At 38.7% G+C, this 72,089-nt stretch overlaps 1 protein-coding gene across 9 annotated transcripts; it reads left to right on the forward strand.

Annotated features, from left to right (window-relative positions):
- The first annotated feature begins 1,091 nt into the window (after positions 1 to 1,091).
- Positions 1,092 to 39,413, forward strand: LOC144295325 (uncharacterized). Of its 9 annotated transcripts, none has more exons than XM_077867748.1 (6): positions 1,092 to 1,185; positions 1,997 to 2,166; positions 3,347 to 3,404; positions 13,071 to 13,131; positions 18,374 to 18,430; positions 23,481 to 23,847. In XM_077867748.1, exons 2-6 carry the CDS (start codon positions 2,108 to 2,110, stop codon positions 23,786 to 23,788), a joined length of 543 nt encoding a protein of 180 aa, XP_077723874.1. In that variant the 5' UTR covers positions 1,092 to 1,185; positions 1,997 to 2,107; the 3' UTR covers positions 23,789 to 23,847. The 9 variants fall into 9 exon arrangements, with proteins under 9 accessions (XP_077723874.1, XP_077723858.1, XP_077723843.1 ...); XM_077867732.1 differs by having other exon boundaries at positions 1,114 to 1,185; positions 1,824 to 2,166; XM_077867717.1 differs by having other exon boundaries at positions 1,116 to 1,216; positions 1,824 to 2,166.
- The last annotated feature ends 32,676 nt before the right edge of the window (positions 39,414 to 72,089 follow it).

Genomic DNA, 72,089 nt, shown 5'->3' on the forward strand with positions numbered 1-72,089 from the left:
GTAAAATATGCTTTATAAGATTAGCTATCCAGACTAAATTGGGCCATGTCTTTACAATCCCCTCCAACCTATTCCTAAATTTCATTACACAGTGTGGCTGTTAAATGCCCCAAAAGAGACATTTTCAACTCCTATCCCAGACCTTCGCAGACTTGAGATATACTGCCTAGGGATATTCTTCCCCTCTAGCGAGGAAAGGGAAACTATTTGATGCCAAAGAAAATACATTGAAGCTGAAACTTCTAATTTTTTATCCTATTTTAGTATTAGAAAAAGCCCCCAAATAATCTCAATGTCATCAAAATGACTGAAACTGACCACTTGTTTTGACTTGTTTAATTTCCCATTTTTTCCCTAGGAAGTCGAACATAATATTAAAGGGTTTAAAAATCAAAAGAGGGAGGAGAAAGATGATTTCTTTAAAAGGAATTTAGGATTTCATTTTTCTTTCTACATGAAGGCTCTTCTATAAACTCCCATAACAATGATGTCTGACATTTTCTAAGATTTCTAATGCTCACAATTAACCAATTTTAAGAAAATTGCTGCACTTTACAAGCAATACCGTATTTCAGCCATCTTTCCCCTGAATGATGAGCATATGGTGGTCACTGATCCTGAGAAGCAGGCATGAAGTGTGATCAAGCCCACAGATGAGATCCCACTGATCATGAACTCTGAGCCCTGAGAAGACCTTGGGGACTGCCTGATTCAACTCACTCACTCTCTAGGCTAGGTTGCAAATTGATCCCTTCTGAGGGAACAACAGTCTCTTCAACAAATCTGTACTGATCTACTCTATAACAGGCACTGTTCTAGGTACTAGAGATACAGCAATACAAACCAAAACAAAACAGAATCAAACCCCTGCTTTGGTAGAGTTCATAATCCAGTGGGAGAAGACAGTCAATAAGAAAAATATATTAGTATATTTGATAATGTTTTAGAAAATGATAAATCCTAATAGAAAAAGCAAGAAGGCTGTTGGGAGTGCCAGGGAGTGGAATGCGTCTTAGTAGCAGGGACAGGGTGGGCCTCATTGTGTTGGTGACATCAGAAAAAAGATATGAAGGAGGTGAGATTGTGCACCATGGAGATCTCTAGGGGAAGAACATTCTAAGCAGAAGGAAGCTTCCGTGGAAAACCTGTTTGAATAATAGCACAGAGTCTAGTGTGGTAGAAGGGGTAAGCAGAGGAGTTGTAGAGGGGAGGCCAGGTAGGTCTGGGCACCAGATCCTATGGGGCCTGTGGGCCATCCCAAGGATGTTGGCTTTCACTCAGAGTGAGATAGGGAGTCACTGCAGAGTTTTGACTAAAGACATGACATGATTTGAATTAAGTTTTAAAAGGATCACTCTGGCTGGAGAATGGCCTGTGTAGTGGAGCGAAAAAAAATCTTTTTCCTCTACACTATTCTTTTTTTAGTTCAATGGTTCTGGCCCTACAAATTTTACTGACAAAAGACAGATTAAGAGACAAAAAGCATACAAATTTTCCTTGATATTAATTTTTAGGAGACACAGGGAAAAGGTGAAGACTCAAAGAAGTGGCTGAGCCTAAGAGTTAATGTACCATTTTTAACAAAGATCAATACGCCATAGAGACATAACAAGACAAAGGGAAAGGTTATTTAGGCTTTTCAGGGTTGCAAACTGTGGGAAGGTAGTATATGGTAGAGATGGGAGGTAAGGGCTATCTTAGCGAGGTTTGCTTGTAAAGGTCCATCTGGGTGCCCATTTTCCACCTTCTACATGGTCATAAAACATCCCCAGGAGAGGGCATTGAGGGCAGTCCTCTTTCAGGAGTCTCTGCTTTTCTTTTAGTCAGATAAGGAAAGTTCCAGGAAGACTTCTTTCTGCATCTGTTGATTCTCCAATGCCTTTAGCTTCGAGTAGTCCTCCCAAAGTGGCATGCTTTAGGGTGGCATATTCTGATCTTCAACTTGCATGAGGACAAAGATGGGAGAAGGGAGTCTCACAGGAGGCTCCTACAATAGTTCAGGTAGAAGATAATGGAGGTTTGGACCAGAGTGAAAACAGCGAAGGAGGTGAAGGATACTCAGATCTAGACTTCTATTGATGGTAGAGCCAGCACGACTTCCTATGGTATGGACATGGGGTGCAATAGAAGAGTCCATGATGACTCCAAAGTTTTGAGCTGGGAACGGTGAGTCATTAGGCTGGTTGAGAGAATGAATGGTCTCCAATTCAGTTTTGTGTGTTATTCCTGGAATTCGTTTGGCTCTGTAGATAGAGGTTAAAAATATTTCAGTATCCTCAGAGGCTTCTAATGCTCGTTGAACAGTTTCTGAGCCAACAGGCCAGGTCAACACAAAGTAATGTCCCACACCAGCTATATAGGATGCAGCCTGTCTGAATTTCACAGGTTTCCCTGCTGAGACAGACAAGGGCTCACCTTGGAAGTCTCTATTGTCTTTACAACTTCGCCCTAAGGGAACATTCGAGTTCAGATGTCTGCTTTCTTTAAAAAAAAAAAAGAAGAAGAAGAAGAAGAAGAAGAAGAAGAAGAAGAAGAAGAAGAAGAAGTAAATGAAGCCATTTAATCATTCTGTAAAAATATGACCAAGACGGATACCTGAGTGGCTCAGTTGGTTAAGCGTCTGCCTTGGGCTCAGGTCATGATCCTGGAGTCCTGGGATTGAACCCCACATCAGGCTCCCTGCTCAGTGGGAAGTCTACTTCTTCCTCTGTTCCTCCCCCACTGGTGGCTATCTTCTCTCAAATAAATAAATAAAATATATTATTTTAAAAATAATATGATTAAGAGAAGACAGTTTCTCTTCATTATTGCTGTAGGGAAAATTCAGATAGCTCTTGACCCTGCTAGAATCCAGAATCAAGAAGATTGCCTAAAGGATAACCTTTTTGCCACTGGTGAGGTTCCTTCACTGGCCTGGACCAGGCAGGTTCCCTGTCCCCATATCCCATGAAACAGCAGTCTTTTTTTTTTTTTTTTGTAACTTTCTCCTCAGTTTTATTGAGATATAATTGACATATGACATTGTATAAGTTTAAGATGTGTACTATGATTTGATATATGTATATATTATAAAATGATTACCACAGTGTTTAGATCAAATCAGTCACTTCGCATAGTTCCAAGTTTTATTGTGATAAGAACTCTTCAGACCCACTCTCTTAGCAACTTTCAAATATACAATATAGCACTGTGAACTATAGTCATCATTACACGTTACAACCCCAGAACGTATTTGTGTTATACCTAGAAGTTTGTACCTTTGGCGACCTTCACCAAATCTCCACACTCCATCCTCTGCTTCTGGCAGCGACCAATTCAATCTGTTTCTATGAGTTTGATTTTTTAGATTCTGCATTGAAGTGAACAATGAGCGTGTCTTAACAGAATCTTTTTGCCAACAAAAGGTAAGGAAAGCAAAACATTACTGTTCTTAATACTTACACTTTGTACTATTACAGTTAATTTCCATACATCACATGTTTAAGCTCATTCTGTCTGCTTTCAAATGCTATGCACATTTCACTACACCTTATCCTCAAGGAATTTACAGATTAGCAAAGGGAAGGAATACACAGATAATGACAATATAAGTGTATAAGAAGAGCCATGAGAAGTTCAAGTAATCATAGGAAATCAGAACACAGACTCTAGAGCCAAGTAGTTTAAATTCAAATCCTTTCTCTGCCACTTACTGGGTGTGCAGCCCTGGGAAAATTAGTTAACCTTGCTGTACTTTGATTTTCTCATTTGTGAAATGGGAATACTAATAGCAATTAACTTGTAGGGTTATTGTGAGAATTGAGTGAGTATATATATATACACACACACACACACAGTAAGTGACATATATGTGTTGCTGTTGATGATGAGGAGTATTAGAAATGCTTCAAAGAAGAAATGACATAAGAAAGGGTAGTACTGGGCCGCCTGGGAGGCTCTATGGTTTAGTGCCTGCTTTTGGCCCAGAGCGTGTTCCTGGAGTTCTGGGATTGAGTCCCACATCGGGCTCCCTGCATGGAGCCTGCTTTTCCTTCTGCCTGTGTCTCTGTCTCTTTCTGTGTGTCTTTCATGAATAAATAAAATAAGAAAGAAAGAAAGAAAGAAAGAAAGAAGTACTTGGTTAGTAACAATTAAGGAGAAACTCCAAACACAGAGACTAGAATTACAGAAGATTTGGAAACTGGGGAATATCACAGGAGAAACAGTCACAGAGTTTGACTGGAGTGCAGAGCGGTGATCTCCTTGCAGTTACATGCATAAAGGGTTCTAGGTGTGCTTTGTTAAGTTATAGCCCCAGGCCAGAGATGTGATTTGGCCCCTTTCCAGGGAAGTGACCCCTACTGCCAGTTCTTAAAACTAGTGAATAAGCAATTAGGAGACTGAAGTGAGGAAGGCAGATGGGGGTCAGATTGCAATCCTAATGCCAGGGCAAGGGGTTGAGCCTTACTTTTCACTACTGAAGAGTTGTGATAATGAGTGCTATTATCAGAGATGTTCCCAAATGTGAAAATGCACAATTCTAAAACAACATTATCAACTGTTTCATATTGTACATTGTATAAGAAAGTATATTACTTAATCAAAAGCCATTCTGAGGGGAAGATGGCAGTGTGGGAAAGTCCTAGGCTTGCCTCCGCCCACCAACAGAACTGGAAAACACCTGTGTCAGTATCAATAATCTCGAAAATGACCCAAAAGATTGGCAGAACATGCTGTCCACAGCTACATATACAGAAGAGGCCACCAAGAGGGACTTGGAGAGCTGTCCACTGGAGGGACAGTTGTAGAGAGGGTAGAGAAAAACATCCTCTTACTGGGCACCCCAGGCTTGAGGTACCTGTATGGGGAAAACATTTGGCTTCAAGAACCAGAGGGGCCTAATTCTGTGAGTTCCTACAATTGGTGGGGATTAACACCTGGAACTTTAAAAATCAGTGAGCTCAGTTCTGGGAGAGTTGGGGGGGGTGGTGTTAGTGAGAAGAAACTGAGTCTTCACCTTTAAAGATACAGCACAACAAAGACGTCTGCAGAGATACAGCATAGAAAAAGCATTTTGATTAACACCTGGAACTTTAAAAATCAGTGAGCTCAGTTCTGGGAGAGTTGGGGGGGGTGGTGTTAGTGAGAAGAAACTGAGTCTTCACCTTTAAAGATACAGCACAACAAAGACGTCTGCAGAGATACAGCATAGAAAAAGCATTTTGAAAACTGCCTGCAGTGTACAAGAGGGAGATTTGGTTACTAATCTCAGAACCTGTGATGGAGGGGCAGGGAACTTTGAAAGACTTCTCCAGGAACAAGGCACCTTTCTCTCCCCACCCCCCAGCCTAGACACCTCCAGGACCCAGCAGAGTGCCAACACTCTTCTCTTAGCTTGCCAACTGTGTGCCCCGCCCCCACATTCTCCTAAAGACACTCCCCCTCCAGCCAGACTGGCCTGTCTGGGCAGCTGCAGGTCCACTCCAATATGCCATTGGCCACAGTCAAGCCAAAGCAGTGCTACAAGCCTGGTGGCATGCAAGCAGCCTTATCAGGGGCCAGCACCACTACAAAGTATTTCCAGCCCTGGGAGAGGGGAAGATAACCATTCACACCAATCTGACTGCAGCCCTAGCACTGGGGCGGGGAGAGACATGTGTTTTGATTGTAGGCCCCATTAACCAATAAAAATCCCTCAGGGGAAAGCACAGGGAAAGTGCCCTGTAGTTTTATGCTACTGCATCTCTGGCAGATGCCTGGGCTGACTTAACTCAAGCCCAAGGTGGCTCTAGCCTGGCTCACTAACAACACAGGGACCGAACCTTACTCACAAAAGGCAAAGGGAGCCAGCAGATAGCTGGACTGAAGGCAAAAGCAGCTCAGCCACAACCATAGGGCAAACACAGCCCTGAAGTGCCAGGTTCTGGTGAACAGGGGACATTGCACTGCTGGATACTACAGGACCTCTTCTTCATAAGGCCACTACTTGCAAAAGCAGGGAACATAGTTGACTTTCCTAACACAAAGAAACAAACACAGAGAGTTAGACAAAATGATGAGACAGAAGAATATGTCCCAAGGAAAGTAGAGGACAAAATCACAGCAAGAGAGCCAAATCAAAAGGAGATAAGGAATATGCCTGAGAGGGAATTTAAACTACTGGTCATAAAGATACTCACTGGACTTGAGAGAAGTGGAGGGCCTCAGTGAGACCCTCAACAAAGGGATAGAAAACATAAAAGAGAACCAGTCAGAGAGGAAGAATTCAACTGAAATTAAAAATACACAAAATGGGACAAATAGTAGACCAGAGGAAACAGAATAACATACTAGTGACCTGCTGGAGAGAGTAATGGAAAGCAATCAAGCTGAACAAGTGAGAGAAAAACAATAATAAATAATAATAATAAAGTTAGAAAACTCAGTGACTCCATCAAACACAACATTTGCATTATAGGGATCCTAGAAGAAGAGGGAGAAAAAGGAGCAGAAAATTTATTTGAAGAAATAATATCTGAAAACTTCCTGAATCTGGGGAAGGAAATAGAAATCCAGATCCAGGAAGCAAAGGGATCCACCAACAAAATCAAGCCAAGGAGATCCACACCAAGACAAGTAGTAATTAAAATCACAAAAAATAACAGTATTTTAAAAGCAGCAAGGAAAAAGAAAAAAAGTCACAAACCAGGGAAATCTTATAAGGCTATCAGCTGATTTTTTTGGCAGAAACTTTGTAGGCCAGAAGTAAGTGACATGATACATGCAAAGTTGAAAGGAAGAAATCTGGAGCCTAGAATACTCTATCCAGCAAGGCCGTCATTCAAAAGAGAAGGAGAGATAAATAGCTTCCCAGATGAACAAAAGTTAAAAGAATTCATGACTACTAAACCAGCTCTATCAGACATATTAAAGGGGACTCTTTGAGTGGAAAGGAAAGATCTAAGTAAAAATAAGAAAAGTAGGAAGCACAAAAGCAGCAAAAATAAGTCTATCTATAAAAATCAGTCAAGGGATTCACAAAATAAAAGGCTATAAAGTATGATACTATATACTTAAAACATGGCGGGAAGGAGAGGAGTAAAGAATAGGTTCAAACTCAAGTGACTATCAGAAAACAACAACAAAAAAACCAATTTAGGTAACCATCAACTTAATATAGACTGCTATATGCATAAGATCTTATGTATAAACCTAATGGAAACCACAAATAAAAAATCAGTAATAGATATGCAAAAAGTCAAGGGAAAGGAATTCAAGTATATCACTAAATAAGCCAACAAATCATGAGGAAAAGAAGAAGAGAAGAAAGAAACAGAGAACAACAACAAAGAAAACCCACAAAGCAAGTAATACAATGGCAATAAGTACATATCTATTAATAATTATTTTGAATATAAATGGATTAAACACTCCAATCAGAAATATAGGTGATGGAACAGATTAAAAAGCAAGATCCATCTTGCCTACAAGACACTCATTTCAGACCTAAAGACACATACAGATTGAAAGTGATTTGCAAGATTGTGCAAATGGAAATGAAAAGAAAACTGAGGCAACAATATTTATATCAGATAAAATAGACTTTAAAACAAAAATTGTAACAAGAGACAAAGAAAGACATACCTAATCATAAAGGGAACAATCCAAGAAGAGGATATAACAATTGCAAATATTTATACACCCAAATACATAAAGCAGCTAATAAGAAATATAAAGGAAGCAATCAATAGTAACGCAGTCATAATAGGGGACTTTATATCCCATTTTTAACAAAGGATATATCATCTAAGCAGAAAATCAATAAGAAAATAGGCATTTTCTTGAATGACGCATTGGGCCATATGGATCTAACAGATATATCCAGAAATTTCTATCCAAAAACAGCAGAATATACATTGCTTTCAAGTGGATGTGGAATATTCTCCAGAATAGATCATATATTAGGCCACAAAACAAGTCTCAACAAATTTAAAAAGATTGAAGCTATACTGTGTACTTTTCTGCTAACAATGTAATGAAACTAGAAACCAACCAGAAGAAAAAATATGGAAAGAGCACAAATACATGGAAATTAAATAACATGCATGAAATAATGAATAGGTCAACCAAGAAATCAAAGAGGAAATAAAAAAGTACATAGAGACAAATAGAAATGAAACATGACAGTTCAAAATCTTTGGAACACAGCAAAAGTGAATTAAAGAGGGAAATTTATAACAATACAGGCCTACTGCAAGAAAAACAATCTTGAACAATCTCACCTTACACCAAAATGAATTAGAAAAAAAACCAAACAAAACCCCCAAACCAATAGAAGGAAGAAAACAATAAAGATTAGAACAGAAATAAATGAAGTGGAAACCAAAAAAAAAAAGAGAGGGAGAGAGAAAGAAAGAGGCAGAGAACTCAAACAGAATCAGAAATGAAAGAGGAGAAATAACTGATGCCATAGAAAACCAAAGGATTATGAGAGAATGTTATGAAAAATATATGCCAACAAACTGGAAAACTCAGAAATGGATAAACTCCTAGAAACATATAACCTTCCAAAACTGAAGCAAGAAGAAATAGAAAATTTGATGTAGCAATGAAATTGAATCAATAATCAAAACACTCTCAGTAAACAAAAGTCCAGGTCCAGATGGCTTCACAGGTAAATTCTACCAAACATTTTAAAAGTTAATGCCTTTTCTCAAACTATTCCAAAAAAAAAAAAAAAATAGAAGAGGAAAGAAAGCTTCCAAGTTCATTCTATGAGTCCAGCATTACATGATACCAAAACCAGATAAAGATGCTACAAAAAAAAGAGAGAGAGAGAGAGAGAAAAGAGAAGTATAGGCCAATATCTCTGATGAACATAGATGCAAAAATCCTCAAAAAAAAAATACTAGCAACTCAGACTTAATAATACATTTTAAAAAATCATTCACCACAATCTACTGCAATTTATTCCTAGGATGCAAGGGTGATTCAATATTTGCAATCAATCGATGTGATACATCACAACCACAAGAGAAAGGATAAAAACCATATGATCATTTCAATAGATGCAGAAATAGCATTTGAAAAAGTACAGCATCCATTCATGATAAAAACTCTCAACAGAGTAGGTTTAGAAGGAACATACCTCAACACAATAAACAGAAACATATATGAAAAACCCACAGTTTACATCATACTCAGTAGTGAAAAATTGAGCTTTCGCCCTAAGATCAGGAACAAGACAAGGATGTCAAATCTTACCACTTTTATTCAACATAGTACAAGTCCTAGCCATAACAATCAGACAAGAAAAATAAATAAAAGGCATCAAAATTGGTAAGGAAGGAGTAAACCTTTCACTGTTGTAGATGACATGATACTATATACAGAAAACCCAAAGACTATACCAAAAAACTACTAGAACTGATAAATGAATTCAGCAAGGTTATAGGACACAAAATTAATGTAAAGACATCTGTTTTATTTGTATATACTAATAATGAAGGAGCAGAAAAAGAAATTAAGAAAATAATCCCATTTACAATTATACAAAAAATCATAAAATACCTAGGGAATAAACTTAACCAAGGAAGTGAAAGATCTGAATTCTGGAAACTACAACACTGATGAAAGAAATTGAAAACAAACATAAACAAATAGAAAGACATTCCATGCTCATAGATTAGAAGAACAAATATTGATAAAATGTCTTTACTACCCAAAGCAATCTACATACAGATTTGATGTGATCCTTATCAAGATACCAACAGTATTTTTCACAGAACTAGAACAAACAATCCTAAAATTTGTAGGGAACTAGATTCGAATAGCCAAAGTAATCTTGAAAGAGAAAAACAAAGCCAGAGATATCACAATCCCAGATTTCAAGTTATACTACAAAGCTGTAATAATCAAAACGGTATGGTAATGGCATAAAAACAGATACAGTGATCAAAAGAACAGAATAGAAAGCTCAGAAATAAACTCATGATTATATGGTCTATTAATCTTTGACAAAACAGAGTATGTAATGAGAAAGAGACAATCCCTTCAACAAATCATATTGGGAAAACTGGACAGCTACACACAAAAGTAGGAAACTGGACAGTTTGTTACACCATACATAAAAATAAACTCAAAATGGATTCAGGACCTAAATGTGAAACCTAAAACCATAAAAATCCTAAAAGACAGGTCAGGCAGTAATTTCTCTGACTTTGCTCATAGCAACCTTTTTTGATATATGTCTCCTGAAGAAGGAAAACAAAAGCAAAAATAAACTATTGGGACTATGTCAAAATAAAAATCTTTTGCACAACAAAGGAAACATTAAACAAAACTACGAGACAACCTTCTGAATGACAGAAGATATTTGCAAATGGCATACTGACAAAGTGTTGACATACAAAACATATGAAGAATTTATAGAGTTCAACACCAAAAAACAAATAATCCAGCTAAAAAATGGCCAGAAGACATTAACAGACATTCCTCTAAAGACAGAGTCAGCCAACAGACACATGAAAAGATGCTCACCATCACTAATCATGCAGAGAAATGCAAATCAAAATCACAAGGAGATATCACTTCACACCTGTCAGGATTCCTAGAATCAAAAACACAAGAAACAACAAATATTGGCAAGGTTGTGAAGATAAAGGAACTCTTGTGCACCGTTGGTGGGAATACAAACTGGTGTGGCCACTGTGAAAAACACTATGGAGGTTTGTCAAAAAATTTAAAATAGAATTACCATATGATCCAGTAATTCCACTACTAGATATTTACCTCCAGAATATGAAAACATGATATATGCATCCCTAAGCTTATTGCAACATTATTTGCAACAGCCAAATTATGGAAGCAGTCCAATTGTCCACTGATGGAAGAATGGATAAAGAACATGTGGTATATATACAATGGAATATTCATCAGCCATAAGAAAGAATGAGATCTTGCCATTTGCAATAATATGGATAGATCTAGAGAGCATAATCCTAAGTGAAGGAAGTCAGAGAAAGACAAATACTGTATGATTTCATTCATAGGTGGAATTTAAGAAACAAAACAAATGAACAAAGGAAAAATACAAACCAAAAAACAGACTCTTAACTATACAGAAAAAAACTGATGGTTACTAGAGAGGAAGTGGATGGGTGAAATAGGTGAAGATAAAGAGTACACTTATCATGATGAGCACTGAGTAATGTATAGAATTGTTGAATCACTATACTGTACACCTGAAATTAATATAAGACTGTACGTTAACTACACTGGAACTAAAAGACAAAAATATTTCATCTCTTATATAGCATCTCACACTGAAAGCAGGTTAAAGGACCTGGTGGACAAAAATAGATCATGGAAACAATACATATGTGAAGGCAAATGGTAAGGATCAGAACTGAGGACATGGTTACAACATGTATCCATGAAGCTGGCCATTGGGCAGAGGTTTCAAAGGCTGACTGTCATTGTTTGTATTATTAAAAGGCAATGGAGGGCCTGGGTGGCCCAGCCAGGTAAGCATCTGACTCTTGATTTTGGCTCAGGTCATGATCTCAGGGTAGTGAGATCAAGCCCCATGTTGGGCTCTACACTGAACATGGAGCCTGCTTAGGATTTTCTCTCCCTCTCCCTTTGCCCTTCCCCTCTCCCTCACCTGCATGCATTCTCTGTTTCTCTATATATATTTAAAAAGAAAAATGCAAAATGTTCAGATTTCCCTAAACAAAAAGCACTACTACCCTCTGGAAAAGTCAAATGCTCAATCATTAAAACTCACTCAGAGGCTACAAATGTTGAGACAATGGCCCCTTCCTTGCTTGAGGAGCTTGCTTCCTGGTTGAGGAAACAGATTAGGTATACATTTGGAATAATTTAAGGACAGTTTTTTATAATAGCACTCTCAATGTGCACAAACAAGTAACATGAAAAGCCTTAAATGACAGAGAGGGAGACATACAAGCAATCAAGATCAACTGGATTAATCTTGGAAGACACCCAGGAAAGAGGTGAAGTCTTGGCTCATTAAAATGGGAGAATCCAGATATGAACATGGTTTCAGGTCCAACTGGATCCAGGAGCTCAAACAATTTTTTCATTAGGATTCTGATTTTCTCCTCCATTCTCTGCTTTGCTCATTCCTGCATAATTTCATTTTCCAGTAATGCTTTGGATACTGATCTAGGAAAAGATTCCAATTTGTTGTTTTAGCCACATGTCGATTCCCGGATGAGTCAGTTTGCCTATGGGATGGGATGCATGACCAGCCAAGGCTGGGTAAGGAGCCCTCATAGAAGTACATTGTATTATTAGAGAGAAAGCATATTAGTCTGGAAAGAATCGACATGCCTAATGCAGAAATTACTACAAATCTAGGAAACCATGAAGGGTATATATAGCAGAAACAAGACAATTATTCCTGAAGTCTTAAAAAAGAAAATGTTTGAACAATCTGTTTTCAGACAAATACAGGTATTACCAAACTATTTTAAGGCTCTGGTTTTCAAACATTTATATTTTTAGCAGCAGAACATGTTTTTCCCTTCGAAGATATCTTCTTATGTGGAACCCTAAAGTACAAAGCAGATGAAAGTGAAACAACTCAGAGTGGAGTGGACAGGGTGTGTGACTAGAAAGGGCACCTACTTGGTCTTCTCCTCCTCTGAGGCTGTGTCAGCCCCAGGTCACTTCAGAAAAACCCCACACTATTTAAAAACCTACTGGCTTGGAGACTTTGTTAATATAAAGGCCAGTACACACCAAAAACAAAAGGCTTCCAGAAGATTTTGGAAGTCATTAAGGGCGAACCTATAGACCCTATGACAGATTATAAGGAAAGTGAAGGAATTACTGGTACAGCCCTAACCTTGAGATTTAGGTTGTACTATTCAGGCCCTAACAAGGTGCTGTCAATGTTACTGTGAGACCAAAACATTGACCTCATGCCCCTGTGGTTGCTGTCACTCTAAGAAGAGGCATTGGAGTTACAGAGAACTAGATTCAAGTTCCACTTCCAAACTTCCTAGTTGGGAGATCTTGAGCAAGTCACTTAATTTTCCAAGCTTGTTCTCTAATGTGTAAAATGAGGTTCTTTTTATTCACAGCGTCATCCTGCAGATAAAAAGAGATCACCTAAACAAAACACACCAGAAGGCCTATCACACAGTGAGCAGTCAATAAGCCAATAACTACATTTCTTGATTACCAGCATTTTAAAGAAACTTCCAGATACCGTTATTTGTCAGACAGGAGCCTTTTTTGATTAGCACAGGACATGTGCCTTAACAGTACTAAGAGCAAGACAAATACTAACAGCAAGACTGATTATGATGCTGAAAGCAATGCACCCCCTGTGCCAAGACTAATCTGTGTGCTTTATAAATGCCGGCTCATTCAATCTCCATAACGACCCTGTAAGGCAGCCCCTATCATTATGCCAATTTTATAAATGAGGAGGCTAACCCTTAGAGAGCCTATGGCTTCCCGCACATTCACCAGCCGCGGGTTGATGCCCAGCCAATAAGCGGCCAAGGTATGAAATGGGTTCTCCTTGCGGCAACTGTGCATTTTGATGCAAGGCACAACTTTTTGGTAGTAAGGAGAGTTTCACAATGGACCTGGCAACCACTCTGGAGGTCCTTAAACATAAACACTCTTATCCTTAGAGGTTTTGCTGACTGCTTGGGTGGTGGATGGAATTACCAGGTTCTGTAATTCTTTGATCCAGCCCTCGTAAGAGTTGAGATGGAACAAGGAATAGCAGTGCCATTAACAGTTCCTTCCCCCTCTTTGTCTCTCTTCATCCCACCTGTAGGAGCCTACAGTACTCCATGGGTCCACTGAGATGGCCTTTTAGCCCCACCTCCAATTCTAATTCAACCCTCTTGTCTCATGTAGTTTCTCTTGAGAGCCATTTAATTCTCTCTCTTGGTCTGGCCTTTTCTGATGGGCAACTCGCTTAAATACTCTGCTCAATTTTTGCTTTGCTTTCTCCCAAGGCATCCCACAGTTCTTTCACCTCTACACCCACAGCCCTGAGAAATGGAACATACTGACCCAGCTGCCCATACTTCATACCCCAGCTGGCCCCCACTTTTCACTAAGGTTTGCTTACTACATGCTCCAATTTCTGAGGCTTGCAGGGCCAATAGGTTCATACTTGATAGTGGCGTTCTGTTGTTGTTCTAACTCCTTCTCCCACCCTCTAAGCCCTGAAGTGTTTGGGTGATAGGCTTAGACAGAAGACATTACTCTCCCAGCCCTACAAGCACAAACAAACAAACATAGAAGGTTTTAAGTTCTCTAAAACATTAACTAGCAGCATGGGATATAGGCTAGCAGTCATGGTTGCCTATGAATTTCTGTTTCTGAAAATTCAATTATTATAATAATAGTATATGAACAATCCCACTCAATTCAATCCAATAGCTCTTGAAATACATTGTATTCTTAAAAAAAATAGTAAGTGTGGGAATCTATCCCAGAACCCTGGGATCATGATCTGAGGCAAAGGCAGATGCTCAACCACTAAGCCATCCAGGTGCCCAAGATATAATTTATATACCATACAATTTGCCCATTTAAAGGGTACAACTGATTGGTTTTTTAGTATATTTACAGGGTTGTGCAGCCAGCACCACAATCAACTGTAGAGCTTTTGTTAACTCCTAGAGACACCCCACATCCATTGTCACTCCCTCCCCTTCTTCTTCCCAGTGGAACTCACCTGTCCTAAGTGAACAGCAGAAATTATGGAAATGGTATTGTACCTTTGATTAGCATTTCGTTCAGCTTTCAATCCCAAATCTCCTGATTGGGTTGGGAGAGCAGTGCTCTCTTCTAAGAGGCTCAAAGGAACTGCATCAGGAGGAGTTCTAGTGAAATGGCTAAGGGTGACATTTCAGTAGCCACAACCATGATCCGTAACCAAGACCTTGTCTTTATGGACACAATTTCTTGGAGCTAGAGTATTAAAAACTTTTCTTTTTTACAGGAACCATTTCTGAACTGGAAAAGAGGTGGGGGGTTTTTTGTTTGTTCAAATTCCTTGCCAAAATTCTGTACAAAATTTTCCCAACACATGACCCTCTGGCCCATCCTTGGCACCCCTTCTTCCCTTTTAGCTCTCTCAAAGTGCTGCACTCTTTCTTTTTTTCTTTTTAAGATTTTATGTATTTATTCATGAGAGACACATACACAGAGAAAGAGAGAGAGAGAGAGAGAGAGAGGCAGAGACACAGGCAGAGGGAGAAGCAGGTTCCCTGTGGGAAACCTGATGTGGGACTTGATCCTGGATCCCGGGGCCACCCCCTGAGCTGGAGGCAGACACTCCACCGCTGAGCCACTCAGGCGTCCCAATGTTGCCTCTTTCAAAACGCTGGACCCTCTCATGGCCCCAGCTGATGAGGGTCCAACTTTAGTGTGCCACCAAACTCAGACATAATTCCCCACTTCCACTAGGTTCTTTCTGCCTGTCCATTCTCAACCCCCATCAGAGCTTAACAGTCCCTTCTCTTATCTCCTCTAGGCACTAGTTTTGTCAAATTGCAGTGGATGGTATAAGGTTAATATGTCCTCTTCCTTGTTAACTTAAAATCTTAACTCAGTGTCAAGAGAGCTGTTGTTCTATTTAAACATGACAATCAATGTTCTGAATAATTGTATTGTATTGGGGGAATGATAGTAGGTAGAGAAAGAGAAGGAAGCTGTGATTCTTTTAGGAATTAAATATATTTGAGTCAGAGATCTGCGTCAGAGGCCACAGTGCACATCTGGGGAAGAGCAGTGCATGAAACAACTCCCTTATCAAAAAGTATCACCTCTTTGGATGTGCTGTCTATTGCTTTCTGAATGTCTTATTTTTCAAATTCTAACATAGCCTGCTAAAAATAATTTTCAATTCTAAGTGCTGTTCATACTAAATGGCCATTGGGATGGGTTTGGTGGTGATAAGGGTAGAGTCAGATGCTAGGTCAAGGCTTCTCAAACTTAAGAGTGCAAAAGAATCACAGGAAATCTGCTAAAATCTGATTCTCAAAGCCCACCTCTAGAGCTCCAGCAGGTCTGGGGCAGGCCCGGTGTAATGCAGACTCCCACACTTTGAGAGACAGCAGGCCAGAGAAACTCCAGATAGACCTAACAGTTGTATGGTGTCACTGGGAACTTGCAGGCTATAGGAGCTCCCCTTGTCTTTTTCTTCTCTGTGTGCCATGGGGAGGATAAAAACACACAGAGGGAGAGGTCCCTGGGAAACATCACCAAAAGTGTGCAGGACATAACTAAATGTCTCAAAGGCTTAAACAAAACTGCCCAAAATTTTCTTTTTCTTTTGGAAAAATTTATGCCCACAGAAAGCGGGTGACCACAGTATATCCCTTGCTAGGCCCACCAGCTGCTAGGATCTCATCACATCCACCTCACCCCTCCATGCATGTAGAAGCACTCCCCTTTGGTCAAACTATTGAAAGTAAACTCCAGACCTCAGCACAGTTCACCCCTAAATTCTCCAATGTGCATCTCTCATGAACAAGCACTTTCTCCTACACAACCACATCACCATTACCACATCTGAAAAACCAACATTCATTCAGTAACATCACACAACATGCAGTTGTACTGCAATTCCCCTCCCGTGGGCTAAGGGGCCTGTGTAACTGCGTACCCATCCAAGGTGCAGGTAGGATTCCCATACTGTGTTTGGTTATTATGTCTCATTATCCCCCCAATCTGAAACCATCTTTCTACTTCCCTTGGTTCTTCATGATGTTGAGTCCTCTTTAGAGCACAGGTCAGTTGTCTGTAGAATATCCTGTGTTCTGGATTCTTCTCTTTCCTGGAATTCAATTGAGGTCAAACATTTACAGCAAAGATGCCTCATAGCTGATTTTGAGTACCCTCCTTTCATGACTTCAGGGGGCATAAAATGCAAGGCAATCACATGAAAGGTGCTGGCATGATGCCATACATTGTTCTTAGTATTTCTCCACTCACTAGAAGACATCCTTTTGGAAGGAGTGGACCTCATTCCTCTACTGCTAGTCTCTGCCCAACTCACTGCTTCGGCATAGCTCACCGGTTAGCTGTGCTGTGTTTTCATTTCTCCACTACATATTAATTGAAGAACACTGTATTATTTTTTGTCACCCCATATTGTTGTAGACTTGAATTACAGATTATTGCATTTATTCTCCTTGTGATATACATGGAGAGTCTTGTCATTATTTTACAAGAATTTGGAAATCCTGAATGAGCTTATAATGTCAGGTGTTCTTAAAGGAGTCATTATTTTACAAGAATTTGGAAAGCCTGAATGAGCTTATAATGTCAGGTGTTCTTAAAGCCTCTAGGTCTTTGAGCCAGATATAAGCTATGAAGGTAATCAATTCACTTTCATTATAAGAAGATATTTACAATGGGTCAAAACTTGTTTTTTACCTACATCAGAGATCAAAATAAAGGATAGATAGGCAGTGCTTAATGTTCTTAAAATGAGCACAAAGATAAAATTGTATCTAAGTGTGTATATTTCTTCACGTTTTTAAAAAAGATTTTATTTATTTGTTCATGAGAAACGCAGGGAGAGAGAGAGAGAGAGAGAGAGAGAGAGAGACGCAGGCAGAGGGAGAAGCAGGCTTTACGCAGGGAGCCTGACGTGGGACTCAGTCCCGGAACTCCAGGATCAGGCCCTGGGCCGAAGGCGGTGTTAAACCACTGAGCCACCCCAACTGCCCTATTTCTTCATATTTTGTTACAAAATTACTTTATAGCATTTCTAACTGTCTATTGTATGAATAATGCCATATTTTTAATATCATTCATTTTTATAGGGAAATCTTAATAGCCTAAAGTAATGTGCTAATTTGTGTTGCCAATCAGTCTAAGAAGTACTATAAAATATTGCTTGAGGGGTACCTGGGGGGCTCAGTGGTTAAGCATCTGCCTTTGGATCAGGTCATAATCCCAGGGGCCTAGGATAGAGTCCCACATCGGGCTCTCTGCAGGGAGCCTACTTCACCCTCTGCCTAGGTGTCTGCCTCTCTCTGTGTCTCTCATGAATAAATAAATAAAATATTTAAAATTAATTAATTAATTAATTAATTAAACAAAATATTGCTTGAAAACCTCTGAAACCACAGACCATGCCTTAGTTTAGTTGAAGGTAGCCATGTGTGGGGCTGGGAAGAACAGGAACTTCCCCATATATGCAAGCCAGAGAAATAAAGTGACAGCAAGTCACCTTAAATCCTCTGTAGACTAAGGCTGGGTTTAATTCATATTTAAAAATTAATTTATTAACAGAAACTGCCCCTGCAATTAAAATTATTTCTCATGAAGAGCTTTAGAGAGTCGCAAAGCTATCGAACTGAAAGACACTGTAGATTTCTCTTTCCATCCTCTTGCTTTACAGGTGAAGAGGGTGAGGCTGGAAAAGATACTTCGCTCAAGATCATACTGCTAAGCAAAGGTAGATCCATAAAGACTTAAGAGGTCGAGATAAAGGCAGGAAGAAGTCCAGGAACTTAGCAAGGACATATATATAATGAGACAGGTCTTTGAATTACTTAAATTACATCTCAGAGCTGACGTCAGACCATCTATAAATACAGATGCCTCTGTCTTTTGTGTACCTGTACCCCAGAGATGAGGGAATGTTAAACATTTCATCTAAGATTACATCTCACATCTCACTGTCTGTCCTGCTTTCTTCTTTAGACTCTCTCCCTCTAAATTGATCACAGTACAAACGTGATTTACTTTTTAAAATGTGCTCATGTGTACCACTGCAGACTCATTTATTGGGCCAAAAGTAGCAGCAGTCCCATCTGAGGTATTAAAATCCAATGACCCCATTAAGCACAGCCAGTCCTTGCTGGCCTTATAAATCACTCACAGCGTTGTAGAGCATCATTGGGATTTTAAGGCAAAATCCTCACTTAAGGCCATTGACAGAAACTGTATTTCTTTCTTTCTCTGGTTTCTTCCTTAGCTTGAAAAATTCTTTGTGCTTTCCTTCTCCTTTCAAACCTGCACATCAATTCATTCCTGGCTATCAGCCCAGGAAAGATGTGCTTGAACCTATCAGGCTGAGAGGGTTTCATTGTGTCAGGGCACTGGAAGATTAAGTGGCCAGGATGACTTCATATGAAAGAACTAGAATAAGAGCTATCACCCTCCCTGACACCGCAACTAAGACAGTAGACATTTTTGACCTGGACAGTCTTGACTCCTGAAGGAAAGGAAGCAAGGACATGCGCTCAGGAAATCAGGGCCAGAAATTCCTTCTACTCTTATAAACAAAAGCTTTAGAGAAGCACTGTATTTAAATAAACTGATCATTGGGAAGAATGTTCTTTTTTTTTTTCTTTCACATTTATTGTAATGTAATTGACAGACAATGCTGTATAAGTTTGAGGTGTACAACATAATGAGTGGACTTACATACACTGTGAAATAATTTGCACAATAAATTTAGATAACATCCATCATCTCATATATACACAAAAGGAAAAAATTACCTAATGATGAGAACTTTTAGGATTTATATTTCTTAGTGAATTTCACATATGTGGCAGTGTTCACTACAGTCACCATGTTGTATATTATACTCCTAGTATTTATTTACCTTACTGGAAGGTAAAACTGGAAGTTTGCACCTTTTGACCACCTTCCTCCATCTCCTCTACCCTCTACCTTGGGTGTCACAATCTGTTCTCTGTATTTATGAGTGGGAGTTCAGTTTTGCTCTGTTTTTGTTTGTTTGTTTGTTTGTTTTTTAGGCTGCACATATAAGTGAGACCCTACGGTATTTGTCATTCTGTGGCTGGCTTACTTCACTTAGCATAATGCCCTCAAGGTCCATTCATGTTGTCACAAATGGTAGGATTGCCTTCTTTTTACCTTCTTTTTACTACTCCATTATATAAATACTCCTTTTCTTTATCCATTCATCTGTGGATGAACAGGTAGGTTGTTTCCATGTCTGGCTGTTGTAAATAAGGCTGCAATGAACATGGTGGTGCAGATAGCTCTTTGTCATAGTGATTTTCATTTCTGGAAGGAACTTCTTGAGGGGGAAGTGTCCCCACATAACTCTGTAGTAACACATCCATCCTCTAGGCCAGTGCCAGTCTCGTGGGCATTATTTTCTTAGCAGGGTGAACAGCCTTTCCTTTTCCTGCCATCTGCCCTGAGCTGGGGGATTTTCACTCAACTTACTATTGCCCACTCTGCCTTCTGTTTTCCTTAGTACAGATTGTGCTCACTTTCCATGGCAGTGCATGATCATAGAGAATGACTGTGCAGGATGAAACCATGCAAAATGATCTTAATGGAAAAAATTACAGTTGCTCTCTGATCTTCACAAATTGCTATCAGTGGTATAACAGGAAATATATATTGGTCTCTGCCTCCCTGTTCCTGGCACAGAACTGCTGAAATCCTTATAATTTCCTAAGTGATAAAAGCACTAGCTGTATCTTTTTTTCTAATATTTGGCCTTTGACTCATCCCTGACACAGGGCTCCTAAAACGCTTGTAAACTCCTAAGTGCTAAGAGTGCTAAGAGCACCTTTTGTTCCACTGAGTCAACTCTGGGTGGGCTTCTGGGTGGGGACTGGTCACCAGAAAGACCAAGCCATGATTGGAAGTTTGGAATTTTCAGCCCCATTCCCTAACCTTCAGAGACAGGAGAAGGGTTAGAAGCTAACTTAATAACTGGCTATGCCTAGGTGAGCAAGCCTCCATAAAACTCAAATAGTACGAGATTCCAAGGGCTTCCAGGTTGGTGTACATACCCACAATGGGACAGTGATACGCCCTAACTCCACGGGGACAGAAGCTCCCGCACTTGGGACCCTCCTAGGCCTTGCTCTACGTAGCTCTTTATCTGACTGTTCATCTGTATCCCATATCATAAACTTTAATCAACTGGTAAACATAACGTGTCCCAAAGTTTTGTTAGCTGCTCTAGCAAATTAATTGAACCCAAAGAGGAGGTCGTTGCAATCTGAGATCCATAGCCAGCTGGCCAGAAACATAACCTGGGCTTCTGACTGGCATCAGAAGTGTGGTATGTGTGTGGGGTGGGGGAGTCTTGTGGGACTTAGCCCTTAGCCTGTGGGATCTGACACTGTGTCCAGGTAAACAGTGTTAGAGTTGAGTTGAGCTGCAGGACACCTAGTTGGTGGCACTGAGAATTGCTTGGTGTGGAGAAAAACCCCCACCCGTTTGGTGACCAGAAGCACCAAAAACTGAAGTGTTTTATGTGAGTAGTAAAGAAAACACATAGGGAAGAAACTTAGACGGGGAGAACTGGGTTTTTCCCTACATAGTAGGAAAAAGCTGTTCTTCCACATATATTACCCAAGCATTAAAAGCTCTTGCTGTTCACAGGGGCACCTGGTGCTCAGTTAAGTGTTCAGCTCTTTTTTTCAGCTCAGGGCCTGATCTCAGGGTCATGGGATGGAGCCCAGCCCTGCATGGGGCTCCACTCAGCAGGGAGCATGCTTTTGTCTCTCTATTTCTCCCTCTCCTTTTGCCCTTCCCCCTGCTGCATGCTCTTTCTCCCAATAAAATAAATGAATAAATCTTTTTTAAAAAAGGCTCTTGCTTTTCATAATACATGTACAGAGAAATAGAAAAATGGCAAAATTTCCTACATTTTGATGCAAAGCGTTAGAAACATTAAGAACTGAATGTATTCCATTTCCCTATTCCTCTAGAGCAACTTAAACAGTGATCACTTTCTTCTTGTCATATGATTTACGACTCGAGCAAGCATCTCTCCAAGGCCTGGCAGGCCACCTTAATCTTTAAGTTTGGATCAGCTCTCAACATTCCATCCTGTGTGTTTTCAGTGTCGTGAAATGCCTCCACGAGTTCCTTTAGCGCGAGGTTTTTGTCAGTGCCACTCCCTCTGAGACCTGTTGATCCAGTTTGTCACAACCACTTGAAGTTCATGGAAGTGTGATTTGTTGCCCTGGCTGCCGACCTGCGTCTCCTGAAGGGCAGCCAGGCCACGTTCCCACCGCGTTGATTTCCTCCGGTGCTCCATTTCCCTGCAGCCCTGACTGCACCTGCAGCATTGCCTCTTTGGTCTTTTGCGGCCCTTCCATCCCTATTGGCCAATGCCCTCTTTCAGGGATCCCCTGTCACGAAGCCTCCCAGGCATGTATTGCTGGGCGATTAAGAGGGAGCACCACTAGGTTCTCTGCCGAGTGTGGTTGGACATGCAGCAACCAGGCGTGGGCAGATAACGAAGAACTGGCCACTGATTAGTTTATTGATCTGTTATTCTCATAGTGATTTGTAGACTGAAAAGCTAGCAGTCAATTTGCACTTGATGCTATTACTCATAGTTAATACACTATGGTAACTAAAATCTGAACTGTGTTGTGGGAGACTCCTACTATTACGTAAACCATGATAGCAGAAATTTATGTTTATCAAAACCATGCAGAAAGGGGAATGTGTGTGTGTGTGTGTGTGTACAGAGATATGTGTCATTTTATATGGTTTTTATGGTCCTGATATTGTCTACTTCCACTTAGGCAAAATAGTAAGACTATGTCAACTATCTTATTGTTCTTCCTTAACCAAGGAAATTATTTACACTCCTGTATCATTAAAAACTAGCCCAAACCAATAGACATATAGACCATGACCTGGCTAGGAAAGCTCAATGTTATGAAGATGTCAGCCCCTTCTTCACAAATTCTTCTAGTGATATAACAAACCCAATTGAAATACCAATAGAAATTTAAGGGGAAGAGAAGCTTTATTAAAATTTATCTAGAAAAATAAACACATGAGAAGAGAGAAAAAAGCTGCAAAACAAGAATAGTGGTTGGTACAGGTCCTGTTCTACCAGAACTAAAGCTCTGATAATTAGAACAAGGACCTAGCCCCAGAGTACGCGAAGGAGTCCCGACTCCCCGGTAATCAGTAGACGGACAGCGACGCAACGAGAAACCGCGTTTAACTATAGGACCGTCCCAGATTGAAGAGAACAACAGCTCTCGCTGTGGGTGATGTCGGGGCAGGAGCGCCGAGCGTTTCCGAAGGTGACCTTGTGTTTGACCCTGCGCGGGAGGCGCCGGGCCCTGCATGCGGGAGGCGGTGGGCCCCGGAGACGGTGGGCCCCGCGTGCGGGAGAAGCCGGGCGGCCTACAAGCCCGTGCGAGGTATAGGTATAGGTATAGCAGTTTAGGTATACTTGGGACCCCTGCTGCTCCCTCTGCCCGGGCCTCTGCCTCTGTGTGTGTGTGTCTCTCTGGAATGAGTAAATACAATCTTTATAAAAAAACAAACAAACCTCTGTGATTTTTCAAGCCCAACCCCGGGCGATAACAAAGGCTTTCCCTGACAGTCCCCATGGGGAGGGTGGCCGCCCCTGCCCACGCTAGACTCAGCGCAAAGCTGTGACTCGCTGTCCGAGGGAGATGGGGTCTAGATCCCAGGTGCCACCAGGTCAAAATGCGTACTTAACATTCTGTGCCTTGTGCTTGCATCCCTAGGCCTCCCTGTCTCTGAGGCCTCGGTGGAGGTGTCTCCAGGCGCCTTTGCAGGACTTCCTCACGGGGAAAGGGGAAACCTGGAAGACACTTTCTCCCACCCTGGCTTAGTACCCACTGCTTTTCCACTCTTGACCGTCCTTCTCCCATCCCTACAATCCCAGAGTCTACAGAAGCTCTGGAGGCTTTTGTTCAGGGCTCCCTTAACAGTGAGACAAAGCCCATGTCTGCACTGCTTTGCGGACCCTCAACCAGCACAGGTTCTGTGGGAAAAGTTGAAGATGGTGAGTCAACGCCTCCTCCAGCTTTAGTTTTTGACTTAAACTATTGCAGAAAAAGAGTAAAAACCTGACTGTAACTTTAAATTTGGCTCATTGTTGCCTTAATTAACTTCAACACTTGACAGCTCAGCTGTCTCTTCTATCAGTTGAGCTCCTGAGAACTTCTATTTCTAAGAAACAATTCTAAGGAAATAGTAAGGCATATATGCAAAGTGACATATAAAGATGTTCAATATAGGACTGTTTAGAGTAAGTGGAATCTTTAAAGCAAAGACAATTTCTCATTAATGAAAGACTGCTAGAATAAGTGAAAAAGCGTTTGTTATATTGAAATACCAGACAACCACTCTAAGTGATTGATTTATATTGGTTTGTACTTATTAGCATGGAAATATGTCTCCAAAATAATGTTAAATTGGAAAAAAGTGACAATATGGCATGTACGATGTAGACAAAAAAAAATGAACAGAACTTTTTTAAAATTTTAAAGAGAAAGGAAGCCCAAGTTAGGATAGCTGCCTGGGATAGACAATCTTCACAGAGTAGAGAGTGCTCCGAGAAGAAACATTTGGTGTAGGGTTATCTATGTTTTTTATATATATATTTTATATATATATATATATATATATATATATATATATATATATAGAGTTCCAAATGATCATGATAAAGGACACTCCAGAAAGTTACAGATATTACTCAGTTTTTAGTATGTGCAAGGCTGCAGGACTTCAATCTTATAGGAACCAGGTTTTTTTTTTCCTTTTTATTTACCTTTATGTTTGGAATGCTCCTTATTTTATTTTATTTTTTTAATGAAGGAGCTATACAGTGTGTGCTCGGTACAGAAAGAGAGCCCATGCTCTGAGGTTTTGCTGAGTCATTTTGACCGTGGAAAATGTTTAGGTATACTTTTGGGACCCCAGAAGCAGGATGCACAAACATTCAAGGTTGAAAATGTCCTTTCTCAAGAGTAAGGTTCTAACTTGATTGAAATATGTGTGTGCCTGTGTGTATATACATATATCCGTCACGTGAATTCACAGATAAGTCTATACTACATAAGTCTGTGTGTGCTTATTCTGTGTAAAGCATTATTCTGAGTATCTTATATACATTATCTAGTAGTTCTCAAAAGGTAGGTACTATTGTTATATTAATTTTACAAATCAGAAATCTGGGGGCAGCCCGGGTGGCTCAGTGGCTTAGTGCCGCCTTCAGCCCAGGGCCTGATACTGGATACCCGGGATTGAGTCCCATGTCAGGGTTCCTGCACGGAGCCTGCTTCTCCCTCTGCCTGTGTCTCTGCCTCTCTCTCTCTCTCTGTGTCTCTTATGAATGAATAAATAAATAAAATCTTTAAAAAAGAAAGAAGAAAGAAAGAAAGAAAGAAAAAGAAGAAAAAGAAAGAAAGAAAGAAAGAAGGAAAGAAGGAAGGAAGGAAGGAAGGAAGGAAGGAAGGAAGAAGGAAAGGAAGGAAGGAAGGAAGAGAAAGAAAGAAAGAAAGAAAAGAAAGAAAGAAAGAAAGAAAGGAAAGAAAGAAAGAAAGAAAGAAAGAAAGAAAGAAAGAAAGAAAGGAAAGAAAGAAAGAAAGAAAGAAAGAAAGAAGAAAGAAAGAAAGAAAGAAAGAAAGAAAAAGAAATCTGATGCGTGGAGTATTAAACGACTAGCCTGAGATCATAGCTATTAAGTGATGGGGTTAAGATTCTAAAAAGCACCCTAAACCCAGATCCAACCCATTCTGAGCAGTCTAATAAAGAAAGTAGTCTCACCAAGACCGAATTAGTGATAATCTCTGGTAGTGGGGTTGCAACAGTGGTCAGTTTTTATGCTTGTCAATATTGTTTGAATTTTTCAAAAAAAAATTACTTTGATCCCTTAAAAAACAAAACTATTTTTTTAAGGAAAAGTGAATGCAGCCCTAATAAAATATTTCTCTTAGAACTAAATCTTTCACTTTTAATCAGTGATGTCATCAGCTGCAAGTAGCACAATGTCTGCTCAACACGAGAACAAACAGAAGTTTCTTTTCCTCACATAAAAATCTAGAAGTAGGCAGCCATGGTTGGTTTTCCTGTTCAAAGATTTCATCAGGCATCCAGACTCTAATTTTTTGCTCTATTGTGTTTAACGTTTGGGCTTTTGACCTTGTGGTTACAAGGTAGATGGTGCATCTTCAAGCATCAAAACTGAGTGATAGGTAGAAGGAAGGAGGAGACTGATGGGATACTCAAGAAAGCATCTTCAGATGCATGCTCAGCAGACTTGTCCTTACATCCCACAAGCCAAAGCTATGCTACATGGCTACCTTGTTCTGAGAGGCCTTCAAGAACTGGGAGAACAGATTTTTACCTTACTTGAAAGCTAACCAATTAGTCTGCAGAAAGTCTAAGGCTCCTGGATCAGAGACAAAGGATTTGATCACACACAGCACAGCCGACAACGTGAACTTGATGTTGGCATGATTGCCCTTGTTTCCACCCCTCCAGTCCTACAGGTCCAGGTTAATGTTGAGAACAAGGCAGGTTTGTGTCTCAAGTGAGAGACCCTGAGCTTAGTAAGGCCCCAACTTTGAAAGGAATGTTTGGCAAACATGCCCAACCTATGGAAGAACCTTATCTTTATCACTCTACCCTGTACCTCAGAGTAGACACTATCTCTCTTCTCCAAGAATCTTCACTATACAAATATCCTTAAAGTCAAGTTCTTAAAGTCAAGTCCCAACACAAACTTGGACATAGGAGAAATGCAAGAGGCTCACAGAGAATGGCCTCCCAACAAAGGCCATCTCCAGCTAGGGAGAAAGAGGTTATAGCTGTGTAAGCTAACCAAAAGTATTTGTCACCTGCCATTAAAGAATTGTCTTTAACTGTCGTTAAGCTAAGAACAATTAGCCAGCAAACACTTTCTCTACTTATAAATTGGTTTCCCATTAATGCCCTAACAAATTACCACAAACTTAGTGTCTTTAAAACAACACAAATTTACTTTCACACAGTTCTGAAGATTGAAAGTCCAAATTCAGTTTCACAGGGCTAACAGCAAGCTGTCGGCAGGGTGGATTCCTTCTGAAGGTACTGAGGGGACAACCTGGTCCCTTTGCCTTCTTCACCCTCTAAAGGCTGCCTGTATTTCTTGGCTCATGACCTCTTCTTCTACCCCCAAATTCCACCACCGAGGCCTCTACTGACATCATCACACTGCCTCCTTGGGTACCTTGTAAAGGACTGCTGTGATTTCACTGGGTTCATCTGGGTGACCCAGGAGACTCTGTCCTGGAGAGCCTAGAGTGATCACATATGCTAAGTTTCTTTGCCAGATAACATTCATAGGTTCCAAGAATTGAGTATCTGAACATCTTTTGGATGCCATTATTCAGCACACCACAACTGGCTTCAGTAAATAAAATATTAGAATTACTTATTAAAATGTCATATGTTATAAAATGTCTTTAATTTAGAATGAATTCACCAAGAGTGATAAGTACAGATATAAACAGGACAGACTCAAATTTTCATTTACTTAATAAGACCTTTATTCTGAGATTCTTCAGATCCATACTTTAAATAGTGTTGTAAAAATAGTATTTCCAAACCTAACAATAAACTTATCAGTACTATCAGTACTATAAATGTACCTATTTCACTATTGCCCTTTATAAATCATTCTCTATCTTCTTTATGGGTCCCCTAAGGATCTCTACTAAGCAAATTTTAGTATCACCAAACCAAAAGACTATTGAATTTCATGGCTGAGATGCACTCTTGTCTAACCTCCACCCAGTGCAAAAATACCTTTCCCCATTTCTGAAAAATGATTAAGCAAATTATATTTACATACTCCTGGTAACAATGAGGACTTTAAGTGCTGACAATTTTAAGAGGCAGGTTCCTGTTGGAGCATCAGATAAGATGATATCCTGAAGTGGGCACTGGCTTTGGGGTTTGGTTGACTTAGGTTTATGTGTCGGTTCTGTCACTTACAGAGAGAATGAGTGTGAGTGTGATGGTCACTTTTATGTGTCAACTTATCTAGATTATAGTCTCCAGTTAATCAAATGCTAATCTAGGTGTTGCTGTGAAGGTATTTTGTATATAATCAATTTACTTCAAGGAAGGAAGACTATCCTATATAATTTGGGTGGGCCTGATTCAATATTTTGAAAAGCCTGAAGAGTAGAACTAAAGCTTCCCTGAAGAAGAAATCCTACCTGTAGATTCCAACTTCACTTCAAGCCCAAGAGTCCCAGCTATGCCTTTCTACTAGCTTGTCCTATGAATTTTGAGTTTGCCTAGCCAGCCCTCATAATCGCATAAACCAATTATTGGCTGGACTTACCTACCCTCCTCACCTCAGTTCTCTTTCATAGAACTGACTCTGAGACACTCCAATATTTAGAGGATAGGAAGTGAGGAATATCCAGGCAAAAAGAGCTAAGTGTACAGCTAATGGGGCAGGAGGAAAAATCAAGAGAAATGGTGTCACAAAGCCTAAATGAAGAAATCAATTCAAGAGGAAAAAGTAGCTGAGTCTGATGCTGTTGACAGATGGAGTAAGAAGAGGACTAAGAACTGACCTTGCGTCATAGCAACATGGGGGCTCTGGTGATCTCAGCAAGAGGTATTTCAATGAAGAAGTAGGGGGCAAAAGTTTGATAGACATGGGTTCAAGAAGTAATGGGAGGCTAAGAAGTGTGAAAGGTGGGTAAGGAAAATTCTTATAGGGAGTTTTGATACAAAGAGGAGCAAAGCAGTAGGGCAGTAGCCGTCAAACCAAGGGATGGCTTTTTAAGATGGACGATATTGAAGAATGTTTGAATGCTAATGGCAATGATCCACTAGAGGGTGAATCTGATAATGTTAGAGAGAGGGGTTAAGTACAAGAGTGATGTTCGTAACTCGGTGAGAAGGATAAGAGCTAGTGCACAAGTGAAGGGAATGGCCACGACGGGTAAAAGCAAGGGCAGTACACCAGTTTTAACAGGCATGCGGGCTGTGCGTGTGTTGATAGGGGTGATGGCAGGAGCGTTCATTTTTGATGGTTCTGTTTTCTGAGTAGGCTGCTCTATGACAGAACAGAAGACATTGACTAGAGCCTCCAATAACTTTGGTAGATTTTCTTAGGTTTGGTAAGTAATCTCTATTTGTTATTTATGCAAAGTATGTTTAGACTATAAATAATTTCCTTCTGCATTCCAATACCCATTCCTATCACTGCTGTTTCCTTTTTATTACCTTGCTCAGATTTGCTGTGATCAGGTTAAATGATAATGACTTCCAGCCAGCATCCTTGACTTGTTTCTGAAATTAATGGAAATGCTTCTAGTGTTTCTCCACTGAGTGCAACATAGCTGCTGTTTTGACAAAGAGTTGCTTTGCCAAATTAAAAAAGTATTCTATTTCTAAAGTTTTAAATTGGAAACATATTTCGAATTTTTATCAAATAGTTTCTAGGTATCTATTGACTGGATGGTTTTTCTTATTTAAGTTCCTAGACAGGATAATTTTATTCCCTAAAGAACTTACTGAATTTTATCTCAAACATTAAGAAATGCCCATTGAAGGGGATCTGGGAATGGATTTTAAGTTAAAAAAAAATTAAAAACGGATGGTGTTGTCCCAATTGCTTGGGATGTTTTGTCGTGTGTTCTCTTTCGGAAGCTCCTAAGAAGAAGAAATAAATCTAACTACTGAGATTAGAATCTATCTGAAAGCGTGGTAGTGTCATGCAGGCAGCCTCCTCCCTGCACAACTCATTCCAATCTCATTACAGAGAAAATTATGAATTAACAGCAGCTGATAAAGAGATTAAAATCCATTTTTTATCTTGCTGGCTGTAAGGCATGCAACAACTATAGGTCTTTCTCTGTATTCAGTACATGGTCTTCACATTTCCTATTTTGTGATTAGCCATTCTTCCTTCAAGAGAGAGAGGAAAAAATCCAAAACAACTATAAAGAAAAAACCGTATTAGAGAGAGGAAGAGCAAATTGGCATTGATCCACTGCTTTTAAGAAAGTCAATATTAAACAAATATCAATTCTATTTTCCTCTTTGCATAAATTCTCAATTACACTATACCTGCCATTCAAATGTGCTCTTTAAGTGAGCCATTGCTCTCTTATTCCTGCACTGTTTCAGTAAGTATATTTGCATCCTAGCTCTTTTGCAGTGTTTGTTGATTTAAAGTTAATGACTTGAGATTACAGATACTGACATAAAGCCCTTCTAGAAGAACAGGGAAGCACAATTTAAGCTTCTCCCTTCTTTGTCTATCAGTCAGGACAGTTTAATGCAGGGCTGTAAGGAATGGAGAGACTGATGCTGCTGGAGGCTCTCGACTCTTCTGAGTTTGTTGTGTCACCACGTAAAGACAGCTGTGCTCTGAGGCTTTTCCTGGAGCCTCACCAATCAATCCAATTCTCTATTTTATAGTGTCTGTGATGCGTGCATCCCAAGGTTCTGCATATAAAGCATAATTAAAACAGGCTTTCCTCCTAGAAACCAGATTGTCCTTTCTACTGCCAGTTCTTAGAACCACAGGGAGAGGTTTCAGGATGCTAATCCCTCTATGAACCATCTATCCTGCTATATGGAGCCTGAGAATATTTAAGAGATTCATACCCAGTGCACAACATTATTGTATTCAACACGAGACGCAGGAAAAAGCTAAGAATAGTCTTAAGCAGCCTCTAAGTTTTAAATATATCCCTACATGAATTGGAAATAAAGTGTGTCTGTAAAAAAAAAAAAAAAAAAAAAAGTGTGTCTGTAAACATATAGCTGATGTTGCTGAATTCACAAGTCCACTCTTTCCTTTAATTTTAGGCAGACATCAAATTGACCTAAAGAGTAGTAGTCACTGATCACATCATTCAATCAATTCTAAGCCACTGAAATGCACACAGATAGTGCCTCACCGGGCACACTTCTGCAATCTTACCTGACTTTATGTTCTAGCAAAGCTCCAACAACATATCTGTATTTGAAAATCACAAACCCTACAGTACTGTGGAAGTGCTGTGGTTTTCTCTTTAGGGGCTCCACCACTAAAGCACCAGGGTCAGGGCCTGCATGCTTTGTAGTAGAATGACTATTAGGAAAGCTGTTGAAAGTGATGAAGTGCCAATGGACATCCTATCAGTTTATAGGAGTCAGCAGGATGCCACAGTTGTCAAGAGCAGGAGGCCTAGGGACATGCTATATGAATTCCTGCCTCTGTTGTTTTTCTGCTGTGTGACTTTGGCAAGTTTCTTAGAAGCCTCTCTCTTTTCATCTATGAAATGGCAGTAATAGTAGTACCTTATATAGAGGAGTATCTTATATAGAGTTGTGATATGGATGTCAGATAGATACATAGATACACAAGTTAATGAACAGATATAGTTATGAGGATTGTCCCCTGTTGTGTGGCAAAAATAAGCACTCAGTGAGGACCATGATGATGATGACTGGACTGATACAGTCCTGAAGAGTGACCTATTAAGGAAAATGTTAATAAAGCAAGTTGGAGTCTGTCAAGCTACCTTCATTTTTAACTTTCATGCTTTGTAGGGTTATGAGAAATGTCTTCTATAGTGTCTGGAGCTGCATAAATATACAGTGAGTGACATGGTGATGATGATGATGATGATGCCATTGATGATGATGATTTGACTGTTACTGTCCTGAAGAGTGGCCTACCAGGGGAAATGTTAGTAAAGCAAGTTAGAGGCTTCCAAGCTACTTTCATTTTTTTCTTCAAAGATGTATACTTGGCTGAAGTCCTTATCTAAGGTTGTCATCAAATGGAATAACCACTCTTCTCACTTGACCATAAATGACATCCCCATCCATGCTCAGAGATCTAGTTCTCTTTCTTTGGACCCTTTTACCTGATTTACAAGAACAGTGATAGCATGTTGGGATGGTGGGAGTGGTATCACACACTGAATTCAACAATACATTAAAAGGATCATTCATCACAATTAAGTGGGATTTATTCCAGGCATGTAAGGATGTTTTTATATATCTACAAATCAATTAGTGTGATACAGCACTTTAACAAAATGAAGGGTAAAAATCATATGATCATCTCAGTAGATGCAGAAAAAGCATCTGACAAAATTCAACATCTGTTCATAATAGAAACTCTCAACAAAGTGGGTGTCGAGGGAACATATGTCAATATAATGAAGGCCCTGCATGAAAAACCTACAACTAACATCACATGCATTAGTGAAAAACTAAGAGTTTTTCCTCTAAAATCAGGACCTAGACAAGGATATGCACTCTCATACAACATAGTAGTGGAAGTCCTAGCCACAGCAATCAAACAATAAATATTACTGGGTATTTACCTCCAAAGAACAAAAACACTAATTCAAATTGATATATGCACCCCTATGTTTATTGCAGCACTATTTTCAATAGCCAAAATATGGAAGTACCCCCAAGTGTCTATCAATAGATGAATGGAAAAAAAGACGTGATATATAATTATTATATAATATTATATATAGAAAGGAAGGAATATTGCTCTATGATAAAAATAAGATCTTGCCATTTGCAACAATATGGGTGGACCAAGGGGTATTATAATAGTGTTGCATGGTGACAAATGGTACCTATACTTTTGCTGAGCATAGCATAAGGTACACACTTCTCAAGCCACTATGCTGTACACCAGAAACTAATGTAACATTTTTTGTCAACTATACTTCAATAAAACGATATACATGTATATATTACATGCCTCCCAGTCAGCATAGTGAAGGGAATAGAGCTGTAATCCACATCTTTTTTTTTTAAAAGATCTTATTTATTTATTCATTAAAGACACAGAGGAGAGAGAGGCAGAGTCACAGGCAGAGGAAGAAGCAGGCTCCATGCAGGGAGCCTGATGTGGGACTCAATCCAGGGTCTCCAGGATCACACCCCAGATCGCAGGCGGCATTAAACCACTGTGCCACTAGGGCTGCCCTGAAATCCACATCTTTAAGATGGAGATCATAGCTGTTTTATTATGTATCCTATTTGCCTATTCTCAGCCCTCAAGAAGTGATCTATAAAGGCTCATCAATGCGGTAATCCAATATAGTCTTTATAGATAAGGGAGTTTATGTTTCCATTACTTTCATTAAACTTTTGGATTTATCTCCTAAAGAGTCAACTCAGTACTCACCATAAGTCCCAGGATTCAACTCACTCAAGTACTTTTACACCAAACCCACTGAAAGCTCAACATTCAAACTAGCACATTTCTAGACAATAAAGAGATTCAAGAGTCTGGCAGTTGATTTAACATAGACTGAAGAATCATTTGCAAAATGGACTCAAAGTCAAACATCCCGTTTTCTATGTTTTTTATGTTTCCATTATAATCAGCAAACACATTGCTCTTGAATTCACTGTTTTCAGTTTCATTACTCCTCAGCCTGTTACCCACTTTGTCCTCCTTCATTCCAGGCCATGTGTGTATCTCTGCCGCACTCATCTAGAATGGAAGGGTGGAGTGAAATGGGATAAGTAGTAAGGAAATGTTTCTGGAAGCATTAGTGGTGTACACCCCATTTCTTCTTTTTTGCCTCTAAGCCAGTGATGCCAGGGACAGACAAAGCACTTTAACTGCAGAGTTTGCTGGAGTAGGAAACCCAGATCTCCATGGAGTTGTGTTGCCCAGATGTATTTGCTTCTAGGCACACAATAGTAAAATGACATCTTTCATAAGGCCCCTTCTCCATGGTAAACCCCTTAAAAAATAACAAAGATTATCTGTCCTCATGATTAATCCACTCTACGTCCTATCTTCCTACACTCCATTTACTAAACCATCAGTAGAGGTCATTTGTAACTAGTGTAATTCATTCATTCATTCATTCATTCAACAGATACTTATTATAAGCCCACAAGATGGCACAGTGAAGAGATTAGAACACTAATTATGAAGCCAGACAAACTGTCTTTGTATCCCAGTTATGACATTTTTTAACTATGTGAACCAGGGCAAGTGTCCTAACCTCCTGGATCTCAGTTTTCTCATCTCTAAAATGTAAAGGTCTCTGCCTTTGTACCAACAACAGTTCTCTCTTCCTGGAATACTCCTCCTCCAAGAATCTCATGGTTAACTTGGTCACCTCCTTTAGGACCATGATCAACTTTCATTTCAGTGATGCCTACTCTGCTACCTGATTTAAACTTTCAACCACCCATGTTCCCATCTCTATCCTCCTGATGCTTCTTACCCTGACTTTTTAATTTTCTCCCTTGCACTTGGGACATTCTAATGTGCTAAGTACTTTACTTATTGTATCTATTGCCTGTTGTCATTTTCCTCCTGCTACAGAGATCCTACAGGGTAGAGATCTTTGTTTATTATGTATTTCAAGGATCCAGAACAGTTCCTAGCACTAGCTGGTGTGCCATTAGTAATTTCTGAATGAAATAATGTTCTATCATATGAGGAAAGGAGCATCAAAGAATGGGTTTATTTGAAGAAACATGATCTTTTTGGTCACTTGAGTAATCAGAGGCTCACCAAAAAGGATATTTTCTTTAAAAAATTAAGTGAATCATAATACAAACACCTTACTCATTTGTTCCTTAATAATCATGTAACTGTGAAATACATACATTTATTTCCTAAAGAGTTTCAGAAACTTGCAGACAATGAGATCTTGGGAAATATCAAAGCCCATCTAATGTAGTAGGATAGCAAAAACAAATCTTTTGAGTATGGCCATCTTCATTTTTTGACTGGTGAAAGCATAATTCCCCATGTGGAACCTTAGTTTACTTGTTTCTTTCACCTCAGACAAATGTATTAGATGTAATAAGATATTCAAGAGAAAGTCTAAGCACAAGTCTAAGTCATAACTTAACCCAGAGGGCACTTAGCACTGGATCATATAAAACTCAGGTAGTTCAGTTAATTAGTTATAGACTGGGAAAGCTGCCTTCTTTACTCTAATTTCCCCCTCAATTTGTCTTGAAGGCGGATAATCAATAGTGTCAAAAATACTTGGCCCCAGCAAGTCAGACTGAGAGTAGCTGTAACAGGGTCTTTGCTACTGTAGCTGCCCGTTGTGTTCAGAATCTCAATGCAGCGACAGTGCTAGCCCCCCTTTTTTTAACTGCTCTATGAAGCTGACAAGCTGGAAAGGATTTAATATGGGAATGCTAATCTTTTGCCTTTACATGTGAGCATTTTTGACAGTCAAGTAAAACTATGCCAGGTAATTGATTTTTCTTGTTTCTCTGGAAAATTGGAGATAATTTTCCAGCACTTGAAAAGCTCAAGTATTTGCTCTTCCTGTATCCCTAGCAACAATAGAGGAGTGGGGAGAAACCAAGAAGTCAGTCTAGAATAAATGTGTAAAAATATATCAAGAAGACCATCTTACATCCAGTAGGACAACTGCTATCAAAATAAGAGCAAAAACTGAATCAGGAAGAAATAGAAAATTTGAACCAACTGATAAAAAGCAGTTGGAAATTAAATCAGTAATCAAAAAAGTCCAACAAACAAAAATCCAGGACCAGATGGCTTCACAGGCTTACTCTACCAAACATTTAAAAAAGAGTTAATACCTATCCCTCTCAAACCATTCCAAAAAATAGGAGAGGAAGGAGAGTTTCCAAATTCATTCTATGAGGCCTACATTACCCTGATATCAAAACCAGATAAAGACGCAACAACAAAAAGAAAACCAGAGGCCAATATCCCTGATGAACACAGATGGAAAAGTCCCAACAAAAAATTAGCAAACCAACACTAAAAAAAATATTCATTGTGATCAAATGGGATTTATTCCAGGGATGTAAGGACGGTTCAATTAAATAAAAACAAGAACAAAAACAGAAAATTACAAATGTTGGCAAGGATGTAGAGAAATTAGAACCTGTTTATACCCTTGTTAGGAATGTAAAATGGTACAGTCATTATGGAAAACCATAGAGCCGTTTCTCAAAAAAATTAAAGCAGAATTACCATGTGATCCAGCAATTTCACTTCTGGGTATGGACTCAAAAGGAACTGAAAGTAGCATCTCAATAAGATATTTGTACATAAAAAAAAAAGAAAAGATATTTGTACATAGTGTTCATATCAGTATTATTCACAATAACGAAAACATGGTAGCAACCCTAGTTGCATCTAGAGATGTTAGGTGATAGTAGCACAACAATATTAATATACTTAACACCACTGAACTGTACACTTAAAAATGGTTCAGATAGAAATCTTATGTGTATTTCACCATAACAAAAAAATAGAAAAAAATTGATTTCGAGAGGAGAGGAATCAACTTGCTCCACATCCTTACTCCATAATGCTCTGTCCAGCACTTGAAAAGCTCAAGTATTTGCTTAATGAGCAAATGAGTTCAGTTTGTGAGAGTCTAGTGTCTCTGAGGCCAAGGTGATTAGTGTGATCATTAGGTAGACAGTGAGTTCCAGTCTCATAGCCACCAATAGTGTCCTTCCCCTGAACTGCTCTTCTCAGTATGCTCCTGATCATAAGCAGGAACAAGTGTCTGCATATTCATGATCTGTACAGGAACACAGGTCTCTGCACATATCCCTCTAATACTGTCACCTTAAATATAAAAAAGAAGAGTTTTTATTTATGTATGATATTGGGCTCACTAGTGAGTATTGTGATTATGGGTTTTATTGGGATGATAAAGATTTTTAAATACTTTTTCTACTATCTTTTTTCTTTTAACTAGTTATAAAAATTGCTGTTATGCCACTGAATCCACATATTTATTAACCCCCTTTCCCACCCCAAAATCCACTTAAGATGATAATGAAAGAATATAAAAGGAAGTAATAAATAGTAATAACAAGACTAAGAGGAGAGCAATAAATGGATTATAGATCCCAACAAATTTCTGAAAGAAAGTGGACTGATTGGTAGAACATGGTGGAGAAAGCTTTATCTATGGATAGTCTTGTGGGGGTTTTGATGGAGGAAGATACCCAAGGAGGCTCCAGCCTTTGATTCAGTAGATATGAAGATTAAGAATAAAAAGGGGGCTGAAAACAAGAAGTGAAAGAGGAAATTTACTGAGAGCCTGACAGCAAAAGAACTACCATTAGCTGCACTCCCCTACCTTCTTAATTAGCATAATATTTACAACAGTTGAATATGGGAGTCAAGAAGCATTTTGTAATATCAAACAATTTATATTGCTTTCAAATTAGCATTTCTGTGGGACTAAATATAATATATATGGAAATGTAAACTAATTTTTTATATTGGATATGGGCTACTAGATGGATCTTGAAAACTAAAATTGCAAATGGTTTATTTAAGATATTTAATGTTATATATATATCTAAAATTTCAAAACAAATTAAACTTCAGATTTTAAAATTAATTTTAAATGTTTATATGTATTAATCACATTTTGTGATGAATGTAATGAATGAATGTAACGAATATGAATATGTAAGCATATTCAAAATTTGAAAAACATAATTTATTTCTATTTCATATTTATCTTAATTTACGTTTTTAAAAATTCAAATTAGACTTTACATTTGTATACATTTACCCTCAATTTTTATTCCTTTAGATCATTCCCTTCAATAGAACACAAATTATCTATAAATTCTGACTAAATATATTCAATGAGTGTGCTAAAATGAAGGCAAGAAAAATAAATTTAATAGAATACTATATATATAATTTTTTGCAGGGATATGCAAAAAATAATTAAACCAAGTCATCTTTGATATCAGTTGTCTTTCAGTCATATGGAAACCATGGCTTTACATGCAGTTTTTCAATTTAACTATTATGTAGATATATATACAAGGCAAGAGGAGACAGTATATTTAATTTAAAGGTGTGACTGCTCAATATATAACCTTTAAATATTTAGATGCATAGAGTATAGGTTTTCATTTGTATTCTTGCCCTGGGCCACAAATATTAGAAGCAGACCTTCAAAGAGGCACAAGAAAAGAGTCCCTAGGATTCAAATCAACCTACTTGGACAGCCCAGTGGATGCAGCTATGATGGGAATGAGTGCAAAGTGATGTCAGAGCACAAGGAAGGACATGAACAAGTGCCTTCTCTTCCTGCATCTCAAATACAAACATTCCATAAATGTTTGAGGAATAAGTAAATGAATGTATGTAAGCATGCATGAGGTATTTATACACATAAACACGATAAATAACAGAGCAACAAATAAGAGAAACATTATAAAAAGCCATAAAAGAGCAGAGCAATAGACAGCATCAGGTACTTGACTAAACATGGTTGCAGAAAGCACTCATGAGTTCTGAGTTTGTTACTTGATTGACCTTCAAGGTCATATGAAAATAGCATCAGGAGAAATTAAAATTATGGGTGTGCATGCTAGCAAAGACTCTATAATCTCATGAAGCCCTTCTTAAGCAAGTTTCATACTTTAAGCTTGAATATAATTTTTCACCATAAAGTCCTTTCAGCAAATTCACTCTGCAAAAAAAAAAAAAAAATGCAATGTAGACGCATGACTGCTAATTTTGTCTGAGAAAGCAATAATGATCCTGCAGGTCTTTAAAAAGGGTATTGATTTTTAGTGCAATTTCTCATTTCTTTGTGAATAGGACTGGTCTTATATTTCTTCTTCCCTCTATAGGAAAGAAGGACATTTGCAGAATCAGGTATTTCTATCTTTGGACCGACGGAAGATATATAAAGAGTGAGGACGTAAGCAATGGTGTATGAAGTTGCAACGCACGAAGTAGCAATGATGTAATATTGTCTGAAATGCCTATTATACCATCTCTTTGGGTTTACATAATTGATATTTCTCCCAATGATCATAGAAGCTAGATTAAATTCCTTGAGCAGCAGTTTGATTAAAAGAATGTGTGTTTCATTAACAAGCACGGATCCTAGCTCCATTGTAGCATCACTCAGGGAGCAGTTTATAGTACTATTGTCATGCTCTCTATCCTCAAAGGTGAAAATAATTGAAAACTACTGCATTAAGTAGACAGGAATTATCAGTTCTAACAACTTAACAGCACATGAGACGTTAAACAGGGTAAGTGCTGAGACAGTTGGTTGCCTCCAGATTGTATGTGGGATGTCCTAAGAAAGAGCACAGGACAAAGGACAGTAGCTCCAAAGGGGATACTCTGGGCAGATGGCATGCACAGAGCGCAGGTCCCCTCTTCAGACAGCTCTGTCCTGCCGAATTCTAGAAACTTAGGAAAGAGATCCTTCCCTGTCTATATTCAAGGCATAATTTGTTCATAATTCTGAACTTCTGTGGATCAGAAACCCTGTCTTCCTGACCCTTGTATCACTAATAGCTACCATGGCACAAAGAGCAGGTGTTTAATAAACAACTGGTGAAAGAATATCAGTGTGAATGAATAAAAAGCAATACTGAGGGCCACCGGGGTGGCTCAGTGGTTTAGCGCCGCCTTCAGCCCAGGTTGTGATCCTGGAGACCCGGGATGGAGTCCCTCGTCGGGCTCCCTGCATGGAGCCTGCTTCTCCCTCTGCCTGTGTCTCTGCCTCCCTCTCTCTCTCTGTGTCGCTCATGGATAAATAAATAAAAAATCTTAAAAAAAAAAGTAATACTGATAAAGGACCCCTTTGTCATAATTTTCATGTGAGGTCTCAAAAGGTGGGGAACAAAAAAGTAGGTAGAAATTGGCCCATATTTGCCAAAGTGAACTGTTGTCAGCTCACCTCTGCAAAGGAAATGTTCTGAAACTTTCATTCCAATGTGCACTTCAAGAGTATTGAAAGCTTAAGGGTGAAAAGTTCAGGGACAAGATGTCCTTGGGGAGAAGTGCTGGTATGTTGTGAACACTCCACCTCTAGAGGAGAGGATGACAGAAGCTTCAAAAAGAACTGTGAGGACCAGGGCCTAGGAGGTCAGTGGAAATCTACACCTGAGAAACCTCCAAGGCCAAAAGCAGTGACAGGAAATGGCTCACCTGAATGGGAAGGACAAGTGGCCAAAGTGGAAATGGTCTGCATTCCCAGAGTCTGTCAGAGCAAAGGATGCAAGAAAGTTTTCTAAGAACCAGATTATAGTCCACTTGGAGACTGCCTTAAGAGAACCATACCCAAGAGAGCTCCCTGCTAGAGGCAGGGAGGAAGCCCGAGGAAACCAGCAGGCACAGGAGTCTGAGGGTTGAAGAGGTGGGGTCACCAGTTTGGAGAGAGCTCAGTTCCCTCACATTTGCAGAGCTTCAGATAAAAATTGCCAGGTATGAGGTGTCTCCAAAGAACCCACATATGCATTGCAACAGAGTCAGTCCTGAAGATCTACCAAGCCCATGGAGAGTCAGCTTTGACACTCACCAAACCCAGAGAGTGTCACCTCAGATCACAACAGTCCCAGGAAAGAAGCCCTTGTCTCCCCCGACCCTCCCTGAAAAACTCTAGCACAGGAACTGGGGAAGGATAATTTCAAAGCACGGATATAAGCCATCTCAGCTGCCTTTCCAATTGCAAGGAAATTGGACCAAACTGGGAGAAAAGGAGATTTACCTTCTATTTGAGTTTAGAGTTCTAATTATTACACACAAGTGGATTTTCAAATTCCTGAGATTAAACTGCTTTGTATGCATGTATGTATGTGTGTGTGACCAAGAGTAACCGGAAGATTCATTATCTATGTGCAAGTGGGTCTACCAGAAATTGTGCAAAGAAGGAACTAGCCCACCATGTGGGTTTAACCAAAAGAATAAAATTGCTTTATGACTATATGCTATTCAAGGACTCTTGTTCAGTGCGCTGGGTACATGGGTTAAGGTCTGAATTCAGAAGCTACTGTTGGTTTTTAAAAAACAGATTTTCTGAATTTTTAAAAGTATACCACCTAGATATTCTCAGTGTTTCTCAAACCACTTCACAGAGTATCCATGAGTCATTAACAAGTTATGCAGGTTGTACATTGGTGTTTTTCAGTTAATGGCGGAGAGTGAACAAGGAAGGCAATGCTGTGTTTGAGAATCCTGATTCTGGACTCAGAGTCCAGGGTGTGAAATGCTTCCCACCAGCTAAGTGACCCACCACTTGTTTTACCATAAGTGATTGATTAGATGGCCCCTTAGTTTTGCATGGGAGTCAGGAAAAGTCATTGATGTAAAAAAAAAGATTGTGGTTTGGGGGTCTGCTAATTACTCAGAACAATCCTGAATGTTTCACTTCATTATATGACAGATTTCTATTGTGTCCACTTGACCTTCTGCCTCGGTGGCCCTGGCAATGCCCAGTTCATGCTAGGCATTTCTGATCATATAGTTACTTGATCAAGATCATGTACTTTAAAAAAAAAAAAAAAGATCATGTAATTACTTAGTTTCTACAAGGGCTCAGTGGCATTCTGGTAGCTTATTTTGGAATGATGACTAATTGTCATGCCAGCTACAGATGGCATGACACTGTTTCCAGAACCCTAAGAATCTAGACTACAAATAACCTGTTGGGGCTTCACAGAGACTCCACACTGTACCCCCAATGCACCAAGGATACTGGTAGCACCAAGGAATGTACTCAAGAAGCAATTTCAACTATTGCAGAGACTCTCTTTCCTTGGTACTTACTCAAAATTGGTAGGCTTCCAAGGCAGACAAATGGGTTGGAGCAGACCTCCCAAGAGAGGACGTCCTAATTCCCAAATCAAAGAGGCCTACCAAGAGCTGTGTAAGATACAGTGATTTGGGTAGGACGTTCAAAGTATAATGGTTTGCCTTTTAGTTTGGAGGGGATGCCTAGGTATACTTCCTTTTGTTGGACCCTTTGAAACTTCATTAATAGGATAAACCCCTAAATCTTTGAAGGGTATGTCTACAAAGACATATGTTTTATCAGGGTAACCAGAATACTTGCCATATTCTGCTTCTCAGATTTAATTAATGTTATATCAACAGCATGATAAACCAGTGTGATGTTACATGGAATGTACAGATGATCCAAGAACCTTCGGATCTATATACAACAGAGAGCAGAAGAGTCAACATGGCCCTGAGGGTATGGTCTGAATCCTTAATGCTCTCCATTCCTTCCTTCCATTACAGATTGAGGAAAAGATAGTCACCAGATTAATAGCTACATATCGAGAGGCTTTTTAAACCTTGCATTTCTGCTTTCATACCTTGTCCTGAACTGGTGGTTCAACAACTTAGCCTTTTGTTTTTGGGTTTTTTTTTTCTTTTAGCACATCAGTAGCACTTAACAACAACCAATGTAACTCCACAGTCCTTATAAATAATATTGCTCCATACCTTTCAAATGCTAGAATGCATAAGGCAGTGCATCCTCTCTTTTGACTGTATCTTTTCCCAGCTCACTGCCAGTGGCAATCTTGGTGTTTTTTATGTTTTAGTGTGCCAAGGCTAGTTGCCAGCTCACATGTATGTCCAGCAGTTAGTTCTTTATTGTCCAGCGAGTGACCAAATAATAAGCTCCATTATGGGAATCTGCTCCTTAGATTTTGGCATCAAGGGTCTTGCTTTGAATTTTCCCAGAAGCAGACACAGAGATATGGATTCAAAAGCAAAAAATTGTACTACATGGTTAATAATACTGAATTATATATTTGAAAGTTACTAAGAGATATTAAAAGTTCTCATCATAAGAAAAAAATGTGTAACTATGTGTGCTGATGGATATTAGCTAGACTTGCTGTGGTAATCACTTCATAATATATACATATTGAATCATTATGTTGTATATCTGAAACTATTACATGTCTAGGGTTCTGGGAAAATGCCATATATAACTAATAAAGATATATGTCAATTATATCTCAATTTTAAAAAGCAAATGACTTATTTGGACGTTCAGGGAACACTGGTGTGGGACTAGGGAGGTGATACAAAGAAGAAAAGGTAGCCAAGAAAGAATGCATTGTGAAACAACTTCCATCATAAGAGATTGGAGCATAGTCCCTGGTAGGGAAGAGAACAAGAAATCTGGAAAATGGAATGAAAACACAACTCAGACTTGTCCCACTTGAGTAACAAAAGAGCAGAGCCATTTGGACATCAAGTGCTATCAGTCATTGTTCAGGCTGTTCACTCTCCGTCATTTCTAGCCTGGTAGCTCATGAGGGAAACACCAGGTTTCTGGATAAAATACCCAAGCACAAAGATGCAGATACTGGAAGTCTGATGTTGGTTTAAGCCCATAAGAAAGAGTAAGGTTGAGAGATATGGGGGGTGGGGGGCACTGATGATGATGAGGCTGAGACAGTGAACCATGGAAAGGAACAGGTTTTATAGGACATAATATAAATATATTTGATACATTGAGTTTGAGGTGCCTCTGTGATATACAAAGAGATACACCTAGAAGTATTAGACCTTAGGAGGGAGAAGTGAGCTTTGTTTGTTTGTATATTTTTTTTTGTTGGAGTTTGATTTGCCAACATATAGCATAACACCCAGTGCTCATCCTGTCAAGTGTCCCCTCAGTGCCCGTCACCCAGTCACCCCATAACCACCCACCTCCTCTTCCACTACCCCTCTTTCGTTTCCCAGAGTTAGGAGTCTCTCATGGTTTGTCTCCCTCTCTAATTTTTCCCACTCAGTTCCCCTCCTTTCCCCTATAATCCCTTTCATTATTTTTAAAGTGAGCTTTGATAAGAAATCTGGAGGGGTGCCTGGGTAGCTCAGTTGGTTAAGCAGCTGCCTTCAACTCAGGCCATGATCTGGAGTCTTGGGATTGAGCCTCTGGGCTCCCTGATCAGGGGGAGCCTGCTTCTCCCTCTCCCTCTGCCCCTCTGCCCTGCTTGTGCTCTCACTCACACACATACTCTCTTTCAAATGAATAATTTAAAAATCTTTTTTAAAAAGTGGAAATTTGGGAGGCTTTATTACAAGAGATGTTTGAAACCATGACAGTGAAAGTAATCAGTTTGGGGAAAGCTGGAGATAAAACTTTGAGGAATCTCTATTTAAGGGTAGATGAAGGAGAAATCAGAAAGTGAAGGAGGGAAGTGGGAAGGGAGGGGTCAAGAAAGACAGGGAAGGAAAGGAAATGACAAATGTGGGAAATGAGTGTATTAGAAGTCAGAGGAAGTGAAGCGATTCAAGTTCAACAATGTCAGATGAATTATCTTGGTCCGGGTTATTTCATTTTTCTCTACTCGAGTCTCACTTAAAGTAGGGATATCAATCTTTATTCTATTTTCACTGCTATACTTATAAAACCCCTTAGGTTATAATAAAGACTTGTGAGTTCTTTGGGCTGATGAGTATGATTCCTCATTAATTCTACTACTGCTCACCAATCACTTGCAAAGATTTCCTTGCTTGAGGGAGGAGCAAGTCCATGGTGGGGAAGAGAACAAGAAATCTGGAAAAAGGAATGAAAACACAACTCAGACTTGTGCCACTTGAGTCACAAAAGAGCAGAGCCATTTGGACATCAAGTGCCATCAGTCATTGTTCAGACCGTTCACTCTCCGTCATTAGATAACAATGATTATCTAATAATAATTAGGTAACAATTAGCCTTTTCTGTGCCCTTACTTCCTTTGCTGTAAAATGAGTTCCTTGGTGAAAAGAAATGTCACGTGGGATACCATAATGATGAATAAAGATTTTTGTAATTTCACAAATAGTGCTATTGGCAGAAGCACAGTGATCAGGGAAGGCAAATTCATAACCATATCCAGAATACATCTTCACAAATCATTGTCTTCTTCTGGATGGAGCTATATGTAGAGTCAATTTTTTTTTTCTTGTGCATGTGAAGCATCTCTAGATGATCCAGTAGATCTCCAGGAGTATTTAACTGGAATCTACCTTGTTACTTCCTGGTTTGGCCAAAACATTCCCCATGAAGCATAGGTTGGGGTTCTGCGGCATGAGTTAGAATCCAGAAAGCCTCTTCAACCTTGAAAAATTTGGAAACATTGGATTTGAGAGAGCTTTGCTGAAACGGAATAATTTTTTCATTCAGCTTAAGAAGCCATGGCAGCTCCCATTTTCCAGTAGGCGAAAGCAGAGTGATCAGTTCTGCACAGAATCTCTACTGAAAGCATTTTAATCAACCAGAATGAGTATAGAGCAGCTGGCTTGCCACCAAAAATTCACAGACGTGTTTGCACCCAATTGAAAAAGAGTAAACATCAGGCATCAGGCCAGGCCCATTTGGTGTATTAATTTCTTAGTCTAAAATAGATCTTGGAGACAAACTCATTTTTTCTACCCTCACCGACAAGAATCCTATCCCTTTTTTTTTCTCATCTAGACTATCAGGACAGAACTAGCTGACACCCAATATACAACAGTCAAGACCGTTTTAATGTCCTGTGGCATTTCTGTGTACAAAACTGTAGACCTGGGGCCATCCCGGTGGCTCAGGGGTTTAGCGCCGACTTCGGCCCAGGGCCTGATCCTGGAGACCCGGGGTCGAGTCCCACGTCGGGCTCCCTACATGGAGCCTGCTTCTCCCTCTGCCTGTGTCTCTGCCTCTCTCTCTCTCTCTGTATCTCTCATTAATAAATAAAAATTTAAAAAAAAAACACACAAAAAAACAAAAAACACAGACCAAGAACAGAAAGGAAAACAGAGAGCGGAAGGGTGAAGAGAATCAGCATGTGGGAATACAATTTCATCTCTTTACCATTTTTCCTCATTTTTAAGTTAATTAAAATCTTTCATTTGACTTTGAGCATGTGACTATAATGTAGAGATTTCAACAGCAAAGCTTATATATCTAAATGAAGGCAGATGCCATGGAAGAAATGTAATTATTCCAGGGATATTACAATTGTTCAAAAAATATCTTTGAATTCCTTCAAAATGTCTCTCAAAGCCATTGGGAAATTCAATCTTACAGACCAAACTCACATCTAACAGTAAAATAGTTCTCAATTTATTCATCCATCTATATCTGGCTTGACTCTGAATGACTTTTGGCAGTTTTAGAAATTAAAATCCAACCTCAGAAAATGTTTTGCCATCTCTAAGGATTCTCAAAGAGTTATGTCCATGAAGGATAGTCCAAGTGTGATTTCCAAATATATTTTGGCCAATTGTAATATCATTAGAAAAGGTATTTAGCCATTTGAAGGGACGACTTCAAAAGAGGTAGCATTCTTTTGAATGTAGAAGTTCTCATATCTGTGCTAAAACTTAGTTATGTTACTTTTTTTTCAAGATTTTATTTATTTCTTCATGAGAGACACAGAGAGAGAGGCAGAGAGACAGGCAGAGGGAGAAGCAGGCTCCTCGAGGAGAGCCTGATGCGAGACTCAATCCCAGGACTCCAGGACCACGCCCTGAGCTGAAGGCAGATGTTCAGTCTTGAGCCACTCAGGCATCCCAGTGATATTACTTTATAATATTTACCATTTTATAATTTATGAAAGTGGGGAATAACTTTCTAATTCTTCCCCTCCATGCCGGGTCTTTCTGAAGATCATAGCATATTTGAACATCAGTAATTATTAAACTCACTGGTCATGGCATATTCCTCAGCTGTGTTCTCTTTATACCATCTTCTGGCTTAATTCAGTTCAATTATATTTATTTCCAAGGTATGTGCCATGAAACACCAGATCCATAAGATAAAGCACAGGTTCTATAATGGAATAAATTTAGGAAGTACAGCCTATTATATTCCCTCTTAGATATTCACATTGCACATAAACACATCAATGGTGCCCCAAAGCCTAGGAGGCTTCAAGACTCAGGCTTTTCTCCCACAATCCTCGCCTCCCCCAGTTCTCCCCATCTCATAAATGGAAACATTATTCTTCCAGTTGCTTGAGTTAAATAAAATCCTTGGACTCATCATTGACTACACCCTCTCTCTTAGACCCATATCCAACCCATCAAGAAATCCTGGTGGGTCTAATTAAACATAAATTTGTCACCCTCTTGCCATCTCCATCATTATCACTTAGTTCAAGCCATCACCAACTGGCTTCTAAATTGCTACACCAACTTCCTAACTTGTTCCTCTACTTTTGCTCTTCTTCCCTTCAGTCTACTGTCAACAGCCCAAGTTATGTCACTCCTCTGCCCACGCACCAACAATCTGTTGGTATCTAACTCAACATAAAAGCCAAGGTTCCAAAACTGACCTCCACATGATCTACTATATATGGTCTGTTTTTCTGCTCAGCCCTCCTCCTATCTCTACCCCATCTCTTTTATCTCCTTTCCTATCACTTTCCTCCAAGATTAATTCACTCCTGGCATACCAGCTTCTTTGTCATGTCTGGGCCACACCAGGCATACTCAAATCAGCTTTTATATCAGCCTGTTTTCTGGGTATCCCATAAATTTAATTTATATATTTATTCTTCCCTTAAATATTCCTTCTCCAGCTATCTGCGTGGCTCACCTCCTCACATCTTCCAAGTTTCTACACAAATGTCATGTTATTAAAGAAGGTTTCCCTGATCGCCATCCTATATAATTACCACCTCCACCCCGACCTCCTTACCCCAGACTATCACTCTCTATTTTCTCAACCTGCTATGTTTATCCTCACAGCACTATCACCACTTAACACATCATATCTCTGTTTATTTACCTCATATCTGTTTCCCCACCAGGATGTAAGCTCTACGAGAACAATGTGTTGTTTTTATGTCTGCCAGTAAAATTGGACAGTCCAGGACGGTGCTTGGCATAATGGGTACTCGATAAACATCTTTGAATAAATAAATATATGAGCATTTCTGAGAGATTCTGCAGTAAATAAACCTGTTTAATCATCATTTCCAATCATATGTATCTACAAAACCATTTTAAAGCATAATACCTAGTAGCAGCTTATTGAACACACTTTGAAAACTCATGAACATGATACATGTGCTTCCAATCTAGTGTGGAAGATGAAACACACAGAGAGAACCTGATATAATACAGTAAGTGATGAAACAGATGTGTATGAAGGCTGCTGTCAAAGTACAGGATAAAGCCATTTAACCTAACAGCCTCTGGGAAGGCTGCTTGAAAAAGAAATTCCTGATTGTGTGCCTATAAAAATATGCTTCTGTAACTGACCATTATATAAATGTGCAAGTTATGTTAATTAATAGTTTTTACTGACATTATATGGTGTGGAATAAGATCACCCACCCTTGATAAATATTTGGAAAACTTAAAGAACCTAATTTAGGGCTCTTTTAACAAAAGCAAGACATAGGCAGAGACAAGTGTTACTTAGCCCTATAATGCCTAGGGTGATTATTTTGTAAGAAGTTCTCAAAAAAATGTTAATAAGAGGCTATATCTTTCTCATGTGAGAAATATTGTTTTTGTCACTAGAAAAGAAAAATTATATTTGTTGCAATAAGGTACACTTTGCCCTCGGGTAACTGAAAAGGAAATGAGGTGTGGTTGCTACTGGTGGAACTAGGGATTAGGACACTCTACAGACCAAAGCACATGTCCTCATCTGCCCCTCCCATCTTCATATGCAGCAAAGCATGAGTATAAGAAATATTTCAGTATTCAGAGACTTAGGCACCAGACTTTTTAGAACACAAGAAGAGTTTTAGGACTATGAAGCCTCTCTAATGTGGAAAGGAATGGAGTTTTCCAAGACAGGGCATGAGGAAATAGATAATAGGGACTGGGTTCTAAATTGCAACTGCAAAAAGATAAAGCAAAGTGAGAGAAAAAAAAAAGAAGAAGAAGAAAGAAAGAAAAGAAAGAAAGAAAAAAAGAAAGAAAGAAAGAAGAAAGAAGAAAGAAGAAAGAAAGAGAAAGAAAGAAAGAAAGAAAGAAAGAAAGAAAGAAAGAAAGAAAGAAAATGAAATAAGTGATAACTCCAAAGACAAAACTTCGAACAACCTTCAAAGACAAAATTTGGGGCCTTCACTCTTCCTCAATACCATTCCCAGAGGGATTAAGGTAGTTGGAACCAGACACAATTCCTGATCCTCATGCTGTGTATAATTCAGATACTCTTTTTTAAAAGATTGATTGATTGATTGATTTTAATGAGAGCGAGAGAAAGGGTATGAGTAGGGGGAGCAGAGAGGGAGAGGAACAAGCAGGATTCCCACTGAGTACAGAGGCCCATGTGGGGCTTGATCCCAGAACTCTGAGATAATGACCTAAGCAGAAATCAAGAGAAGGCCACTTAACTGACTGAGCCACCCAAGAGCCCCTGATTAAGATGTTCTAATGGACATTTATCTTTACTCTCACTGGCACCTCCAATTCTCCCTATTTTGGGAAAATTCCAATTGTACAAAACCTCATGGGAGTCTGATTAAAGAAGTCCAGAGCTATACAAGACTGCCTCTCTCCACCTCTGAAAATTAAGGCACGGCCACCAACCATGCCAGATCCAGCCAAATAGATTTTCACACTTGGGTTTTTCAATCTTGAGCAACATATGCAAAAATAAAAGATCAGTAATAAACAGTATTTTTAAAATTTTATTTTTAATTAAAATACAATAAATTTCTCTCCTTTTATTATACAGTTCCTTCAATTCTCACAATTGGATAGCATACGACCTATGAGCACAATTAATATAAAGAACAGTTCCATCAACACCCACCTCCCAGCCAAGATTCCTTCAGGCTGTCCCTTTGTAGTCAAACCCTCAACCCGGCAACCACCAATCTGATCTCTGTTTCTACAGTTTTGATTTTCCAAAATGTCATATAAATGGAATCATAAAACATTAACCCTTTTTTAAAAAAAGATTTATTCATTTATTCATGAGACACACACACACACACAGAGAGAGAGAGAAAGAGAGAGGCAGAGACATAGGCAGAGAGAGAAGCAGGCTCTTCGAAGGAGCCTGATGCAGGGCTGGATCCCGGACCCCAGGATCACAACCTGAGCTGAAGGCAGTTGTCCAACCCCTGAGCCACCCACATGTCCTAAACATTTAACCTTTTGAATCTATCCTGTTCCACTTAAGCTAATACATTTGAGATTCATCTATTTCATTAGGTGTATCTGTAGTTCATTCATTTTTATTACTGTGTAATACTTTATTGTATTTTATATGCTAATGCAAAGGGCCTGGAATAGTTAAAACAATTCCAAAAAAGGAGAACAAAATTGGAAGATTCAGAAAACCTGATTTCAAGACTTACTATGAAGCTATAGTAATCAAGATACTATGGAAATATTGAAAGGATATAGATCTATGGAATTGACTAGAGAGTTCAAAATTAACACACGTAAATATAATTAATTGCTCTTTAACAAAGAGGCACAGGCAATTCAATGGAAAATTGATGATTTCTTTTTAACAAATATGGCTGTCCATATGCAAAAACATGAAACCAATACTTCCACCTCATATCTTATTCTTTCCATATCTATAGCATCTGTAGTGATACCTCCTCTTTCATTGCTGATTTTTGTAATATGTGTCTTCTCTCTTTTTTCTTCATCAATTTAGATGGAAGTTTATTAATGTTTTTAATCTTTACAACGAACAAGGTTTTAGTTTCATCGATGTCACTGCCTGTAAATTTTATTTCTCTTCTTCATTTCCATTTTTCTGTATGTTTTTTTTTTTCCTAGCTTTTTGACATGAAAGCTTAAATTGTTACTAAGGCTTTTCCTTGATGTCTTTCCTTTTTTTTAACATAAGCATTCAAGCTATAATTTTTCCCTCTAAGCATTGCCTTACCTCCCATAAATTTTGGTATGTTCTATTTTCCTCTTCACTTTATTAAAAAATACACTCTAATTTCCCCTGTGACATCTTCTTTGATCTATTAATTATTCAGAAATCTTTTATTTAATTTTCAGATATCTAATGATTTTCCAGATATATTTCAGTTATTGATTTTTTTTTAAGATTTTATTTATTTGAGAGAGAGCAAGAGCATGATCAAGGGAGGGTCAGAGGGAGGAACTGACTCCCTGCTCTGCAGATGTGGGACTGATCCTGGTAATCCAGGATCATGACTTGAGCTGAAGATAGATGCTTAACTGACTGAGCCACTCAGGTGCCCTCAGTTATTGATTTATTATGTAATTTTATTATGGATACAGAACATACTTTGTATGACTTCAATTATTTTATTTTTTAAAGGTTTGTTCTATTGTCCAAGATATGATCCATCTTGGTGAATGTTCCATTTTCTTAAAATACACTTAAAAATAATGTGTATTTAGTAGTTGTTGCCTGAGATTTTCTATAAATATCAATTATGTCAAGTCGATTGATAGTTTTGGTCAAGTCTTCAGATACTATGTTTTCTAGTTCTAAAATTTCCATTTGTTTCTTTTTTATAACTTCTAATCTACTGAAAATTTCTATCTTTCCATTCATTTCAAGAGCGTTTACCATCTCTTCATGGAACTTGGTTATTACAGCTGCCCTAAGTGTTTTTCTGATAATTCCAACACTTGGGTCAACTTAATGTTGCCTTCTGTTGATTATTGTTTCCTAAATATTTGTAGGTTGCTTTGTTTTTGTTTGCATATTGGTCATTTGTTTTGATTCTTTGTATAGAATCCAAACTTTGGAGTCTATAATGAGCATTTGAATATTATGTTGTAGACACTGGGTCCTATTAAAATAGAGAATGTGTGTGTTTTAAAGCAATCAACCTGGTCTGTTTTGAGCCACAAAGTCTATTTTGCCTTCTGTGGCCACTAGTCCCAATATCAGCTCATTATTAAAGACTTCACTATGCTCTTTGGGTCTACCTAGTGAAGACCTGGGAGCTAGCATGGGGCCTGGTCAGCTTTCTTTTATTCTTTTTTATATTTTATTTATTTATTCACGAGATACACACACGAGAGAGAGAGAGGCAGAGACACAGGCAGAGGGAGAAGCAGGCTCCATACAGGGAGCCTGACATGGGACTCGATCCCAGGGCTCCAGGGGCTGCCCCCTGGTCGGCTTTTTTATATGGTGGTTTATTTTTTGAAATCTTTGTTGTTTATTTGTGCCAAACTACAAACATATGTGCCAACTACATATGCTAAAGTTGGAGGTGAGCCTGGATATAATGTTGGTTTGTGCAGAGAATTAAGGGATCCTCATATTCAATCTTTCCTTTCAGGTATTTCTCCCATACTCTGGCTCAAGTGACCCATTTTCTCCAGTTCCTTTGACTAGAAAGATGGGGCACTAGCCTTTTGTGCCTTGTACAGTTCCATATAACTGGTCCTGTTTTCAGAATAAAGGAAAGAGGAAAACAGCATAGAAAAATAAAGGGATTCTCTCACACTCTTTGGAAAACAGGGGCCTCTTCTCTCAGTTCCTTTAGCCCAGAACTCTGTCTTCTCTTGGGGTGAAAAGTGGCTTCATTGCAGTGAGGGCAGTGCAGTGCTATGTCTGAGGCTAGTCCTGAGTCAGAACCAGAAGGAGGAAAAAAAGTTATTTGAACAGTCTGGGAATCAGGCATCCTGTTTCCTGTCTTCTGAATAAATGATTTCTCCCAGTGTTTTTCTGTTGCCACTTGTTACCAAATTGTACATGTCAGCCTACCCCCAGTTCAAATCCAGGAGTCAAAAGAAAAAAAAACAAAGAAACTCCTTTTACATGCTGTTAATCAAATTCTGACTTCAGTGTCCATTTTCCATATTATTGCTTACTTTTCGGAGTCCTTAAGTCTGTTGCCTAGAGTTTTAGTTGTGATTGGTAAAGAGATAGATCATAGTCTATAGACTCCACCTTGACCAGGAATTTCAGTAATAACCACTTCTATATCCAATCAATAAGGAGGAATTTAGATGTTCTGCTAAGATAGATAGACAGGTAGATATATAGATTATACAGATGGAGTGATCAATATACATAAGCTATCTGTATCTATGAATATATATATATATCAATGAAGAAATTACTAATGACTTGGTAAATGATAACCATTTCTTCATCCAATCAACAAGGAGCAATTTATTTGTTCTCTTAAGATAGATAGAAAGATAGAGTGATCAATATACATATATTATTGATATATATAAATACATATATCAATGAGGAAATTACTAATGACGTGATAAATAAATACCATTTTCCCAGAATATTTGCCCGTAGGCCAAAAGGACAACATAAACTAAGCCATACTACACTCATAAAGCCACAAAGGCAGATGTAGGCAAACCATTAGAATAAGCAGATAAGCAGTTTTTCCAAGTTCTTAGTCAACATTCAGATTTCCTTTTTCTTCTTTCTTCTCTTTCTTTCTTTCTTTCTTCTTTCTTTCTTTTCTTTTCTTTTCTTTTTTTTCTTTTCTTTTGCAACAATTCAGGTCCTCCACCTTTTTTTTGTTAATGTATAAAAACACTGATACACTTCTGTTCAAAGAGGCTAATTCTCCCATATCCACAGACCTTTTGGCAACAATACAAAGTTCTCTTGTTAGAGCATATGAAGAGGCTGAGGGTGCCCATAACAAGGGGTATGGAGGACGTATTTATTATGTATCAGAATGAGTACCGGCACCTCCAAATGAGTCGTTAACAAAAAGATGAAGCCCTGAATGTGCTGTTGGAGAAAAGACTATTTAAAGGTTCAGGACCAAAAAAAAAATAAATAAATAAAGGTTCAGGACAGGGATCCCTGGGTGGTGCAGCGGTTTAGCGCCTGCCTTTGGCCCAGGGGGTGATCCTGGAGACCCGGGGTTGAAACCCACGTCGGGCTCCCGGTGCATGGAGCCTGCTTCTCCCTCTGCCTGTGTCTCTGCTTCTCTCTCTCTCTCTCTGTGTGACTATCATAAATAAATAAAAATTAAAAAAAAAGATTCAGGACAATAAAACTGAAATCAAGAGAGGAGAAGTGTTTTATCCAAGGTCAATCATCTACCTCCTTGTTGCTCACATTTCGGAATTTGGCATTTCCATTACAGATGGAGTGGTTCATCAAAGATCTAAAATATGGATAGAGGAACAAGAGGAAAGAATATTGCATCCTGCAAAAAGGAAGAGGAAAGGGAGATGCAGAAAAGCAGGAAAAAAATCTGTTCTTATGACATGACTGTTTTAAGTCCCATGGCCAAATCTATTGGAAAGAAAATATTCTTGCCATTTGGGAATAAGATCCCATAAAAATAATGCCTATCAACAGTTGTACTCACTTAAAAGCCAGTTGCCAATTTAAAACTATTTAAATTATTTTATTTTTCAAGCAGTACCATGAACTCTAGACTTCTTTATCGACGGCCTCATGAATTGTTAGCTAGACCTTGCTCCTGAAGGACCTCATTCTTTACTAGCTTTCATGCTAAAATATGGTTTTGCTCATGTAGAGAATGCTGGAGCTGTGCTAATAGGCACCTCCAGACTCAGCCCTGTGCAGATGTAGCCAAATCATCTACCCCAACTCAGATTTCTTATTTGAATAACATAATGCCAATATTAACAACAGAATCATCCTTTAATCCAGGACCCTGAAAACAGAGAGCAAAAAAATAAGTTTTTAAAAGACTTTATTAATTTATTTGAGAGAGAGAACAAGTACAAGCAGGAGGAGGGGCAGAAGAAGAGGGAAAAGCAGGTTCCCCACTGAGCTGGGAATCTGACATGGGACGTGGGGCTCAATTCCAGGACCCTGGGATCATGACTTGAGCTGAAGGCAGATGCTTATCTGAGCCATGCAGGCAACCTGAGAATAAAAATAATTTGATAAGTTAAATCATGTCAAGAAGTTTCTGGCCAAAACACTTTAATATGTCTTCTCTCTCAAAAGTAGTTGAGCTTTAAGAAGAAAATCTAGATGATATTAGGCTATAGTCCCTCGGAATAAATTGTGAGTGGTAGGATTTTATGCATACTGTGTATCTGCTAGGATGTAGGTTTAGGAACAGCTGTAGAAAAGGCCAAGGTAACAACAGCTTAAACAAGATAGCATTTTTTTTCTCTGTTACATAACAGATTGAGATAAGCAGCCTCAGCTCATGAAACTGCTCCATAATGCTGGAGACCCCACATGAGAATTGCTTGGCCATTCTCTGCACATAGCTTCACTCTTAAGACTGAAGATTGTGGCTGCTGCAGCTCTGGCCATCACACCTAAATTCAAACCTTGTGGCTAAGGGAGAAGGAAAATGGAGATCACACAACTTTCTTTTTAAAAGAATAACCAAAAGTGCATTTCGTTTCAACTGTAACAAATGTACCACTATAGTAGAGAATGTTAATAATAAGGAAAGCCTTGCATTATTTGTGGGCTAGGCAATATGTGGGAAATCTCTGTATCTTCCCCCAATTTTGATGTGAACCTAAAACTGCTCTAAAAGATGAAGTCTAATATTCCATTGTATACATAGACCACATCTTCTTTATCCATTCATCTTTTGAGGGATCCCTGGGTGGTGCAGCGGTTTAGCGCCTGCCTTTGGCCCAGGGCACGATCCTGGAGACCCGGGATCGAATCCCACGTCAGGCTCCCGGTGCATGGAGCCTGCTTCTCCCTCTGCCTGTGTCTCTGCCTCTCTCTCTCTCTCTGTGACTATCATAAATAAAAAAAAAAAAAAAAAAAAAAAACAAACTCCATCTTTTGATGGACACCAAGACTCCTTCCACAGTTTGGCTATTGTGGACATTGCTGCTATAAACATCGGGGTGCAGGTATTACTCAGCCATTAGAAATGACTAATTCTGACCATTTGCTTCGATGTGGATGGACCTGGAGGGTATTATGCTGAGTGAAGTAAATCAATCAAAGAAGGACAAACATTATATGGTTTCACTCATACGGGGAATATAAAAGATAGTGAAAGGGATTAAAGGGAAAGGAGGGAAAATGAGTGGGAAAAATCAGAGAGGGAGACAAACCATGAGAGATTTCTAACTTTGGGAAACAAACAAGGGGTAGTAGAAGGGGAGGTGGTTGGGGGGATGGGGTAACTGGGTGATGGGCACTGAGGGGGGCACTTGATGGGATGAGCACTGTGTAGTTACACTATACGTTGGCAAATCAAACTCCAATAAAAAATACCAAAAAAATTGAAAAAAATAAATATAAGATAAAGTCTATAAAAGAATAGAAGGAAGGAAAGAAGAAGGAAAGATTGTAATGAGCTAATTAAAAAAGAAGCTGGACGATCTTAGGGAAGTGATAACATAAACATAAAATTATATCTAAAAATAGATTCTTATGACCTAAGGGTCATCCACTCATTTATAAAGTAACAAAAGATTAAGCCTCTCTCACAATGTAAATTCAGTCAGTTATTAAATCTTCCAATTTTGTTGTCTCATCATGAAGGAGTGCTGTAAGAGGATCATTTGTCCTTTCCTCTAACTCTCATATTGATTGGGTACAAGGCAAGTCAAACAAGCAGAAGGGCAGTCACACTCTGAAGTAAGAAACACATCCATTAAGAAGTAAGTCAAGTGTGACAGAGACTGTTGTCTACAAGACAATTTTTGCAAATTGTGCTTGGCCAGCAAATTTTGTTGGGAACAAAGGGGATCATTAATTGGTAGGAAATAATTTTAGTCCCATTAAAACAAAGATATCAGATAGTAAGAAAAACAAAACCTGAAGGCACAAGTGAATGAAAGCACCAAATATCACTCTGTGTTTGTTAAATAAACATGTGTGGCACACCTCTTATGTACTAAGCGTAGTGCTGGTCCTAAGGATCACACTGACGAAAAAGCAAGGTTTCTCTCTTCAGGGAGGTACAGTCTTGAGGTGGAGACACTCTCACACAGAATTTCAACAGGGGATGATAATTGCAAGACTAAAGTTTTATTCCCAACCTGGATACCTTGGGTGGAAGAAAGGCAGGGGGGCAAGGGAAGGTTTGCTAGAAGAGATGGGGCTGAACTCAGACTTGAAGTAAAAGATGGAAGACTCGGGAAGCCTGGGTGGCTCAGTGGTTGAGCTTCTGCCTTCGGTTCAGGGTGTGATCCCGGAGTCCTTGGGTCGAATCCTGCATCGGGATCCTTATGTGGAGCCTGCTTCTCCCTCTGCCTGTGTCTCTACCTCTTTCCCTCTCTCTTGTCTGTCACGAATAAATAAATAAAAATAAAATCTTAAAAAAAGTAAGATGGAAGACTCAAAAAAAAAAAAAAAAGAAGGAATCCAGGGGAAGAAGAGGAAGAAAGACATTCCAAGTAGAAGAGTCAGATGACTAAAGCATACAGACCTGAACAGACATGGTACACGCTATATGAGATCACCGGAGCAGGACAGAGGTCCAGTTGGAAGGAAGAGATTTGGGACTCAACTGTTACTTTAAGTAGCATGATACTTGTAGGTTCTTGTTTAAATGACATACTAGATAAAGTCACTGTACAATTATATCTGGAGATCGGGGGATGGGAGGTGTGACTATGTTGCGAGGTTGAGGAAACAAGAAGACATTTTCATTTTTTTTCTAGTTGGAAGGCAAGAGATAATGTCTGGAATGGAGTGAAATTGTGCTCCTCCTTGCAAATTCGTATGTTGAAGCTTTACACTTCATGTTACGGTATTTGGAGATGGGGGCTTTGAGAGGTGACTCAGGTTGGATTAGGTCATATGGGTGGGGCCTTCATGATGAGATTGCTGAAGAGAGAGCAAGAAGGTGGCTCTCTGAATGGGAAGAGGGTCTCTGCCAGGAACTGAACTGGTAGGTCCCTTGATCTTGGATTTCACAATTTCTAGAACTGTGAGAAATAAATGTCTGTTGTTTGAGCCGCTCAGTCTGTAGCACTCTGTCATAGTGGCCCAATACAGCAAGACGCTATGGCAGTGAACACCACATCAAATGCCATAAGAAAGGAGGTAGCCATATAAGCATGTGGCTTAGAGATACGGCAGGAAATATCAAAGGGATTAGTTTTAAAAAGTTGAACGTAACTCCCTCTGCAGAATAGGAGATGAGGACAGTGGTCAGAGGTCTGCTGATCTTTGAAGCAGACCTTACAGGACAATTGGCTCTTTAAATTACTCCGAAAGTAATGTTGGCTATAGGTTGTTGTTTTTTGATTGTTTGTTTTTTAGCCTAAAGAAAAAAGAAAGAGAAAATAAAGAATGGGAAAAGCTAGTGTAGAGCCACCCCAATAGTTACTGGTAAATGGACAAAATTATTATTGAATTAATTAATTATTCAAGACTTGAAGGTTTTGGAATTCGATAGACCCATTCACTTCTCTAGAAGCCCATTTTCTGAGCAGTTGCCTTAAAACCTTGACCATGCCATTTTGAGGAGTTAGCTCAAGTCCACTGGATATATAGGCCTGTAGTGTCAAAGCTCAACAGTTGAGATGGGCTCAGGCTGGGGAATTTGGTAGAGAGGCTGCTGACCCTGAGAGTAGTTGGGAAGGAACTGGAAGCATGCTTCTGCACTTCATGCTCTGGAAGCCCTCCTAGCTTTTCTTTTTGATGATAGCCTGGTGATAAATGCTAGGAGTACATACAACATATTCTCTTGCCCCTCCCCATAGTTATGAACCATTTCATCATTGGTGTTATAATTCCATTATTTTTCCTCAAAATCAAGAAAGTAAGTGATAACTTCCAGTAAATAAGGAGTGCTGTTGAGGTTGCTCTAGGGAGCTCACAGAATCCATAATAATTTACATTAAAAGAGTAAATTTATTAGATTTTGATCTGTGAGTTATTGTAAGAAATGAAGAAATGTTTTACATTTTGGGTATAAGTTTTATTGAACTATAACATGCATATAAAACAAGGCACTGATCAGAAGTGTGCAGGTTATTGAATTATCACAAAGTAAAATATCTGTGTAAGCAGTACCCTGGATTAAGAAACAGAACAGGGACACCTGGGTGGCTCAGCAGTTTGGTGCCTGCCTTCGGCCCAGGGCGTGATCCTGGAGACCCAGGATTGACTCCCACTTAGGGATTCCTGCAGGGAGCTTCTCTCTCTCTGCCTGTGTCTCTGCCTCTCTCTCTCTGTATCTCTCATGAATAAATAAATAAAATCTTAAAAAAAAAAAAAAAGAAACAGAACATTACCATTACCAGCATCTCAAAGCCCACACTACACTCCCACTACCTCTGCCAAAGGTTTATATTTGATCCCACAGATTAGTTTTGCCTGTTTTTGAACTTTATATAAATGGAATCATATCAACATAATCTTTGATATTTGGCATTTTTTTGTTTGGCATTTTGTGAAATTCACCCCTGTTATTTCATGGAGTTGTATTTGTTCAATCCCATTGCTATAAAGTATTCCATTTTATGACTAAGCCATAATTTACTTACCCATTCTACTTCTGGTGGGCATTTGGATAGTTTCCAATTTAGCAATATTATGAATGGTACCACTATGAACATTTTTGTGCCTGTGCTTTGGTGAACACACATAGCATTTCTGTTGAGAAATACAGGCAGTTCTCTCCTTACACGGTACCAATATGCACAATTTCAGTTTCCACAGTTTAGTTAAACAACATCAGTGTCAGAACAACAAGTTTAAATTTCAGTTGTTACTGTATATTAACTGTGACCAACTGTAGAAAGTACATACTTGTTTATTAGCCCTTCAGCTCACAAATCACTATGTAAATAATAGATGGACCTCAGGATCAGAGATCAATCACATCTCTTTCAAAGTCTTGTCTGTGGACTTTGAAGTAAGTCAACATATGAGTTATTCAGTTCATACACAGCAAAGCCTATTGTTGTGTTGTTTCTTTGTCTCCACATGACAGTTTATAAAAAATGAATAAATAAATCCACATGACAGTTTATAAAAAATGAGTCAGTGAGGGATGCCTGGGTGGTTCAGTTGGTTTGGCATCTGCCTTCAGCTCAGGTTGGGGTCCTGGGGTCCTGGGATCGAGCTCCATATCAGGCTCCCTGCTCAGCTGAAAGTCTACTTCTCCCTCTCCCTCTGCTCCCCTCCCCTGCTTATGTGCTCTCGTGCTCTGTCTCTCAACTAAATAAATAAATAAAATCTTTTAGAATCTTTTTAAAAATGCAAAAAAGTGAAAAAGAAACTGGCCAACAAAGGTGAAAATGCAAAAAAAAAAAGTGATAGTGCTAGAGGTGAAATTCATATCAAACACACATGGCGCTATAGAAAAAAGAGTTGACCTTGAGAATGTCTGAGACACTAGATGTGCAAGCACAGGAACTTCGTGAGGGTGAACTATTAACATAAATGAAGAAAATGATTATGACAAAAAGGCTGAAGGTATCCCAGAGGAAGTGACACGGGCAAAACATTACCTTAAATGAACTCTCAGAAATATTCCACAACATTGAAAGCACAAAGGATACAAAGTTGGGAAGCAATACAAATTGAGAGAGGATATGACAATCACCAAGGCATAGAAAAGATGCTTGCTCCATATCAAATGCATTATGATAAGAAGGCAATTATTCTTTGAACTGCATTTAATAACTTTTTTACAAAGAAAGCACTTTAATTCTCAATGTTTGTGATGTAATAAATTATAGTACACTAATTACATATTTGTTTCACTATCTTTTTTCATCTCCCTATACAAATGTCATAGGAAGAGCATTTTTAATGTTTTGACAAAATTTTAAGAAGCTCACAGAACAGTCATGATTTTTGCATTGACTACTAAAATCTTTCAGCCTACTCATTTTTCGGTCCCCCCACTATTGTGCAAAGTGAGGACTGCCTGTGTTGAGGAAGCGTAATCGCTAGGTTCAGGTCACACTGTCCAACTGGCAGTTAGTTTCCCTCATAAACCTCTGCCCTAATGGGCTTGCCTTAAAGACTATGTTCCATTGAGGATCAACAGGAGTGTGAGTCGTCAACTTTCCTTCTTGTAAATTAGTAAAGGTAGAACAAAATGAGAAGCAAATAATCATTGGACACTACTCAGACTAGTCAGTAGCAGTAAGTAAGCCCTTTTCTTTGTTCACAACATATGTTTCCCTTTAGCCATATGAACTCAAGCTTTGCCAAAATAGCACATTTTTTTAGCTTTGCCTGGCTCCACTCCATATGCCACTGCCCACAAATTTCTGACTAAATAAGCCTTTTTATATTTTTAAAAGATTTTATTTATTTATTCATGAGCAACACGGAGATACTTTGTATCCTTTGTGCTTTCAATGTTGAGAGAGAGAGAGAGAGGCAGAGACACAGGCAGAGGGAGAAGCAGGCTCCCTGCGGGGAGCCTGATGTGGGACTCAATCCAGGGACCCCAGGATCATGACCTGAGTAGAAGGCATGTGCTCAACCATGGAGCCATCCAGTGCCCCTAAGTAGGCCCTTTTATATAAAAAGTTGGCTGTACTTTAGTAGCAGGACCTGAACCAAAACCAGTGACTATACATGTTTGAACTTTTAAACACTATTAATAGTTGGCAATTAATCCCCAAATTCTAAAATAAACTGTCAGATGGAGTAAACTGATAGAATCAAAGTCGTTATTCAAAGTGCATATCTCCAAAATTTCCTCAGCCCGAAATGGTGGTAGGCTTCTAAAATGGTGGCTCCAAGGATGATTAAAAACTAACAACAGAGGCAGAAAGTCTGCAGAGGAAAACTACAGATGTGCAAAGAGAAATAGAGGTAAGAGACCTTGGAGTTCTGGAAACAGAAATGGAGAGAGAAGCTTCTGAACTTCCCCATTCCCTTAAGTCTAGATTGTATAAGTTTCCTAACATCCTCCTACATTTTTTCAATTAACTCCCTTCATTCTGTGTATGTTTTTTAAATGGGTTTCTGTTCCTTGTAACAAACTATACCCTAAGGTCCCACTGCAACAGTATCCCATTAATGTAGCATAGTTCAGATGCCACATGCACTGCATATAGAAGTCATAATTTTAATCTAAACATTAGTCTAAACAGGAATTTTCAGATTCACAGTAAGAATTGTTTACTTCTGTTATAAAGCTAGAAAGGCAATTCACGTATGGATAATCAGTATACAAAAATATAAATGATAGAGAAATGTATAGAAACACTGTAGAATGTGACAATTCCTCTACTTCCTCACCCAACTGGCCAATCCCATCTCCTCCCCAGAGGTAAACACTAACAACGTTTCTGCTCTTTCATATGCCTCTACACATAAACGCCATTTATTTTTTAACCTAAGCAAAATAACACTATATTTACTCTTTTGTTACTTGCTTTCACAATCATTTATAAGTCTTAAATTCTTTCCTTACTGATGGTTGTTCCTAGTTTTGCACTTTAAAATCATGGTGCGGGCAGCCTGGGTGGCTCAGCAGTTTAGCGCCGCCTTCAGCCCAGGGCCTGATCCTGGGGTCCCGGGGTCTAGTCCCACGTCGGGCTCCCTGCATGGAGCCTGCTTCTCCCTCTGCCTGTGTCTCTGCCTCTCTCTCTCTGTTTCTCGAATAAATAAATAAAATCTTGTAAAAAAAATTATGGTGCAATGATTTGTACATCAATTTCTAAGCTCATGGCTGAGTATTTCTGGGTATATTCCAAGAAATGGAATTGCTGAAACAACTTTCAGACGAATTCCTCTCCTACCCCAGTAAGAGAACAAACACATTTCCTCTAACCTCATACCAATACCAGACATTAAACATTATCTCTCTTTAGATTTTAAAATTGGTAAAATTTTTACCAATCTGGTGGGTGAAAAAAGTTCACTTTCTGTTGTTTTAATTCTTATAATTCAAAGAGTAAATATATAATGAAGTTTTAAAGTTTTATTTAATTTACTTTTGAGTATCTAATTTAAAATACATGGTTTCATATCGGGAAATTAAATATGAAATTTCAACCATGTCTGAGAAAAATCATTATATAAACTATTACAGTATATTAAAAAAATAACATACCTATGGACATTTCTTTTTTTTAAGTATATATGTATGCATGTATGTATGTATGTATGTATTTGAGGGTGGGGAGTGAGGGGCAGAGAGAGAGAGAGAGAATCTTAAGCAGACTCCACACTAAGCCCAGAGCCCAATATGGGATGTGATTGCATGACCCTAAGATCATGACCCTGAAATCATGACTTGAGTTAAAATCAAAAGTCACTCAACTGACTGAGCCACCCAGGCATCCCCTGAGGACAATTCTTATAAGTAAATTCACTATGTAGTTAAATACCTTGGTAACATTTCTATGTATCAGTATTTTATAAGCTTCTGCTGTTTTTCTATAGTGTAACAAAAGTTCCTTCACAAGAGAAAGAAACCAGGATAATTTAAAATGCAAAAATAAAAAATAGTTGTTTTGCTCACTCTGCTCCTGTCCATTGTATCAGTACCAAAGTGTGCTCACTGCCTCTTCCCTGACCTTCTCCACCCTTGTAGAGCAGAGTATGTAATTGCAAATGGCCCCAAAAAGACCATGGACCCTCCTGCCCACCCTAGAGTAGGACTCAAAAGCAAAATTAGCAAGATACTAACACAATGAGACTGATTTTTCTAAGACAGTTCCCTCTAATTTCCTTTTTCAAAATTTCTCTGTTTTAAAACAAAGAAAGAAAGAAACCAAAGCATAATTAAAAACAGTTTACCAGAAAATAAAGCAAGGCCCTTTGGTCTCAACAGAGTCAGTTACACAATTATAGTCTAATGCAGTGGAGGATTTTTAAAAATGATTTTTATTTATGTATCCATGAGAGACACAAGGAGAGGGGCAGAGACACATCCTGAGCCAAAGGCAGATGCTCAACCACTAAGCCATCCAGGTGTCACGCAGTGGAGGATTATGAGTATGGATTGGCCCTACAATCAGACCACTTGGACTTGAATCCCAATGTCTTGAGTGAATCACTTTCATCAACCTAGTCCATTAGCAAATAGAGATAATAATAGTAGTTACTCCAGAAAACAGTTGGGATTGAATGGGAATTGAATGCGTAGTGATCCTGTATTTTACAGGTAGAATGTATATACACTCTGATGAGAGGGTCTCCCCAAAGGGCTATGAAGTACAGGGAAATGAGGTGCTTTTACTGGGGCTGGATACAGTGGTGTGAGCAAAGGTAAGGTAAGCAAAGTGAGACTATAAAGCATAAAAGGATCATAGAAAACTGGAGCAAACTGCTGTAGAAGCAAGGAGGTTACAGAGACAGGACAATAAGAGGAGGCAAGTGTGGCAACAGTTGGCCAGGAGCCCAGAGGGCTCCCCACTACATGCTCCCCACTAGATATTTACCTATATCACACATTCAGCTGGGCAACTGGCCATTGATGATGTTGGTCCTACCCTGGGTAGCCCTACCTAGTCTTTAAGGCAGTCTAGTTCCCTGAGTAGTGATCTTGAGAAGTGGCCACAGTGCTAGAGATATTCAGGCTTTCCCTTAGCATCCTCCAGACCATCCACTCATTCAGTCATTATTAGGAACATCTACGAGGGGCCAAATATTAAGTTAAGTTCTAGGGATACAGTGGGTAGAAACTGATAAACAGACAAGTGAATATATAACCACACATTGTAAATAATTCTATAGATGAAAATAATAAAATACTCTAAGAATAGGAGAAATAATCTAATTTACACTGTTAGGTTAGTGGCGATGCTGGGGGAAGGGCTAGGGAAGGCTTCTCTGTGGGGGGCGACATTCAGGTTGAGAACAGATAAGCAAGAATTAGACACAGTTGGAAAAAGAGCTTCCTTGAAAAGAAAACTTCAGGTACAAAGACCCTAAGTAGAAACGAACAATCTAAGAACTGAAAGTAAGTTGGAGAGTGGTGTGCCAGGGTACTAGTCCCATAGATAAAGTTAGAGAAGTAGGCAAGGATCAGATAATACAGGGCATTATAGGCCATTCTTGCACTTGAGGTGGAGTTTAGTTTGCAGGATATTTATTAGAGTTTCCTTTGGATCAACACCTGCAGAAGAGGGGAAGAAAGTAAGCAAGATTGAGCAAAGCGTGAAAGGAACTGAGATTAAAGCCCAAATGACAGTTGCAGCTAATCCCATGTGGAGGAGTCAAAATGGTCCCTCAGGGTAGTCCAGAGCTGGGTCAAGACAGCCGAGCCTTTGTACCCCTTCCAGGCCCTGTCATTGGCTATGGACCACCCCAGGAAGGGCAGGACCTTGAGCAATGCAGCTTCAGGAAGCTGAAGCCATTCCTAAAGGCTGACAGTTGAAGGCATCTACCAACAGCATTGCCAGAAACCCAGGGCAACAAATCCTTCCCCGAAAGGGAATCTGGGCAGGACACCACAGTGTCTACCACAGCCACAGTCTTCAAAGTCGAAATTTTACTTCTATGCAAAAGGAAGCCTCCAAAGGATGGGAGCAAGGTTAGTGGCATGATTCTACATTCATGGCCAATATAGCTGCTAAATGGAGACTGGACCAGAAGGTATATGCTTGGAAATAAGAGAGACAAGTCAGGAGGTTGTTGTCCAAGTGAGAGATGATGAAGGCTGGGACCAGGATGGAAGCAACGTAGATAAAGAAAATTGTATGGTCCATTCAGGATGTACTAAAGAAGGAAAGAAAGGAATTGGTGAGGGCTTAGGTGAATGAGAAGGGAGCATATCAAGCATTCCCAGATGGAGCTTGGTTCCCCAGAGGCCTGGGAGGTTATCATATCCTGAAGCTAGGATTCCTTTCAAAAACTCATCTGGTAAGGGATTGATTCAAGCACTGCCCTGGGAAAAGGAAGTGTTAAGCAGCAGCAATGTGTTAACTAAAAAAGGAAAAGTTAGCATTCGAAGATTTATTCCAATTTACCTTGAAAAAAATAAAGAAACCTGGAAAGCCACATTCAGTTTGAATTTAGAAAAAAAAAATGACAGAATTAAATTCTTCTGTCAATACAAAATCCACTGACACAATATGGAAGAAAATGTGCAAAATTAAAGGTTATGCAAAAGAACCCAATTTTCTTCAAAACATACATTTCAGCTAAGTGGCTTTTGTAAGATATTACAGAGAATTTGACTATTTGGGGACATTGTTTTGAATTTGCTTTATTTCAACAACAAATTATACTTAAAGCAGCCTCAGCTTTCCATTTGACATCAACATAATGGACCCACAACGGATTAGTCCTGAAATACATGATAAAAACCACATCTTTGAAAAACCCAGCATCTTCCTTGAAACAAAACTCTCCAGATTAGTCCATGAATTACAGCTTACAGAAGTAAGAACAAAGCTATATGTGGTTATGAGGGCACTTTGCACCACAACATTGGAGTTAGAAGCAACCTTTTGAAAATATATGAACCAACTATTTCATTTTAATAGATCAGAAGACTGAGAATAAAAGCAATTTAAATTAAATGACATATGATCACATAGGAGATTTGTGACAGAGCATAAATTAGAATCCCTTACCCTTTCCACTATGCCCGCTGCCCTTGAAATGATTAGAGATGGAAGGAAAGTTGCAAAGTGGTGCTCTTAGCCAGTCATTCCTAAAACTAGAATTCCATCTCTTAGAACATGATAAACAGGATTTGGTTATTGTGACTCTTCACCAAAGGAAACTGACATCAAATTAATATAAACGGCCCATAATATATTTAACATTTTATTCTCAAATGTGTTTTTCTCTTGAAAGTAAACTCTGTTCACATTTTTACATTTTCTTGAAAGCTCCATCAAGCTTTAAATGTGCTTTTAGAACAGTGCTCATGCCCATGAATTTCCAACTTTGGTACCATCAATTTGCAGTGTCTTTCTTATTCATAAAGGTCAGTGAACAAAAATTGTATTCTGAAATGCTATCCCTGAATCACAAACCTTCCACAGAATTGTCTGATACTTGAGCCATCATGTACACTGTGGAACAAATTCCTGACCCATGCAGAAAACAGCATGTCACACAGACCTTCCAGATGATTCCCTCTGTTAACAGAACCAGTGAGCTAAATTCAGTCTTAAATTGCCAGTGTACCACTGCTGAATATCTACAGAGGAACATGTGCCCTTCTAGAATATCATAAAACTTAAAATTGGTACCATTTATTCTTCTCAGAATAATGTGAAGAAGCGCGAAATCTTTCTGCTTGTGTTTATAGATGGCCTCCTTCCCAAATGTCCCACACCACACCTGTGACTATTATAATGGCCAATGCCAGACTTAGTAGGGAGGCAGAGAGAAGGAGAGAAGAAAGGAGGGGAAAGACTAGGGGTAGAGGAGGAGAGAAGAGGAAATGCTTATGAACTAGCTCTGATTAAACTTCTTTCATTGTTTTTTCCTAGAGGCTGAGAAAAATTTGGAGAAATTCCTACAAAAAAGTTACTTTTGTTGGTATGATCAATACAAATTTGACAGCAAATTTCTGATAAATGACAATGACAAATACAATTAGTCTATACTCAGGACCTCCAGGGCTTCAGGATCCAAGCAATATTTTATAAAATGTAGTTTGTTTCTCTTAAAATTAAAAAATAAGTGACCAAATTCAATGAATAACTGAAGACTAAAAACACAGAGTATAAGACTAAGAAAAAGTCATTTATATAATGGTACTTGGCATTTAGAGGGAGCTCAGCAAATAAAAACTTATTATTGCCATTATTATTTGTGTAATGATGCAACCCAATAAAACAACAAAATTAACTGGACAAATTACCTACATACATAAGTGTTGGTACAAGTGGTAATTAGCCATAAATAGTAAATTCTCATAAATTCTTGTGGTTAACATTACCTTTACAGAACAAGATCCAGTTCTTCTATTTTCTGTTTCAGAGCTCTGCATCTTTATAATGTATCATTGCTCATGTATTCCATAGGTGCAGCTTAATCCCCTTTTCACATTTGTCATAATGCTATTCCTGAAACCCTTATGGTCACATAGGATTCCCCCAGGTAAGTGCCCCTGCTCCCCCCAGCTGACCTTAGGTAATCATTCCTGGGTCTTCTCTGGAGGAGGCGTGAGGTGTCAAGACTTTGGAGTGTGGATAGTACTGAGCAAGCCAGCAGCATCCCCTCAGAGAAAGAGCAGGTGCATGTTAGGGGCAGAGAGATTCAGAGCCAAGGGGTTGAAGTGCTCTGGGAAGAGACCAGTGTGGCATTAAACCCTAGCCCTGATGGATTCTTAACAGAGTCAACTGTCAGGGTGGGTGGATGGGATCCAGCTAGATCAGGACTAGGCCAGGGATGTCAGTGAACCCTTTAATTTCTCAAGAGAATTTGTGCAGACAAGGAGAGAGTGAGATGATATATTCAAAGTGCTAAAAGAAAAAAACTCCATCGAAGAATACTTTCACTGGTAAAGTTGTCCTTCAAAAATGAAGAAGAGATAAAGACTTTCCCAGACAAACAAAAGCTGAGAGAGTTCACCACCACTAGACCTGCCTTACAAGAAATGCTGAAAGGAGTTCTTCAAGCTGAAATGAGAAGATGCTAATTAGTAATATAAAAACATGAAAATATAAATCACACTGATAAGGCAATCATATAGTCAAATTCAGAATACTCTAACAATGTAAGTTAACCACTGAACTTTAGTATGAAGGTTAAAAGACAAAAATATTTTAAAAAATATAACTACAAAAATTTGTTAATAGATAATATAAATATAAATATAATACAATATAAAAAGATGTAAATTATGAAACAAAATAGAGGAGAGTAAAAGGGCAGAGTTTTTGTATGAGATAAAGTTTTTGTCAGATTAAAATAGATTGTTAGGGAATCCCTGGGTGGCTCAGCGGTTTGGCGCCTGCCTTTGGCCCAGGGCATGATCCTGGGGTTCTGGAATCGAGTCCCACATCAGGCTCCCTGTATGGAGCCTGCTTCTCCCTCTGCCTGTGTCTCTGCTTCTCTCTCTCTCTCTTTTTCTCTCTCTGTGACTCTCATGAATAAATAAATAAAATCTTTAAAATAAAATAAAATAAAATAAAATAAAATAAAATAAAATAAAATAGATTGTTATAACTATGAGATGCATCATGTAAGCCTCATGGTAACCATACAGCAAAACCTACAGTAGGTACACAAAAGAGTAAGAGAAGGGAGTCAAAGCGTATCACTACAGAAAATTGTCAATTTGCAAAGGAAGAATGCAAGAAAGGAACAAAGGAACTATGAAATAGCCAGAAAGCAATTAATAAGAGGTCATTTTTCCTATCAATATTTTCTTTCCCATCAGTATTTACTTTAAATGTAGATGGATTAAATTATCCAATCAAAAGATACAGGTGGTAAAACAGATTTAAGAGAAAGGCCTAACTATAAGAGACTCACTTCAGCTTTAAGGAAACAAGCAGGCTTAAAGTGAAGGGATGGACAAAGCTACTCCATGAAAATAGAAGCCAAATAAAAGTGGGGGTAGCTATATTTATATCAGACACAATAGACTTTAAGTCAAAAACTGTAACAAGAAGGTGCAGTGGCTGAGCAGCTTAGGGCATGACCCCAGGGTCCCGGGATTGAGTCCCGCATCTGGCTTCCTGCGGGGAGCCTGCTTCTCCCTCTGCCTATGTTTCTGCCTCTGTCTCTGTGTGTCTCACGAATAAATAAATAAAATCTTTTAAAAAATGTAACAAGAGACAAAAAAGGTCAATTTACAATGATAAAGGGATCAACTTGTTGAGAGGATGTAACAATTGTAAATATTTATACATCTAACATCTGAGCACCTAAACATATTAGATCTGAAGAGAGAAATAAAAAGCAATAGAATAAAAGTCGAAGACTTCAATACTGCACTTTCTACAATGAATAAATAGTCCTGACAGAAAATCAATAACAAAGTACTGAACTTAAAATACACATTAAAATAGATGGAGTTTACATGTATATATACACACACACACAGAACATTCCATCTAAAAGCAGCACAGCAGGCATTCTTCTTAAGCACTCAGAGAACATTCCAGGATAAATCATGGTAGGTCACAAAATAAATCTTAACAAATTTAAGAATATTGAAATCATATCAAGCACCCCCTCCAACTACAATGGTATAAAAACATCAATCAACAGATGGCAAACTGGAAAATTCAAAATATGTAGAGATTAAACAACATACTCCTGAACAACTAATGGGTCAAAATAAAAACAAAAGAAAAACCAAAAAATATCTGGAGACAAAAGAAAATGGAAACACAAAACTTATGTGATACAACAAATCGGTTCTAAAAGGATGTTTATAGCAACAAAAACCTACATTAAGAAAAAAGAAAAAAGAAGGAACTAGAAAAAGAAGAACAAATTAAGCCCAAAGTTAGTAGAGAGAAGGAAATAACAAAAATCAGAGTGGAAATAAAATAGAGACAGGAAAGGCAATTAAAAAGATGAGTCAAACCAAGAGCCTTTCTTTTTTTTTTTAAAGAAAACCAAAACTGACAAATCTTTAGATAGACTAATTAAAAAATAGGGAAGACTCAAATAAATAAAATCAGAAATAAAAAGGGAAACATTATAACGATACCACAGAAGTACAAATTATCCTAAAAGACCACTACGAACAATATACATCAACCAATTGGATAACCTAGAAGAAATGGATAAATTCCTAGAAACATAAAACCTACTAAGACTGAATCATGAAGAAAAAAATCTGAACAGACCAATAATGAAAGTAAAGACTCTGAATTAATAATCAAAAACTTCCCAATTAAAAAAAGCCAAGGGTTCAATGGCCTCACAGTGAATTCTACCAGTTAAAGAATTAATACCAATCCTTCTTCTTTTTTTTTTTTTTTTTTTTAATACCAATCCTTCTTAAAGAAGATCAGAAAACTAAAGAGGGAGGATGCCTCAGTAGCTCAGCGGTTTAGCACTGCCTTCGGCCTGGGGCGTGATCCCGGGCCTGCTTCTCCCTCTGCCTGTGTCTGCCTCTCTCTCTCTGTGTGTCTCATGAATAAATAAATAAAATCCTTTTTAAAAAACTAAACAGGAAGGAACACTTTCAAACTCATTTTATGAAGCCAGCATCAGTCTGATACCAAAGTCAGACAAGGATACTACAGGAAAGAAAATTACGGATCAATATCCTTGATGAACATAAATGCAAAAATCCTCAAAATATATTAGCAAACCAAACTCAACAGCTCATTAAAAGGATCATATATCATGTGGAAAACAACATGGAAGTTCCCAAAAAAATTAAAAATAGAACTACAATATGATCCAATTATCACACTACTGGATATTTACCTAAAGAATATTAGAACACTAATTCAAAAGTATATATGCACTTCTGTTTATTGCAGCCTTATTTACAATAGTCAAATTATGCAAGTAGCCCAAGTGTCCACTGATACATGAATGAATAAAGAATAAAGAAGTGGCATACATATATATATAGCCATAAAAAGGAATGAAATCTCACCATTTGCAACAGCATGCATAGATATAGAGAGTATAATGCTAAGTAAAGTAAGCCAGCCAGAGAAAGACAAATACTGTATGATTTCACTCATATGTGGAATTTAAGAAATAAAGCAAACAAGCAAAGAGAATAAAGAGAGAGAAACAAACCAAGATAGAGACTCTGAACTATAGAGAACAAACTGATAGTTATCAGACGGGAGGTAGATGGGGGATGAAATAGGTGATGGGTGAAATAGGTGAAGAGGACTAAAAGTACACTTATCTTGTTGAGCACTGAGTATATATAGAACTTGCTGAATCATCGTATTGTACGCCTGAAACTAACATAATACTGTATGTTAACTACACAGGAATTAAAATAAAATAAAATAAAATAAAATAAGGATCATTCATCATGATCAAATGGGATTTATTTCTGGGATGCATGGATGGTTCAATATATACAAATCTATCAATATAATACACCACATCAGCTGAATGAAGGATAAATATTATATGATAATCTCAATAGATGCAGTAAAAGCATTTGACAATATTCAACATCCTTTTATAATAAAAATTTCCAACAAATTAGGTATAGATGGAATGTACTTCAACAGCAAAGGAAATCATCAACAAAATGAAAAGGCAATGAGAATCCCCAGAGTAGGCATCCTTGATAATGGATGCCCAATATTCAACACAATACTGTCCTACCCAGAGCAATTAGAAAAAAAAAGAAAAAGAAAAAAGAAATACAAGGCATCCAAATCAGAAAGGACGAAGTAAAATCATCTCTGTTTGTGGATGCATTGATCTTATACATAGAAAACCCTAGATTCCAACAAAAAAAAACTTCTAGGACTAATAAATGAATTCAATAAAGTTGCAGGGTACAAATTTTTATACAAAACTCAGTTGTGTTTCTACAACTAACAACAAACTACTGGAAACAGAAATTAAGAAAGCAATCCCATTCACAAATGCATTAAAAAAATAAAATATTTAGAAATAAATTTAATCAAAGAAGTGAAGATCTTTGTACTGAAAACTATAGAACATTGATGCAAGAAATTGAGGAGGATGCAAACAAATGGCAAAATATCTTATGTATATGGATTGTGTTAAGAATATTGTTAAAAATGGGGATCCCTGGGTGGCGCAGCGGTTTAGCGCCTGCCTTTGGCCCAGGGCGCGATCCTGGAGACTCGGGATCGAATCCCATGTCGGGCTCCCGGTGCATGGAGCCTGCTTCTCCTTCTGCCTGTGTCTCTGCCCCTCTCTCTCTCTCTCTCTCTCTCTCTCTGT

The sequence above is a fragment of the Canis aureus genome, chromosome 2, assembly GCF_053574225.1.
Source record: "Canis aureus isolate CA01 chromosome 2, VMU_Caureus_v.1.0, whole genome shotgun sequence".
Lineage (NCBI taxonomy): Eukaryota > Metazoa > Chordata > Mammalia > Carnivora > Canidae > Canis > Canis aureus.

Excerpts from the sequence above, each read along its gene's own strand:
- LOC144295325 (XM_077867748.1), top strand. The coding sequence starts at position 2,108 with ATGGACATGGGGTGCAATAGAAGAGTCCATGATGACTCCAAAGTTTTG. Across the intron at positions 2,167-3,346 it reads AAAGTTTTGAGCTGGGAACG|ATTCTGCATTGAAGTGAACA; the intron begins GTGAGTCATTAG and ends TTGATTTTTTAG. Across the intron at positions 13,132-18,373 it reads ACCAGAAGGCCTATCACACA|GTGAAGAGGGTGAGGCTGGA; the intron begins GTGAGCAGTCAA and ends CTTGCTTTACAG.